At 36.2% G+C, this 58,310-nt stretch overlaps 4 protein-coding genes and 2 pseudogenes across 4 annotated transcripts; 3 read left to right on the top strand and 3 right to left on the bottom strand.

Annotated features, from left to right (window-relative positions):
- Positions 1-5,030: 5,030 nt before the first annotated feature.
- Positions 5,031-5,708, top strand: LOC148694448 (protein FAR1-RELATED SEQUENCE 3-like). The gene has a single exon (XM_088700706.1). The coding sequence runs from the start codon at positions 5,031-5,033 to the stop codon at positions 5,706-5,708; it is 678 nt and encodes a 225-aa protein (XP_088556832.1).
- Positions 5,709-27,323: 21,615 nt separating this feature from the next.
- LOC148694447 (uncharacterized) lies at positions 27,324-27,940 on the top strand. The gene has a single exon (XM_088699664.1). The coding sequence runs from the start codon at positions 27,508-27,510 to the stop codon at positions 27,865-27,867; it is 360 nt and encodes a 119-aa protein (XP_088555790.1). The 5' UTR covers positions 27,324-27,507; the 3' UTR covers positions 27,868-27,940.
- Positions 27,941-28,213: 273 nt separating this feature from the next.
- LOC137738845 (UPF0481 protein At3g47200-like) lies at positions 28,214-31,243 on the bottom strand. The gene is made up of 4 exons (XM_088699663.1): positions 31,061-31,243; positions 30,916-30,956; positions 29,865-29,950; positions 28,214-29,698 (listed from the first exon to the last, which is right to left on the bottom strand). The coding sequence occupies exon 4, from the start codon at positions 29,653-29,655 to the stop codon at positions 28,315-28,317; it is 1,341 nt and encodes a 446-aa protein (XP_088555789.1). The 5' UTR covers positions 29,656-29,698; positions 29,865-29,950; positions 30,916-30,956; positions 31,061-31,243; the 3' UTR covers positions 28,214-28,314.
- Positions 31,244-34,954: 3,711 nt separating this feature from the next.
- On the top strand, positions 34,955-37,127 carry LOC148694446 (uncharacterized; annotated as a pseudogene).
- Positions 37,128-37,595: 468 nt separating this feature from the next.
- On the bottom strand, positions 37,596-40,800 carry LOC137740724 (UPF0481 protein At3g47200-like; annotated as a pseudogene).
- A 6,233-nt stretch (positions 40,801-47,033) lies between these two features.
- On the bottom strand, positions 47,034-49,891 carry LOC137738629 (expansin-B3). Its single transcript, XM_068478108.2, has 4 exons — positions 49,602-49,891; positions 48,990-49,296; positions 48,125-48,254; positions 47,034-47,650 (listed from the first exon to the last, which is right to left on the bottom strand). Exons 1-4 carry the CDS (start codon positions 49,753-49,755, stop codon positions 47,453-47,455), a joined length of 789 nt encoding a protein of 262 aa, XP_068334209.2. The 5' UTR covers positions 49,756-49,891; the 3' UTR covers positions 47,034-47,452.
- Between the last annotated feature and the right edge of the window lie 8,419 nt (positions 49,892-58,310).

Below are 58,310 nucleotides of genomic sequence, written 5' to 3'. Positions count from 1 at the left end.
GCCTAGAGCTAAATAAGAAAAGCTTTGCTAATTAGTTTGTTTTGTGAGCTTTCTTTAAGAGTGTGCTCTATTTTCTTCTTCTTGGGATCATTAGAGTTATCTTGGATACTCTTCTTATTCAACATTTTATTCCCCTCCTCAAGTCTTCTAGTCTAGTCAAGCTTGATATTACATGAGGTGAAATCACAAGAAGTTCAGAGCAACCAGTCAAATCCAATAATTGTAGCCTAGTCAGTCGCCATATTTCTTTGGGCAACTCTTTAATCTTGGACTTTAGGAGGCTAAGAATTTTTAAGTTTGTTAGCTAGCGCAATGGCGTTCTAGGATTCATATAGCCGACCCCACTTAGTGGGAAAAGGCTTTGTTGTTGTTGTTGTTGTTGTTGTGTTAGCCGTCCAACAAGAGTTATGTCTACCAACTCGTACCGATCTAAACACAATGTGTGGAGATGCTTTGGGGATTGAAGAGATGGAGGTGGCGACTAAATACTGAATCTGGTTACATCCAACACTTTGAGTTCTTGCATCCCTTCCAAAAAATTTGCTTGGGATTTCCTGGGAGTCACCCTTATAATTATCGGACAAGATTAACAATTTTAATTCTGGGCATTCCCAAGGTACTTCAGGAAGCCTGGGATTTTGCAATCATTTAAGGACATACTAGTGCATTTTTTAATATTCTCAGTTGGCCATTTTTTCACCTCATCTCCATATGCTCTTGAAAAGGCCTTTTGATCATGAGATGCAATCCGGACAGCAACATCTCGTACAAACTCATGCATTCTAACAGTCCCATCATTAGAACTGTCCAGCAATAGGCAAGAATTCAACCAAACCCAAACCCATAGCATAGTGCAACAAGTAAAAGACATAAATGGTGTTAACCCCCAGTTGCAAGAATTCCGCAAAGCAAGAACAATTGTTGAAGCTCTTGATCATCCAATTGTTTGTAACTCCACTCTAGAGCCAAGAATGCTTTTTCCTTCAATTCTTTCTAGGCAAATCTTTTGAAGCTTCTCAACGCATCTTTCCATTCCAGCAAACTACTATCCTTCAAAGCACTTGCAACTGCAACAACCAAAACCGGCAAACCTCGACATTTCTTTGCTAGTTGGGTTGCTTCTTTCAGTATACGGTCGTCTTTAACGACATTACCTGCCATATTCTCAAACAAACCCCAAATTTCTTTTTCTGTTAAAAACCCAAGTCGAAATTCTTTTTGCAAATGCATATTAGAGAAATTTTTTTTTTTCTCTAGATGTCAACAATAACTTAAAATTCGGCATACTGACAAGTCCTACAGCCTCAAAGTCAATTATTTCCCTCTTTTATCCTGGCCCATAGAAGATTCGCCCTTTTTCCCATATCCTCAGATTCATCAAAGTCCATCCCCAACTTTTTGGTAATTTCATTTTGAATTTTTTTCGTTGTCTTTTTTTTTTTTCTTTGACATTTAGTATTATAACCACATCATCAAATAACTTCTCTTTGACAGCTTCCCTGTAAACCTCTTTGGCAAGTGTTGTCTTCCCAACGCCCCCTAATCCTGTTGATATCAGGTTTTTCCAGTTCCGTAATGATATCCTTTACCATTGAGAATCTTGATTCAAAGGCCATGTATTCGTCCAAGCTATGGCAGACGCGTCTTCTACAAGAACTTTGTAAGAAACATTGGGAAAATTTGAACTACATTATTATTAGCTCATAGTGAGGCTAAGCACACGCCTGTCCCCTTTAGTGTAGATCATATCGTTTGTTAAAAAAACGGTGAGGAAAACCATGGGTGAATATTGTTGTAATAATGAACCATTTATTTTCATAATTAGGGCGTGTAATTAGATTTGTTTGACATAATTAGGTTTTGTTACATAAGCAGTAAATTTTTTGTAATAATAGGTCATTTATTTGTCTACACGACATCTTATTTGATTTGGCTTCTATTTGGATTATTTAAAATAAGTGGGCTTATTCTAAAGAAATAAGAGCAGTGAGGGCCCATCTCAAAATAACCTAAATAAATAAAAGAAACAACAGAAATTTCAATCTAAAATTTGTACGCAGTTGGTAGGAGAAATAGATCAAGCGACAAATATTTTGACCAACATTTTTACACTTCCTTGTAGCCTTTAGATTTTGTAATATTCAACAGTCTAGATTAAAAGTGATGTGGAGAGTTTTAAACATTAAATGCCTTGGATGATGATGTGGATTATAACTAATAAAGAAAACACTAATCTAAATTAAAAATTAATATCTAATAGGATAAAATTAAAAAAACCAATAATTAAACTTTGAACCTAGCGTAAAAAATAAAAAAAATAAGAAAAACAAAAACATGAAAATATTGTAACCTCCATCTCCCCCCTGCAATGCCTTGGATGAAATCTCCTCTCTCATTTTATTAAAAAAAAAAAAATAAACCCTAATAAATAACAAAAAAAGGAATGATTTAAAAATAAAAAATAAAAATAAAAAAAAAAGAAGAAGAAGAAGAAGAAGAAGTGATATTAGAGATAAGATTAATACTCAGCGAAAATGAAACTGCCATAATAAAAAAAAATTGAAAGCATAGACAAATGAAATCAAGTTGTTTGTTTGATTTGAAAAGCTAAAAAAAGTAGAAAAATCATCAATGACCTAAATTGACAAAACTAAAATGATTTTGCAAAACCTAATTTAATCACCCTACATATATGAACAATAATATACGATTTAGGGTTTTGTATGTGATGGAGGTTACAATACTTCAAATCAATGGAGTTCTACCTCCTTTCTTGTTTGCACGCTTAAAACTAGGGTTTCTTCCTTTTTAATTTTATTTTTAATTACCTTCCATATTTTATGCTTTTTGAATTTTATTTTTATGTTTAATATTAGTTAAAATCCACTTAAGCATCCATGTCATTTAATGAATGAATATGAACCTTTGGATGTTTTGTAATCTAAAGGTTTAAAAAAAGTTTAAAAATATTTGTCAAAATGTTTGTCCTTTGATTCTATCCTTACACACACACACACACACACACACACATAGTCCCTTTAAGGGAAGGGATCCACATTTTTTGAAAAAAAATGGGGAACACTCTCTAAACCATTGGATTGACTTTAATAAAATTGGGTGGTTGAAATTAAATGGCTCAAAAAATCTTTTTTTTGTCCCATTTTTTCCTTCTCTTTTTTACTTTTCCCTTTGCCCTTTTCCCTTTTTTTTCTTTGGGTCCTTTCATCTTCCTTGCGACACAGAGAAGAACAGAGCTTGGCTTTTCTGGTTCTCTCCTCTTCCTTGCGACACAGACGCACAGAAAAGCAGAGCTTCGCGCTCAGCCAAATCACAGGCCATCCTTTGAGATTTCAGGTATGGGTCTCCTCCTCATTCACTTGCTACTTGAATGTGTTACTGTAGAGTAGTTGAATAATTTGACTCTTGTTCTTCTTTTCAAGTTTTGTTGATGTTTTTTTTATTATTCTTTGTGGTGTGGATGTTTGATTGTGCTAATGTTCATGTTCAAGTTATGGAAGCTAATGAGATGGCTATTGAAGTTACGGGAACTGATGAAATGCCTATTCAAGTTATGGAAGCTAATGAAATGTAAGTTCCAATGGAAAATCAGTCAAAAATTGTTTCTGGTATTTGTTTTTTCTATCCTCAAGTAACAGATGAGTTCAAGTCTACCATAGGTCAACGTTTCGAAACATTAGAGGAAGTGCTTGAATTTTACAATAATTATGCAAGGGAGGCTGGTTTTAGTGTCCGAATGCATTCAAGTACGAAAAATAAGGATGGTGAGATCACAAGAGAGGAGTTTGTATGCAACAAAAAGGGAAGTAATACAAAAGAATGGGTTGGTGACGAACAAAAGCATTGTGGATTAACCAAAGAGGGTTGTAAAGCAAGATTGATAGTTGTGAGATCTAAACTTGGTGGGTATGCAGTCACCATATTTGACGAGGGTCCTAATCATCCAATGGCATCTCCACGAAGACGCCACTTGCTAAAGTCTCATTGAAAGGTTACTAAGTGTCATAAAATATTAGTTGATCAGCTAGACATGGTAAACATACCTCCACACAAACAATTTGACATTCCTGGATTGCAGGTAAGTGGAATTGAAAATATTGGTTGTACACAAGAAGATTTATATTACTATCAAACAAAAGTGCGAAACAATAGGAAGGGGCATGATGGAAAAATGTTGCATGATCATTTTTTGCTAGAGCAAGAAAGAAATTCTGAATTCACATTCAAGATTCAAGCAGATGAAGAACAGAAGATTACTCATTGTTTTTGGGCTGATGCAAGTTCTAGGCAATCATACAAGTTTTATGGTGATGTGGTCATTTTTGACACTACATACAACACCAACCGGTATAGTATGATATTTGCCCCGTTCATGGGTGTAAACAATCATGGTCAAACAATCATTTTTTCTAGTGCCTTTCTAAGTGACGAGACGACAGATTCATTCATTTGGTTATTTAGAGAATTTTTGAATGCCATGCCAGGTGATGCTCCAAAAATGATTATTACTGATCAAAATCTGACAATGACAAAATCCATTCCCTACTGTTTTCCAAACATGTTTCACAGATTCTGTACATGGCATATTTTGGATAAGTTCTCAAGCAAGCTTCTTGTGATCAAATACAAAGATTATTATTTAGATTTCAAAGCATGTATTTGGGAGTTAGAGACTAGAAAGGAGTTTGATGTGAAATGGATGACCGTTGTTTCAAAAAGTGGATTATCTAGTAATGGCTAGTTGTAATCGATATATGGGATTCGATTTACTTGGGTTCCAACCTATGTGAATCATGTTTTTTTTTTTTCCTGCAAATTGCTCAACTAGTCAGAGAGCTGAGAATGGACATTCATCTCTAAAGAAATATGTTTCCAAGAACAACTCCTTCCTCAAGTTTATGGTTAAATATAATAGGGCATTGGTATGCCAAAGCCATTCAGAGTTGAAGGCAAATTATATTGATTTGAATGAAAGGCCAAAACTCAAATGCCCTATTAAGATGGATGCGCAAATGGCCAATATTTACACACGTAGCACTTACCTTGATATTCAACAACAATTATGGGAAAGTTACAGCTATAATATTGAACTTACAAACGAAAATGATACTTGCAGCATGTTTAAAGTTTTGCCCATTGATGACGAAAAGGCTAGAGTCCATGAAATTTTGTATGAAAAATCCAGGGATTTTGCATCATGTAGCTGCAAACAATTTGATAGTTCAGGAATCCCATGCAACCATCTTTTGGCATATTTGCATAAAATACATCAATTTCATATATTGCCAGATGAATACATTTTGAAGAGATGGATTAAATCTGCAAAATGTTCAGTTACAGTAGACAACTCCAATGTGGAGATATCTGTTGACAAATCCGTACTTGAAAGGCGTGGTACATTATTCCAACAATATTCACATTTGATTGATAAAGTCATTCTAAATGATGAGGCAAGTAAACTCTTTTGTGAGGCGATGGATGTTGTGAATGAGAAGATTAAGCCATTTGTTGGTGGTACCAATGAAAATGTGGAACCTCTTGCAACCAAAGGAGATGTGGAATGTCGAGCAAAAAGAAAATCGATAGTAGATGATGTTGGTTTTCTTGAACCTGATCCTATTAAGACCAAAGGATCTGGAAAAAGACTTAAAAGGGGAAAAGAGAAAGGAAAAATGCAAGAAGAGGGTTAATGGTAACCTTTGTCATGGGTGTGGGCAATATGGAGTTAATCATGACAAAAGAAATTGTCCAGAGCTCCACAATCGATAAGAATACATACTTCGTGTGTTTTTCTATGTAGTCTGCATGTTTTTCTATGTATATCATGCAATTAATAACTCAATAGTTGAAATTCGTTTGTTGTCTTTGATGTAGAATGGCCAATATGGACCAAAATGTTCCATGAAAGTGTTATTGATAATAGGTATCCCTTCCACCATTATTTGTAGGTATAATAGCATTATTATTGTTAATCAAAATTTTTATGATTTCTATTTTGGTTAATTGCAGGATGTGAAGCACTCAATTGTATATAGGAAGCTTATCTTTTTTTTTTTTTTTTTTTTTTCCTAATTTACATGGGAGGAAGCACTCATTGTCTATAGGAAGCTGATCTCATTTTTTTTATTCCTAATTTACATGGTGTTAATGTGGTTCCACTGTTTTATATAAGTTTATTCTATGAATTTGGAGGAATTGGCCATAAACTTGACGGAATTCATGTATTTTGTATGACTTTATTTAGAAATTTAAATTTCAATGATAAAGATCAATAGCATACCAACTTTGGAAGAAACATCGAAGACGTCAAATGCCATTTTTGATTTCATCAATATCAATCCAATTCTTTTACAATGCTTCTCATACATAGTGAAAAACAATAACAATTTACAAAATGCCGATAAATATTTGGAGTCAACATGGAAGACATTCGCAGCTTCTTTTTCATATTGTTACTTGTTGCTAATTGCTAAAGCTTGAGTTTTGCAGCTTCCTTTTCATACTCTACTTGTTGATTGCTACTAATTTCACCACTGCTTGATCAAGCAACAAGTGATTATTCATGGATAGTCCTTATTCATAGTAAAGACTTGAAGGGCTCATGCAAAAAAGTGTGGCAAGCAAAATCATTTGCTTGTTTGATAGAGAATTTTCTAGTGGGAAGAACACCAAAGGATTAACTACATCTAAGAAATATACCCAAAAGCAAATGGTAGTCTCAATAGAAAGCAAATGTTCAAGAGAGTAATGCAAATGGCATCATTGGCAAGATATGGCATATACACAGTCAATTTAATAAGTAAAAGCAAATGGCAAACAGTTTAATTAGTAATGAATACGGAAGCCTCAATAGCAAGTCCTTACCAATCAGTGGCTTTCCCTGCAAAATCAAAACCCAAAAGGTTATAAGGTCCCAAATTCATACTCTATTAATTTAGTCCATTCAAATGTGTAACCAATTTGAATTAGAACTCAAAAGATTTTTACCATAAAACCCGAACTCTGATCTTTGGATGAGGCCGTTTCATAATTTGGCAGAAATAAATCCAAACGGAGGTGGAGGACATGGCATGCGCTTGCTAAAGAACCTGAGGAGTTTGTGAAGTTGTTACAGGTACTGCACCTAATGCCTTATCTTCTTATTTGTTGTTTTCCCTAAAACCAGAAAGAAAACCACCAAAATTATGGACCCATTGAAATCTGTAACCAATTTGAATTAGAACTCAAAAGGTTTTTACCCTAAAACCCGAAAGAAAATCACCAAATTTATATTTTAAACCAGAACAATCCTGAATCAGAACACAATAGATTTTTGCGTTTAGAATTTGGAAAATATAAACCTCAATTGTTCAACCCAAATTCCAAATTAATCACCTAAAATAATGAATGAGGAGGAAACCCATACCTAAAATCTCAAAAGATGGCTTATGATTTGGCTAAGTGCGAAGCTCTGTTCGTCTGTGCATCTGTGTCTAGTAACACATTCAAGCAACAAGTGAATGAGGAGAAGACCCATACCTGAAATCTCAAAGGATAGCATGTGATTTGGCTGTGCGCGAAGCTCTGTTTTTCTATGCGTCTGTGTCGGAAGGAAGAAGAGAGAACCAGAAAAGCCAAGCTTTGTTCTTCTCTGTGTCACAAGGAAGATGAAAGGACCCAAAAAAAAAAAAGAAAGGAAAATGGCAAAGTAAAAAAGAGAAGAAAAAAATGGGACAAAAAAGAGTTTTTGAGCTATTTAATCTCAACCACCCAATTTTATTAAAGTCAATCCAATGATTTAGAGAGTGTTCCTCATTTGTTTTCAAAAAGTAGGGATCCCTTCCCTTAAAAGGACTGTATATATATTCTTTATGCTTCCCTTGCTCGAGTCTATTTCCTTTGCTTTATTCTATTGCTAATTTGTCCAAGTATATGTGTTGAGAATAAATTCTATATTGATGGATAGAGAGATCTTGCATGTGCTTACAAATTAACATTCGAATATGTTAGAGTCTTCTTCAATTTTCTTTTTTGGATGAATCCAGGGTATCCCCCGCATGTAGACAATGACTAATCCCTCAAGCTGGGTCAGACCCCATTTGGAGGGCAAGCTCTCCCAATGTTGGTAGGAGCGAATCAATGTTCTTGAACTCATTCCCGTTAAGGAATTCATGTGGATCTTTAGAACAATTCTCGATGATTGTTCTATCGACAACCTTCTTGCTTACTCCAACGACGAAGTCAAGTTCCTTAACCATCGACAGTCAACTTCACACCAAATGCTTCGAGCATCGACTTCATTTACATTAAATATTTCCTTGGGAGACTCTTCGGTAACAGACGTTATTCTTATCAATTTCCAAAAAAAGGTTGCGACCATTGAAAATTGAAATTCCTCACAGGAGTTATGAAATTGCGAAGTATCCTTGGTTTTGTACTCTAGTTTTGATAGACTTGTTTTGAACCTCAAATTCTTAAGTGTTCTTTTAGACTTCTCAACATGGTTTCTCGCTCAATCAGTAAGGAATTCACGATCGATTGATTCGGCGAAAGTGTGCGCTCAGTTCATATCGTTTCGAACATGAATGTTTGGAGCATAACCTTCTCGCGAGCTTAACAGACTTACCAGGAAAAGTTTCATATGAGTGTGAGTTTTGAACCGTCTGTTAGTAAGACATTGATGAAGGTTGTAGTGCAGGTGGTCAGCGGATGGTATCACCATTCACTATCTTCACGCATAAATGAATAGTCACATCTTATTATCTTGCTACAAATTATAAACATCATATCGAACTCTAGTAGTTCCTTCCCAAGACCTTGGAAGATTTGTTGTGTTCACTCGTTTTGTAGCTTTAACACATTTAGAATTTGCACTCCTCCTGAAAGGTGTGTACTCTCATGGGGTTTTTAGGTTGATCACTTACGAGTCCTTCTTCTTTCCACCAACATTGACCTTGTTTGACTAGAAATATGCAACTACGCAAAAATGGAGAGGTGGATTGGGCACTACAACAGCTCCTTAGAGATACTGCTTATTGGGGAAGGTGAATTCCCATTTTCAACTTGCTTGGCTCGATCTTTTGGGTTTACTATTAACATGGTAGCCACTTCTCTTGAATCACAAGGTACATCTTCAATGGGTTCTTTGTTGGAAAAATATTGGTTGACAGAGGCGTTTTGGGAACTTGTATTCGAAGGATCGAATTTATGACGTGTGAAATTGTGCACCCTCAGGAAATCACTGCTTACTTATTGAGACAACAATGTGTGATCCATATCGCGGGCGGCCAACCGTAATATCGATAGCTTATTCGTTTACCTCGTTAAGCAAATGGGCAAGTAGACCTGCTTATGGCAGTTGTTATGGATTTGTTACTGTTAGGGCTCAACCCAAAGAAAACTTTTCTCGTAGTATGTAACGTTACATATGTTTAGGTTAGACCCACTTTCGTTTTCGATTTTGACTTTTAGTACGAATTTTCGACCTATATGTTAGTACATCTCTCTTTTGAAGTTATTGTATTATACGTACATATTTTTTACCTTACGTTATTATATGTTTTCGACTTTATATCCTTATAAAGTATGTTTCTACTTTTACATTGATGGAGGAAGAAGGTATGAGCCTGGAGGCATGAAAAGATGGAATCATTGCAACCCGATCGCGACGGTGTGGCATTTTCCCTTTCGTACAACTGCTCTTACTTGATTTCTTCGTTACATATATATTATTCTTCTTCCTATTTTCGAGTATTTTAGTGTACAAAGTTATTTTAAATTTCAGGAGGAAATTTTATTTAAATGGGGTAGATTGTGACAACCTGTCCCGAATTTTACAAATGAAAGGGCTAAATTGGGAATTTTACTTTGGTTTTGAGATTTTTGTTTAAATGTTTATTTTGGGTTTGCTTTTGGGATTGGTTGGTGTGCCCAAGGGGGCCTACCTTTGATTCTTGCCCCCCAGCCCAAATCCCTCACCTCTTTCCTTGTTCTTTCTTTCCCTTTCATTCTCCCTGTGTCTCTCACAATCCTCTCTCCCCTTGTTTCTCTTTTCTCTCTCTCAGAGCTTCCCGCCCTGAAACACACACACATACACATCCATACACACTTACATGGATGCCAACGGTGGAGGTAGTACCAAGGCTAGGGTGGGCCCTAGCATAGGGAGAGTTTTAGTTGTTTGAGGTTAAAAATACTAATAATCTAGACTATTTTATTATTTTTAACTGTTATAGCTCACCCAATAAATAAAAGTCCTGAAAAATATGACTACTTTTAGAAAAAGCAAGAGTTAATAAATATTAAAAAATTATTTACTTTAATCAATATCAAAATTTAATAATATTATATTTCAAATCATACACACACGTCTCTAGTTTATAGGTCTATAGGTCTGTTTATTTGATTAGTTTCTAGGGAGTAGTCTATAGTGATTAGTTTAAGTCTAGGAGTAGTCATCCGGTTTTAAAAAGTAGGTTTAATATTTTATTATTTTAAGATTCCTAGGTGTAGTTTATTATTTTACTTTCAATTTTTGGGGTACAACAGTGGTCGTTTTTCTTTTTTCAAAAAGCTTTTGTCTCGTTTGTAGTGCAAAGAAACCAAGCATACAAGTGAGAAAATTTATTGATTTTTCTCATCAATAGGTAAGTTTTTTGCCACTTTATTCTTAAGTCTTGATGATTTTATTTGTTTATTGCTTTAATTTTAAGAGTTCGTACTTTAAAAATTCAGTTTCAAGTTTAATATATTTTTTTTGATAGTCTGATATATTTCTTAGAAATATAATTTATTCTATAAACTTGTATTATTGTTGTTCAATTTGTTAGGTTAACGTTCAATGAAGAGGTTAAGGACTATTGATTCATTCTTTTAAAAAAAGAGATGATGGTGATAAATTAGAGAGTTATATACCTTCTGAATAGGTACTTTTTCAATTTGTTAGGTTAACATTCAATTCCATTAAGGATCGAAGGGCACAACTTGAATAGGTACTTTTTCTTTTATTTGTTAAGTTGTTATGACAAGATTGATGATGTATGTTTCTTTCTACTATAAGTTGCAACTTCAAATATTTTCTTTGTTAAATCTAGTTGAAACTTGCTTTATTTGTAGTTAAATTTCTCGCTTTAAATTATTGCTTTCAGGCTTGTTATTGTGTAACTTTATGTAAGTAACAAAAAAATTTAACCATTTGATCTTGTAGTAATAATTTTAGTTTAGCCCACCCACCAAATAATTCCTAGCTCCGCAATTGATGGATGCACCAAGTCGCCATCTCAGCAAAGGAAGGAACGGATACCAGCCTTCGAACTCGTAAACTCAGGGAACAACAACTCCCTCATCCAGTGAACCCTCAACCTTGGTAAGCTTCAGGACTTTCTCTAATCTTCCTTAGATTGATCAACTTTAGTTAGGACTCATTTTAGGTACTTTGGTGAAGGTTTGTAGTGAAAAAACAATTCAAGAAGCTTTCCCCATATTTTCTAGTGAAAACCCGAGACTTGCCAGCCGTTTTTCTGCCAACTCCGACAGCGACAGGCCACGAGATATGCATGGTTCGATTTTTGGCTTTAAAGGCTTCATTTTGACAGTTTGTACGATGTTCTTTAGTGGAGATTCGATCTCCATCAGAGCTCAGGAATTTTGGCAGAAATCCGACCTTCTTCCCCGGCGAGAAGCGGGCTTCCAAGCCCAAGGCCAATAGACCAAACCCAGGGCCTCGGCCCGTTATGTTTTAAACCCAACCCAAACCCTTTTTATTTTATTTATTTTCTTTTCTTTTTAAAACCCGAAAATGATCAGGCCAAGCTTCAAGCCCAGCCCATTTGAAAACCCTTAAGAACCCAAACCAGGACCCAGGCCCGATTATTTAACCTAGCCACCCTTAGGACCCCAAACCCAGGCCTCGGGCCAAGGAAACCGGCCCAACTTCTTGGTCCAACCTTTCGGCCCAAAATCACCAGCCCAAATCTAGTTGGAAGATTCCTAGAATATTCTTTGGAATATTCCCGTGTTGATTTTTGTTGACTTTTTCAAAATTTACCCGGGACCATTCTTAGGGTAATTCGATGTCCTGCATTTATTTTTTACTTCTGTTTTCCCAAATTCAATCGTTTTAATAGAATTTTATTAATTGGACCCTTTTATGTGCTTAGGGGCAACTATTTGTGGCGTTCCGTCTTCGCTAGTTTGCGTGGCTTTTCGTTGGCAAAGTATATGTGAGTGGACCCCTTCTAAAATGCATGTTTTAATAGTAGAAATGCATACATGAAAAGCATGATTTAATGAATATGTTTTAGGAAACATTGTATGAGATATTATGCTTATTACAAATATTTTGGAATATCATATTTTATCGAACTCATGTTCTTTGTAGTATAGATGATGGATGACTTTATACTACGAAGATGTTTTTGAGATGTATATATATGGCTGGCAGGAGTATATATATATATATATATATTTATATATTGATGGCTTTGGGCCAAGAGTTACTGATATTGTTATCACTAGCTAGCAAACTATATACGAGATATGTTTTATGAAAGGTTTTATGGCATGTTAGGGTTTTCGGAAAACCTACTACATATTACGTTATTGAGTTTTTATAAAACTTGGTCCACTCATGTTTGTTTTGTGCCCCCTCAGGACTTAGAATTAAGACATATAATCCCAACATCAACGCACTTCCGCATCGTCATCTTCGAGTCCTCTCGATGTAGGACCCATTCCTTTGCTCATTCAATTTTACATTATTTCTTGTTAGTGTTCTAGATTAGTTGTATGCTCTGAACACGTTCCCAATTTGCATATTAATTATATTTAAATTTATAAATCTTATTTACTTTCTTTCTAGTTGTCATGCACTATAATATGGCTTCGTCACCTTCGGGTGTCGGCCAACACGTGCCTACCCGGGTGTTCGGAGAATATCAGGGTCGAGCATGTCATCTAGTCACACCCAGTACTACTCAACTCACCCTTAAAACAACACTTGAAAATATTCATTTTACCCTTTAAACTATTTAGAGAAATTAGAAAACCAAAAAAAAAAAAAAAATTCAAAGTGCCATGGACGAGATAGTCTATTTGGCGTAAAGGTACATAAACCTTGCCATCATTAGTACAAAAAACACTTTGCGCGACGCAGGTCCTTTGTCGTGCAAAGTAAAAAAAACGTCGCGCAAAAATTAGCCCAACAAACCTTCGTTGCACGCCAACCGTTGCGCCATGACAGTGACAGTAGGGTTTGCACAACAAAGAAGTAACCTAGATCACGCAAAACTACTTTGCGAGATGTAGGTTACTTCTTCGTCGCACAAGCCCTTTTTTTTTGGCAAAAATAATTTTATTTAATTTTTAACAAATATTATAATTAAATTCTAAACACTGGCGGATGCATTGAGGGGTAGGGGGTCAACTGACCCCCCAAACTTCGGTGAACGTTCATAGATACCTTGGCTGCTGACCCTCTGAACTTCGGTGAATGTCCATGGATACCTTGGGTGCTGCCCTTTTGAAGATTAGAGTTGGCTTCGTACATACCCTTTAACATCATCATTTTTGGACAAACATATTAATGGTATGCAATGATATCAAACATTATTAGTATGTTCAAAGTAAGTGTGTTTCTTTGTTAAGCATTCATATGGGAGCCGCCTTGGAACATGTTAGTTACCTTCTCAAATGAACCATTAACAAGTGTGCAGTATGCCTTTCCAAATAACTTCGGGCCTACCAAGACTCGATGAAATGGCAATATGCATGCTATTTCTAGTAAAAACAAAATTGCGCACTGCGTGCTATTCTTACTAACCCCCCTAATATTATTTTCTGGATCCGCCACTAATTCTCAACAATAATTAATAAACCAAGAAAAAGTATTTAAATATAATATATATGAAAATGTACATACAAGATGTCCAAACAAAAAAGAAAAAACTACAACAAGTAGTCTTCTAAGTTTGATGCTTAATGTTTTCTTCTATTACAAATTCTCTCCAGGTAAGATTATTGGTTAAATTGAATTATCAATTAAAATGTACTTTTATTGATAATTTTAGGGATGTAACACGTTCATCGGCATGCCATGCATGAGTTAATTCAACTTTAAGTTCATGCAATCGAGAAACATATTCCTGGCTCGTGATGACCTTGCCGCACTTTTCTGCAACTACAAAGAGAAGAGACCGCAAGACATTTAAACCTTGCCCGACAAGGTGAAATGTTGCCCAACTCTCTTTGTATCATCTTTCAATTAATAGATCTGGTGCTATAATGTATTCCTCAGCATATATTCAAGTCATTTCCAGTCTTTTAATGATTCAAAGCTCCATTAGTTCTCAGATTTGGTTCCCTTAGTGGTTTTATTGTCATAAGAGGATTAAAAGTGAACTAAACTAATAACTTAATCAGATCTGGACAACCACCCTCTAAACATACAAGATAAATAAAAGTCCTTGATCTCAAGGCATAGAAAAGAACTTAATGTAGACTTAACCCATCTACGACAATACTTTGATAACAAAAAGTCAGAATAACTTGGGGTGTAAATAATTGACTTAAACACACTTGTTATACATCTGCCACATTAAGATGGCAATGGCACGCCTTAGCACTCAATTAGTTTTGAATGTGAGCTTCAAGGTCTACACTTAAGGCCCCACAAAGGCACCCTTCAGAACTAACTGTGTCCTCGTCTTGCAGCATCCCGACAAACAGAAGCCTGACAACCAACCAAAGTGCCAACTCATCGGGGAGCTGTGTGCTCAAGCCAGGAACGCCCACCAACGAGATTTCCTGCCCGAACATAGTTTTGGCATGCCCGGTGGGATACAAATCTTGTATGCCAAGAAGATGAAGGAAATAACAAACCTTCACGTGTAGAGCAAAACAGAAACCACCCTAGTATACACCAAGATCTAGCATGGTAAATCTCCTCGAAGACTTGCAAGGACCAGTCTTAACTGAAAGTCTGACTCCTTATAAGAAATCAAAAGGGAAGGTCACAAAGAAGACTTGCAGGCTACCATGATAGCTGTCACAAAAAGCATGGAGAAAAACTCTCTAGAGACAACAGAGGAAGTGAGTAGACTCTATTCCTTAACAGGGAATCTACAAACAACGCTAGATCTGGAGTCCCTTACCCCGGAAAATAATTGTACTAAAGGGATGATGAGAGAAGCCAACTTTGTGAAGGAACCGGTTATTCCTCTATTTCCTTTACTTGAGGAAAAGAGGAATAAAGGAAAGAGCAAAGAAATGTTTGGAACTAGTCAGCTAGTATTGGAAGAAATTCTGGAAGCAGAGTTACCCGACCCCTTGTTTTCACTAAACAGTAAGGGGTAGAGTGGACAAGAAATAACGAAATACGGGATACCCCAGTTCATTAGGGAATCCAGCAGGAAAGAAGAACCTACCAAGACGGATAAGCCTTCTCTTACAGGCCACCGTCAATGGCCATTAAAGGATCAAGACCAAGTGGAAGAAGCCCGAGGCAAGCAAGGAGATTAACTCGAGCAACAATCGTAGCCCAAGGTGGGAACCACTTCATCATACCTTGCCTAATAATACAGTTAATCAGCAACTCAGAGATGAGTTGGCTGAGTTAAGAAGGATGGTGGATAGGCTCGCCCGTTGTTTAGGGTCACGTATCAAAAACCCTACCCGGAGTTCATTTATGTGCAGAATCCATTTCTTCTTAACTTTAAGATGCCCGTGTTCCCAACGTTCAGTGGAAAAGATAACAATGTGTCCTCTAGGGATCACATCTTCAAGTTTTCCACCCATCGTGTGGCGTTTGAAGACAACTCCAACTACAAATTAAGATTGTTTGGAAACTCTTTAGTAGGCTTACCATCTTAGTGGTACTCTCTGTTACCCCCTAATTCTATTGCTAATTGGGGGCAAATGGAGATGACCTTCCACGAGTAGTTTTACAGGATGGAGCCAGAGATGACCATCAATGATCTGGTGGAGGTAAAACAATACAAGCATGAGTCTACTGAAGACTTCATTATAAGGTTTAAGAGGATAAAGATGAGATGCCAGTTTCCCATCAACCATGTCCAGCTTATAGCTATTACTTAGAAGGCCTTGAGACTACCCTTAAGGAAAAAGTTTTATGACGTGCAGTTTAATGAGCTTCAAGAGTTGGTGATTGTGGCCACTAAGTATGAGAAGTTGTTGATTGAGGAGCAACAACTAAAGTACTCCTTTAAAACACCACCTTTCTACAAAAATAAAGTTGTCATTCACTAAGTGGAGTTTAAGGGAGAGCCAGAAGAAAACGATGGTCATGGAAGAGAAGGAATAGACATGTGTACAGCAGAGATGCCCATTCCATTTAAACCTTTGATAATAAAAGGATTGGTTCAGCCAATCAAGGATCAGAAGGTAGTAATGAACGATAGTGGATTTGTCCCCATGAAGCCCCTAAAATACTAGAGTTATTCCTTTCACTTGACCAAAGCTACAAAAATCTATGAGGAATTGGTGCGGGCAAGAGTGATCGTGCCCAACAGCACCAAAAAGCTACCCGAGGAATTAAGAGGGAAAAAGTATTGTAAGCTGCACTACACCTTCAACCACTCCATCAAGAACTGTGTCCAGTTTAGAGACTGGATACAAGACCTCGTTATTAAAGGAAAGTTACTATTAGAGAAACCTCAGGCCAACATGATGATTGACACAGATCCTTTCCTAGAAGCTCCAATAAACATGGTTAGCTTAACATGGGCCAAGAAAGAGAGAGGGAAATCCACTTGGGAAGTGGAAGCAAAATGAAAGATCCATAGAGGAAACTCTCAACATGCCCGAGAAATCCAAAGCTGCCATAAAAGAGAGACTTCTACTATTAAAGGTGCAGAAAGTGGAGTTCAAATAGAAGAATATGTCATTTCATAAAAAGATTACAAAAATCTTAATCTAACAACTTTACATCTTCGGCAATAGCAACTATTCTAGACAAGTAAGTTTGTATGATGGTGAAAATAGGGCCTGGTTATTCTAAATACATGTTAACGTTCATCAGTTGGCTCTTGGAATCTTCAAACTCTTGAGAAATCTTTTCCATCTCTTCTACTTTTTGGGAGAGGTGGTTGGTGAGGGTCACTTTCTCATCTTTAAGTAAAGACAACTACTCTTCCAAGCGCTGGATTTCAGAGTCAACCACCCCCAATCCTTTATTCCATTGTTGACTTTTCTTCCACCAAATGCCAAAGTATGGCTATGATATTCATATGTTTTTCCTGAAAACACTTCACTCTATTAGACGCTCGCTCTGCCTTCTGATGTTAATCCCTCAATGCCCGCAAGTTCTCAAAGAAACCAAAAAAAGACTTGTACTGAGCCTAAGACAACAACTGAGTTTGGTAGAGGTCAATAAGGGCCTTCTCTGCATCATGGAGAATCTTAAGGTTGAAAGAAGCTGTGAAGTCCCTTTTCGTCCAATCCTTGAAGATTTGACAAGCATTTTCAAAAGAAGGAGACTCAGAAGATGTTGCAGGTGACTACAACTTAGTTTTGATTTGCCCGAACTTCTTCACCAAGTCGAGCAAGGATGATGCTAATGAAGCAGAATGAGCACTTCTCCCATCTTCAACCGTAACAGTGAGGGCAGCCTTAGCTAGAGGAGTGGGAGGGATTGAAGGAACATGAGCATGAATGGAAGTAGCTGTTGCAGAAGTCTTGGCTTGCTTACTCACAAGCTTAGGGATGAAGACTCCCGTGATACCAGAAACCGAAAGAGGATCTCTCTTGTTCACTATGCGTGGTGGAGATTTGCCCGAACCTTTTCCAGAACCCTGTTGCAACCAGGATAGATGTGTTAAAAGAAAGTTTACAAGTCAAAATAGGACGAAGAAAATATACCTGAGTTAAGCCTGAAGCTTTGGAAGGAGGTAAAGGGGGAGTTACTTCCTCCAATAGCTGGGCTAGATTATCGGTGCTCGCTAGGGGAGATAAAGCAGTGCTCGAACCTTTAACAGAGACCTACAAAGAGCAAAAGTGGGGATATAAGTCAGTAATTAACTCATGAAAAAGAAAACCAGAAGGTCTGAGTAATGATGTACCTGAGGTTGAGAAGTAGGCACTTCAAAGACTTTGGGTTTATTAGTAGGAGCTTCCTAAGAAGCCTGTAGATTAGTTACCTCTGAAATCACGGGAATCTCAGGGACTATAGGCTCCCTAAAAGTGGAAACTGGTGTGTGATGGAATTCATGTGCTCAAGAAGGCTGGAAATGATAAAAGATGATGAGTACAAAGAGGGAGGATTCTTGGTTTAAAAGTGTTAAAAGTAGACATTTACCGAGTCACTGTCATCCTTCACATAATGCGTCATCTTCCCAGTTGAATGATCAAAATGAGAAATGGGAGTCACCTCCAAGGGAATAGATTTTCCTCTAGTGGGAGGAGTTTGCTTTGATTAGGATAAGGGAGAAGAAGCCTCGGGCGGTGAGATCTTTTCTGCTCAAATCTTCTATTACAGACAGTCAGGCAGAGAGTTAATAAAATAAAAAAATAAAAAATAAAAAAAAATAAAAAAAGAAAAAAAAAATTGAAGAAATAACATGCTATACCTCTTAACTCTTTAAGGGTAGCATCTTGATGTTCTTTGGCCCTTCGCTGTATTTTCACGCCCAATGGCTCATCCCTTGAAACAAAAGCAGGTTTTTTGATGCCGGTGGTCCTAAAATGCAAGAAAAATTAAATTGATAACTCTCAGACGTAAAATACAAACGGAAGGTTGAGGCAAGGAACATTTACTAGAGGCTTTCTGTTTTTGCCTGCTCGCTACAGGAACAACAATAGTAGAGGGATTTGAAGCAGAGGCATCTTTTAAGGACTTGGAAGTTTGAGCTCTTGTACTCTTCCTGGTTGAGATTGCCCGCTTGAGTTTAGGCTGTTTTTCAGGCTCAAAATCAGAATTTTCTACCACAACTATCTGTGCCCATTTAGGTGCTCGAATATTTACTTCAGGCTCTCCTTCAGCCTCCAAGTCTCTAAATAGCTTAGAGGTATCCCTACCTTCTCCAACCTCTCGCCTTTTAGCCTCAGCTGCAACTTCCTGAAGGATCAATGCGTCAGCGGATTCTTCCTCTGACCCAACGTCTGCCGTTTCAGTAATCCCTTAGGCTGCGAATGTTAAAGAAAAGAAAAGAATAAAGTGTTAAAGAAGAACATACTCACAAGCTTTTCATAGAATATGGATTGAAAGAATAAAAAGTACCTATCAGAAAAAGATGGTTCTTTTGAGAAATCATTTCCTTCCAATTCTTGAGCTCGCCCGAGCTAGGATAAGATCTAAGAGAAAGTTGGTTGAAAAGCCGGTCATGAGCTTCCCGTAGATCTCCTCCATACTTCTTGATCCACTTAGCCTCCCACCAAGTAGGGAAAGTCGAAGTGCATTCGAAATTAAGGGCCAATGGCTTTCGGGCAACCTTGCCCATAACCTTCAGGCTACGTCGGGCAGCTTGGAAAATGACTTCTTTAGGAGAATGAAGGCGATATGAAGTGCCACAATGAACGGAGTCAAAGAATGGGATTAGGATGGCCTGCCTAAAACCTAATTACCAACTGCATAAGTTAGGATGATAAACCTCCAGCCCACGTTCATAACGATCATTGCAAACTCCCCAGGCTAAGTCCCGTGGTTGAATACAGTTGACAAATTTCTCTTTGCAAAAGGGATTAGCATCTTGTCCAAAGGCATCTTGAAAGGGATCCATTCAACCTTCACTCCCTTGGATTTGTTGGGGAAGGCATGCTTGTTGAGCAAGTACAGGAGGAAGTACATCTGCTCTTGATCTAAGTTAGCATTAGAAGAACCTGCATCAAAGTTGTTCTTCACAAAAAAGGATAAAACCCTTGAAAGATGTCTCATAACTCTTGAAAGTGGCAAAGTTATATTCTAACTGAACAAGGGAAGCCAAAGTGCCCAAACTTGTGTCTGAACTCTCAACAATCGAACGAGAAGGGGGAGCCCATTCATGAGTCACATCCATATTTCTATTGATGGTCTTAGCCCGAAGACTTGCGCCATATCCAGGATAGTCAAAGACATGAAGCCCATCCTGAAGTTAAAAGTGTTGGTGCCTGAGTTCCAGAAAATGAAAGCAGTGCTTAATAATTCGGGCTTAGCGACCACTTTAGAGCATTATCAGTTTATAGATACCATTGTTCATCCATTTTCTTTTAAAGATAGGCTCGAGCTCGTTTATCCACTTAACCCAGGCTTCATCGTTCATTAGAAGAAATCTGTGGCGGTGGTTTGACCACTTGCATGAAGAAATACCTGACTCAACCAGGAATGGGTTTGGAGTGAACCAATTGGCCTTGGGCATGTTGGCCTCTACTGAGATTGGGACGTGAGAAATCCATGCGGGTCCCAATAAGTGTACCCCACCTTCTTCAAAGAAAAGTTCAGAATGCAGGCCGGCCCGAGGACTATGAAGGGCATTGAGCAAATGGCGCAGGGTGGCAATACCTTCACCATATTCATAAAAAGATCGGATTTAAGTAGCTTTTGGGGCCATTGGTTAGACTTGGAAGGAAATGAAAAGATTTAAAGATAGAGATAGGAAGCGGAAACAAGAAAGGTTTTTGAGAACTCTGGGAATTCTGGGAAGTTCTGAGGATTTGGGGGTTTAAAATTGCTTAAGGTATTAAGAAAATTATATAATGAGCGGTTAATTAAGGACAGAGATCGTGGGTTAGTGTAAAAGACTCTGATAAGCACTAATTACATTAAATGGCAAGCATACTGAGTGCAGCTGCGCAGCGGCTGTTCAATCATTATTAGCGCCTCGGTTTGCAAGCTTAACAACGATTGAAGGGGGCACTATTTGGGTTAATATTTAACTTTGGACTTCAAGGGACGAAAGCCCAAAAGAGCTCAATAAAGAAGGTTTTGCCCGAGGCCCAGAGTCAAGCCCAGATCATCCATCTTGAGACATATGACGACCCCCCATAAATGCAAAGGCTAGGTGCTTACAATAGAAGTGACAACCGATGGAATCCACCTACTCTCGGCTTAAAAGCACTTTCTGAATGGCAGAACATGTAAAAAGGTTGATGACTCACTACCCTTCAGTTACTTTCGGGCAAGAGGAGAAACAACATAGTCGGGTTAATTCACCTATAAAAGGAGGAAAAGGGCCCAGAGACAAGGACACTCAACCAATCAAACAAACAAACATACAACTTGCCTCTCATTTAAGCAAATACCCACAAAGTTGTGCTTTGCCCATATTCTGTACCCTTTTAGCCTTAGACTCCCCTTACAAATACATCTTTTGTCTAGTGTAAAAGCTCTGCTACCTTTTCTAAATGTTGTAGTATCGATTCTCTTGTGTAAACTTGTTCACCATTCATCCTGATTTAGTACTCAACCTCCTATAACTACAAAGAGAAGAGACCACAAGATGTTTAAACCTTGCATGACAAGGTGAAATCTTGCTTAACTCTCTTTGTATCGTCTTTCAATTAATAGATCTGGTGCTATAATGTATTCCCCAGCATATATTCAAGTGATGTCCAATCTCTTAATGATTCAAAGCTCCATCAGTTCTCAGATATGGTTCCCTTAATGGTTTTATTGTCATAAGAGGATTAAAAGTGAACTAAATTGATGACTTAATCAGATCTGGACATCCACTCTCTAAGCATACAAGATAAATAAAAGTCCTTGATCTCAAGGTATAGAAAAGAACTTACTATAGACTTAACCCATTTATGACAATCCTTTGATAACAAGAAGTCAGAATAACTTGGGGTGCAAGTAATCGACTTAAACACACTTGTTCTACATCTACCATATTGAGATGGCAATGGCACACCTTCGCATTCAGTTAGTTTTGATTGTAAGCCTCAAGGCCTATACCTAAGGCCCCACAAAGGCACATTTTAGAATTAATTGTGCCCTCATCTTGCAGCATCACGACAAGCAGAAGCCCAACAACCAACCAAAGTGCCAACTCCTCGGGGAGCTGTGTGCTCGAGCTAGGAACGCCCACCAGCGAGATTTCCTGCCCGAACAGCAAGTATACATTTTAACAAATGGCTTATTTTAATTGGGAAAATTTAAAAAAACCGCCTATTTTTAATAATTGCCTCGCCAAAATTTTAACAATGGCACGACGCAAGTGCACATTTTGACGTCGCACAAAATGTTTTTGTGCAATGACCACATTGTGGTGTCGTGCAAGGTATTTGTTTTTTTTTAAAAAAAATTACTATAAAGTTTACTAAAAAATTAACTTTACTCTCTTCAAATTCAATTTTTTTTACATAAAACCCATAATAATATATTTTTTCTAACAAAAACCCGACTCGAACTACAATAATAAATTTAAAAATACTTAATAAATATGCATACCATTCAATTTCTTAAGTGTTACACGTACAAAATAAATAAATTTAAAGCTACTTAATAAATATATATATACCATTGAACTTGATTGGATACGAATTGTACGAAACTAGTTTAAACGATCCAACCGTCAAACTTATTTGCATATATTTCGAGATAGCATACACCGAAAATCACAAAAAAAAAAACATTCAGAGATCAAGTAACGAGACAAAACTTTTCCACGATTATAAACGAAAAATCCTGAGTTAACGGTTATTTTAACTCCGATTTTGATGATTTTTACAACTACCCTTCTTGACCCTATATGCATACAATGAATGAACTTGATCTTCAATTTAAAATATTTACACTAGTGGATACCACAAAATCTTATGTTATACTTAATGAAAGTATAAATAAACTCTTAAGTGTTAGTGAATCTATTGTTTTTATGGGATACGCATTCTACGAAACTAATTTCAGCGATCGAACTGTCAAACTTGTTTGTATATGCTTCAAGATCAGATATGCCAAAAATCGCAAAAAACAAACATTCAAAGATCAAGTAACAGGACAAAACTTTTCGACAGTTATAAACGAAAAATCATGATTTAATAGTTATTTTAACTCCGATTTTAATTATTTTTTACATCAACACTACTTGACTCTATATGAATGCAATGAATGAACTTGATCTTCAATTTAAAATATTTACACTAGTGGATAACACAAAATCTTATGTTAATGAATTTATTGTTTAGATGGGATACACATTCTATGAAACTAATTTCAACAATCCAACCGTCAAACTTGTTTGTATATGCTTCGAGATCGCATACACCAAAAATCGCAACAAACAAACATTCAAAGATCAAGTAACGGGACAAAACTTTTCGACGGTTATAAACAAAAAATCACGATTTAACGGTTATTTTAACACCAATTTTGATAATTTTTTACAGCTACACTCCTTGACCTTATATGAATACAATGAATGAACTCGATCTTCAATTTAAAATATTTACAAATTCTTAAGTGTTAGTGAATCTATTGTTTTGATGGGATACACATTCTATGAAACTCGTTTCAACGATCCAACCATCAAACATGTTTGTATATAATTCGAGATCACATACGCCAAAAATCGCATAAAACAAATATTCAAAAATCAAGTAACATGACAAAACTTTTCGACGATTATAAAGGAAAAATCTCAATTTACCGGTTATTTTAACTCCAATTTTGATGATTTTTTACAACTACACACTCCTTGATCCTATATGAATACAATGAACTAATTAGATCATCAATTTAAAATATTTACACAAGTGGACCACAAAAAACCTTTGCACGACGTAGTTTGTTCGTCGTGCAAACATCCTTTGTGTGACGCATTGGTTGGTGCATCCCACAATAGTCTTTGCGTAACGCATTGGTTGCTACATCACGCAAAGTATGTTTGCGCAACGACCAAATTGTGACATCGCGCAAGTTATATTAAAAAAAAAACAATTATTATAAAATTTACTGAAAATGTGACTTTACTCCTTTCAAATGTACTTGTATTTTGGCTAGATATTGGTTTAAAAAAAATCTTATTGAAAGATGTTTTGGTTGTCTTCAAGTTTACAAAGGATTGAGATTGAAAATGAATCATGAATTACTTACTTGTATTAAAATTGGAAGACGATATTGATTTTCTACAAGCATTTAATAGGAGAAGCGTAGCCATCGTTTATCTACATAAATATGGCATATGCTCACAAAAATCAACCCACTCATTATTGAACTAAAACCTATTGTCTTAGCATTGAGAATTTAATAGCGAGGATAAGATTAGCTTTGAAGATCATGGCTTTTGTAGGTTTTCTATATAATTCTTAATTACTTGCAATGCATTGGATTTATCCTGAGTTCAACTGTATAGCACAAATCAAGGAAATTTTAAGGGGAAACCAACATTTCTTACAATTTCTTTGTAAATATATAAGTTAACCCCACTAAAGTATTCAAATGCTAATTCCAAATGAAGCCCAAACAAGTCTTCAACAATATCTACAATCTCACTCCCTTTCATAGGAAAAATTAATAAAGATTACTTCAAAATTCAATCTCACAAAACTCCATCATTACCAAAAAAAGGGCATATTAAGTAGGCAAAGGTACATCCCATATGCAATATGAAGAAAATACCTTCAAATTCGTTCTTCAATGATATTTGTATACAAAAATCCTGTACAAAACAAATTTAGTAGTTTTAGTTTAAATTCTCAATTCAAAGCTACATATACAAAATCAAACCGCTTACCAGATAGGAATAGATTGAGAAAGGGAGATGATTGGAGAAGTGTTTTAAGAGAGATGGGGGAAGGAGGTAGTTGCTGCAACTGGTTTGCAGTTTCTTTCTCCCAAATTGATGAAGTGATGGAAAAAAAATTCGTTGACTTTGCGCGACGAAGACTGGCGTCGTCCAAAGCTGTTTTGCGCAACGCCAGTGTTCGTCGCATAAAACATCTTTGCGCGACGGAGGTGCACCTACCTTGCACAATGTTGGGAAAACAAGGGTAAACATTCTTGGTTTGGCGCCAAACTCTTGTGCGACGCACAACAGGCATCGCGCAATGTTCCGTTGCGCAAAGGCCGTTTGCACGACTCCTCCTGTTTAGCGTCATGCAAACATACTTTGCGCGACGAAATTTGCTCCGTCGTGCAAGTTGTCATCACGCAAGCATGTTTTTGTACTAGTGCATTTTTGTGAGTGCTTTTTACAAAACGAATATATAGTAAATGAAATGTTTTGTGGAGCATTTTCGATTCAGTTATTAGGTCCAGGTTGAACTTCAATCTTATGCATATATAAACCCTTTTTTAGAGCAATGGAGGATATATATTTCATTCAACAGTCAGCACCAATACAGAACAAAATAGAGTCTGGGCAGGTCGTATGAACTAAAATTTGCTTATGCATGCTTTAATCCAAGAAAATTGACTCGAGGAAAAAATATTGTGAATGAATATCTTAAATTTGTGTGTATACCATCATATTTGTTGAATTTTCTCTCTTATCAATTGTTAAAAAGTTACTCCCGCAAAAAAATGTTTTGGCTCCATCCTTGCTCTTAGTTTAAGTTTTTGTGTTTCTTACAAATATATTTTCTTGAGTTGGCAGCGTTGTATTGGCGAGGAGTAACAAAAATCAAAAGTATAGATATTTAAAAGATAAAGAGAGGAGTCACATTCTTCTAGGCCCCATAGTCCAAGAAAATTATGACCATTTACCGTTCGATGTTAATTCATCAGTAGGTGATTGTGGAGACATAATTTAACCACATCCAATAGGAGAATGACATGTGAACTATATACTCGCTATGATGTTTTTACACTTGACGTCGTGAACAGACCACAAATCACTCCAAAGAACGTGGCACTTGTCTGCCCTCAACAAGGGACCGTGGCACCTTCCTGCCATGTGAGTATTAGGCCTTTGGGCCATCAACGTATCAAAGTTGATTCGAGCTCATGATATCTTGCCACCGGTCCAAACTCGACCCAATAATGACAGGAAGCGGGCACTTGGGAGTCTCCCCTTGGGTGTCCAGCGCGCATGTGTTCTTACTAACAGAGACGTTCAAAACTACTAGCTGCCAGGACTGGGGAGACTAGTCTGCTCCATAGTATGGCTTGCAACCTCCTTGCCTAGTTGGTTATTATGGTTATGTCTATGAATAGCCAAGTCAAACAAAAAAAAAAAAAAAAAAAAAAAAAAAAAAAAAAAGCCGATCATCGCCACTTAATACCCTTAACTCTCTCAAGATTATAGTTTCTCTCAAACTATCTTTCTAACTACTTAAGCATCATAGGTCTCTTGACGAACACCCTCCCTTTTCCTTGGTGTTCATCAATTAGGCTACCAGTGTTTGTTATTTTGCAGGTTTGATTTCATTAGTTTAGCCTTGTACAAAATTTGAATTGTCACAATGTAATTGTTTGTCTTTGAGGAGAAATTTTTCGTTGTTACCCGAACACAGATGATACACCACATGTTTTTATACAAGTGGTGAGAAATTTTATTTTTTAAATTATTAACTTTTTAACACACATATCCTATCATTTATATAGTGACATGTGGTGTACCACTCCGTGTTCCGATCACACTGAAAAAACTCTCGTGATTGACCTTCAGTTTCTCTTCTACTTGCTTGTATTTATAAGGCTTGTAAACGGATGAAGATTCTCTTTGGATTCTCTTTGCTTGTATTACATTTCGACTAGACCTTCTTGTTTTACCTTTTTGATTCTCTTTGGATTCCGTGTTAACTGGATATATTGTTTCTGTCGGGAATATGGGGTACGAAGCACCAGCTTTTCCCAGATTCCATTCCATTGTAGTATGTTATGCAACAGTTTATACTAATTTTTATTATTGTGATCTTGCAGTCGTGTTGATATTTGTCCCTTTTTGGCTAACAAACATTGGAATTCCTTGTATGGATGACTGAGAGACAGAGAACATAGTGAAATCCTTGGTCTCTGCATTATTGGTTTTAGTCATTAGCTGGTTAACCAAACGAAAGAAATGAGTGTATAAATTTATGGCTTATTTTCTTTTCAATTGTTTTCATCTGCACTGATTAATGCATTGAAATATTTTGATTTGACCTTTTTGCGTCAATGGATGCAGTCTAAATGTCATCCATCTAGAGGAAAAACAAAACAGAGAAAGGGAGATGCGGAACCAGATTATCTTTAAGCGGGCCTTCTATGAGAAATGGAAACTCAATTGTGAAACTAACAAAGCTCACAACAGAGCAAAGGAGAAGGTAGTAATTCTAAAACCCATCATCTTCTACCTCTTCCGTAATCCTGATTCTCTCACCCTCCCTCCCTCTCCCTTGCTCACTTGTACATGCATCTACGATCACCATCAGTGCTTCATAACTAAGTCGTGAATTTGAATTTCTGTGCGGCTGTACCTGGCCAACCAAGAGAAGTTCCACAAAGAAGCTGACAAACATTTCTGGAAAGCAATAGCTGAGCTGATTCCTCGCGAGGTTCCTAATATTGAGAAGAAGAGAGGGAAGAAAGATCCTGACAAGAAGCCCTCAATCGTTGTCATCCAGGGCCCAAAACCTGGTAAACCGACTGATCTTTCAAGGATGCGACAGATTTCCCTGAAGCTGAAACCGAACCCTCCACCACGCATGATGCCGCCACCAGCTGCCAAAGATGTCAAGGATGCAAAGGGAGGAAAAGATGGAAAGGATACAAAGGATGTAAAAGATGCAAAGGATGCCAAGGAAGGAGGAAAGGACGCAAAGGAAGCAGAGGAAGGAAAGGATGCGAAGAATGGAAAAACTAATTCACCAACCGCAGCTGGAGCTGCAGGTGCAAGCACACCTGTTTCACCTGCCAAAGACGTTGCTGCCAATGGTACTCCCGACTTATCAAAACCAGAGGCTCCTGCTCAACCAGAGGGTGAGCAACATTCGGAAACCAGGCCAGATCCTACCAAGTAGTGACCCTTCATATTTTTTTATTCTTTACATTATATTTGAGTCTGCTGCTTAGAAACTTCCTATGAAGAATAAACACAATCATTTGTTGATGATCCAGAGTCTGCAGCATGGAATGTAGAGATTTTCTTCCTAACTTGCTCGAGGGTTTTCTAGTCCTAGTTTGTAAGCAAAACCACCTCTATTGAATTCAGTGTTTTCACATTTATATTTTAGCCTTTTGAAATTACACATGCTCTTTTGTTTACACACAATTCAGGGAGTAAGAACCAATTGTGTCCTTACAATAATTATCAAACTATCAATTACGTTCCTGCTTTATTTTACAAGAAAAATAAGCAAATAAATACAAACTCAAAGAATTTCATTCTTTCGTAACTTTGCCTGCAGTCACAGAAGTCTTCGTTTATTTTTAGGTCCTTGGGTGAACATTGACCAATTGGAAGGTTACTAATTCGGTTTATAGTAGGCGAGAATACCATAAACAGTCTGCACAACGGTAAGAATGAGAGCAAGGATGACCGCATTTGAGAAAAGTGACAAGATTGACTTTGGATTGTATAGATAATCCCTTTTGATCCTTGCAAACCAACGCCTTAGCCAGCGACGATGGTAACATTCATTCACTTGCTGGGCGAGGGAAGAGTAAAAGAAATTTATGCGTTCAGTGCTATAGCGAAGCCTATTGAAGAAACAAACAGTGTCCTCCTCGCTCAACTCGGTGTCTATAATTCCTTTCTGAATGAGGGAGTCTAAATCTTTGGTAGACTTGATAAGCTGATTCAATAGCATGGCGTAAGACAAAACGGCACATTTGTCAAAGCTGTCCAGACACTGTTCGTAGGCTATGAGGTTTCTGAACAGGGATTCTGTGTTGGATCGAATCATCACATACGGAATTTCCATCGCTCCATTTTCCAATTTGAAGGTTATGTCCGACAGATCTCTGTCATTGGATGCACTTTGAAATTTGACTCCAATTTCCTCGAGAAGTGTCACTGAGGGAATAGGAGTCCAATCTACATCATAAGACCTTGTGTTCAACAATGATCCAACAAGCGAATTTCTTACTGCGTCAAGTAAATTTCTCATAACACATTTCTCCAAGGGACTATGCTTCATTCCGGAAAGGCCCTTAGTAAGTTGATATACAGAAACCTCATGTGATGTTTTTGTGAGGTTGAATAAACAGTCGAGAACTTGCCACGGAAGCTGGTTTTCAAGCAGCAACAAGTCGTTTTTAAATGTGGAGAACCACCCTGGCACACAGAAACTTCGCTTGCGGAAAAGTTCTAAAATATAGCAACCATCGACCACCATCATTTCTACAAAATTATCGCTACTCAGATCAAACTTTTCGTCATAGCAGTTACGAAGAAACTCTTCTCTGCTTCTAATTTCTTTGACAAACTTCCCCAAACTGGTATCTGGAGTTGGTTTGCGATCGAGGAGGGAACGCAAATACTGTAGCTTAGTTCGTTCCATGCCTTGATACTTTATTCTTTGGTGGTGATACGGCCCGATTGAAACCACTTGTGGGAAAAAAGCATTTTGATTCTCCCTGAAATGTTTGGTAGGGACTCTAAATACGCAAGTATGAACTGGCTCTGTTGATTTCTTGGGAAGCTTTTTTTCTATCAATGACGCTAATTCGTCTTCAATTTCTTCGTTTCTGCTCCAACCTTGGTTACCCATATGACTTATTTCTCTCCCACTTCTCTCTCCCTCCTCTCCTACTTGAATTACGGAGTGATCAGCTTTTGCGTTGCTCTCACCAGCTGAGCCTGTCATCGTTAACTCTTTTCAACTTCAAATGTGACTCGCTTACTCTAGTCTGTATTATATATTAACAAGAACAAAAATTACAAATGATGTCAATCCATTAATTGAATTACCAAATTTATTATTGGAACCTTACAAAATTTTTATTACCCTAATAAAAATTGAAAATATGACTTTACCCCTTGAAATTTATTTTTATTTTTTTATTTAAAACACACCTCACAATTACATCTTTTCCTTCTCTCCCTCTGTGCCGCCTACCACCTGTTCTGTGTGTCTTTTATAATTGTTCAGTAAAATAGGCCTACAATAAGAACATTAATTCGTTAAATTTTACATATAGTTATACAAAAAAAAATGTATTTAAAACTTATCGTACATTTGAAATAAAAGTATTGACTTTTGATACGTTTAGATTTTAAATGTAACAAGAAACAAAATGTACTAGAAATCCAAATGTACCATAAAATCAAATGTACCCATAGTATAAGTAATCAAACTTACCAATACAATCAAATGATCATACAACCAAACGTACATTTACTATGTTTATGTATGTGACAATGAGTTTTGAACATTCTATTTAATTCACTAAAATAAATATTATAATAAATAATAAAAAAAATCTAAAATCGCCACAATGAGAGATGCATATAACTATAATAAAAAATGCATAGGTAAACGAATAAAAGGACAAGAAAAAGGAAAATTAAAATATAACGAGAATTTTTTTTAAGGTGGGTAGCAAACAATTTCATGAAAAATTATATTAAAAAAAAGTGTAAAACTGAACCTCTAATAAAATGAAATTAGTCACTAAATTTGTAGGGAAAATGTTTAATCAAACTCTTAAAATAAACATATGTTTAATCAATGAAATTGAAAAACGAGACGTCTATATCAAAACGCTCATATTTTTTTCTAACAAAAACCTAATGAGCTCAAATTAAGCAAATTCGTTAATTAAGTTTGACTTCATCCAATTTGTATTTTCAGTGCCAGCTAAAATGCACCTAATGACATTTTGACTTTCAGTTTGTAACTTATAAGTTTTGTTACATAAGCTGTAAATTTTTTGTAATAATAGGTCACTTATTTGTCTACATGGTATCTTATTTGATTTGGGTTTTATTTGGATGATTTTAAAAAGTGGGCTTATGCTAAAGAAATAAGAGTGGTAAGAGCCTATCTCTAAATACCTTCAATAAAAAATAGAAACAGCAGAAATTTCAATCTAAAATTTGTACGCAGTTGGTAGGAGAAACTCACCTGCAGGATGATCCAGCTTTGATGCAGCATCCAGAGATTGGCTAAAGAAATAAGAGTGGTAAGAGCCTATCTCTAAATAACTTAAATAAAAAATAGAAACAGCAGAAATTTCAATCTAAAATTTGTATTGGTAGGAGAAACTCACCTGCATGATGATCCAGCTTTGATGCAGCATCCAGAGATTGTGTTATATGTTATTGGAACCTTACACACACACACACACACACACACACACACACACACACACAATTCCGCATCCAGAGATTGTGTTATATGTTATTGGAACCTTACATACACACAGATATATTCCGAATGGAATTAATTAAGAAACTTGAGAGATCGAACAATGAATTAGACATTTATACTTACCTTGCTCAAGTCTGTCTCCTTTGCTTTATTCTATAGCTAATTTGTCCGACCATTCGTTTTGAGAATAAATTCTATATTGATGGATGAAGAGATTTTGTATGTGCTTATAAGTAATTAGGCTATTCCTCATATTGTCGGTTTTATGGTAGAACCTCAACTTTCTTCAATACGTGTTACCAAAGTTTTAAATGGTTCTTTTGATTGTCTGCGAATTAACCAAAGAATATATTAGAGTCATCTTTAATTTTCTTTGTTAAGATGAATTGCAGTGACTTTTAAAGCTGGGAGCTTCTAGTCACTCCCAGTACTGCTCAACTCACCCTTAAAACAACACTTTAAAATATTCGTTTTGCCCTTTAAACTATTTAGAGAAATTAGAAAACCAGAAAATAATTCAAAGTGCCATGGACGAGATAGTCTATCTGGCGTAAAGGTATATAAACCTTGCCATTTTGTGAGTGCTTTTTACACAACGAATATATAGTAAATGAAACGTTCTGTGGAGCATTTTCGATTTAGTTAGTAGGTCGAGGTTGAACTGATTTAGTTAGTAGGTCGAGGTTGAACTAATTTAATCTTATGCATATATATACCCTTTTTTTGAGAGCAATGGAGGATATATATTTCATTCAACAGTCAACACCAACACAGCACAAAAAGAGAGTCTGGGCAGGGCATATGACTAAAATTTGCTTATGCATGCTTTAATACATGAAAATTGACTCAAGGAGAAAATATTGTGAATGAATATCTTAAATTTGTGTGTATACCATTACATGTAGAATTTTCTATCTTATCAATTGTTAAAAAGTTGACCTCGCTTAAAAATGTTTTTGTCTCCATCCCTGCTAAAGCATTTTTGTTTCTTACAAATATCTTCTCGACGTGGCAACGGTCTATTGGCGATGAGTAACAAAAATAAAAAGTACATATTTAAAACATAGAGAGGAGTCACATTCTTCTAGACTCATAGTCCAAGAACATTGTGACCACTAACTGTTCGATGTTAATTCATCAGTAGGTGATTGTGGTGAGAGATTTTTCAGTGTAATCGGTGCACAAAGTGGTACATCACGTGTCACTATACAAATGGTGGGATATGTATGCTAAAAAGTTAATAACTTAAAAAATAAAATTTTCCACCACTTCTATTAAAACACGTGGTGTACCACTTCTATTCCCGTCACAACTAAAAATTTCTCATGATTGTGGAGACATAATTTAACCACTTCCAATAAGAGAAGGACACGTGAACTGTATACTCGCTATGACAGTTTTACACTTGATATCGTGAGCAAACCACAAATCACTCCCAATAACGTGGCACCTGTCTGCCCTCCATGAGGGATCGTGGCACCTGTCTGCCAAGTGAGTATTAGGCCTTTGGCCATCAACGTATCAAAGGTGCTTCAGGCTCATGATATTCCTACCACCAATCCAAACTCAATCCAATGGGGATAGAAAGTGGACTCTTCGGAGTCTCCCCTTTGGTGTCCAGCGCGCATGTGTTCTTACTAACAAGGACCTTCAAAACTACTAGTTGGCAGGACTACATAGACTAGCTTGCTCCATCACGACCAAAAAGTTAATGTCTGCCTAGTATGGCTTGCAACCTCCTTGCCTGGCTACCTACCATGGTTAGATCTATAAGTAGCCAAGTCAAACAGGAAAACGATCATCGCCACTTAATACCCAAAACTCTCTCTAGTTTATAGTTTTTTCCCAAACTATCTTTCTGACTTAAGCATAAGAGGTCCCTTGCCGAACACCCTCCCATATTTCTTGGTGTTCGTCAATCAGGCTAACAGTGTTTGTTATTTTGCAGGTTTGATTTCATCAGTTTAGCCTTGTACAAAATTTGCATCCAGAGTGGTTACTTAACTTTTGTTCTTATACATTTTTCTTTATGGCTAAACTAAGATCGAATTATGAGTGACCATCACTGTTCTAAATCACCGCCTAGAGCCACTTGGACTGTGCTGATTAATCTCCAGGCCTTTGAAAATTAAGAAAGGTGACGAGACTTGCCAAGGCGGGTTGTCATGCCCCGGACCTAAGGTTGATGGAAAAACCAGAATTCGGTGCGCAAGCTAAAAAATAAAAATAAAATAAAGAGAAACTATAGAAACTGAAACGAGGTGAGAAATAAAATTACTCTTATAAAAGAATCAAGAATTATTTGCGAGGCTAAAAATAAATAAATACAAATTCTAACATTACATCTAATTCAATCTCATTTCGTCTATCATTTTGATCACTTAGTTTGTACACCTACATAACAATAGAGAGACGAGCTTCAAAAGATCAGTAGGGACATAATTTTACCACAGTAAATTGACAAATCTTAAATTAAGTGTCATGGCATCGTATAGTCAATTATCATTTCATCATTAATTACAATGCAGAATGCAATGCAGAATCTTCGTCTATACCCGTTAATTCGTATAACTAAACACCAAGACCTCGTACATCCATTCCGTACTTATACCACTTGGTCCCGAGCAACTAATTATACGAACTAACCCCACAACTCAATCATCCCAATTTCGCCTTTTGTTAGTCGTCTTGTCAAATCCTTCGTCGCCAATCCCAAACTAAGAGTAATTGCACAAAAGATGCTTTCCAACTATCCTCATTTTCAAATTTCTAATCTCAACACTCAAGTTCCAACTAGATCTAAACAACATGAGTGATGCACAAATAATGTCATTTCATCTTTCACATGTGTCATAGTATATTCTTAACGAATAGCACTTCATCAATAATTCCATAACTAATAATAAGTAAACACTCAAGAGAAGCATTTATCCAAGTAGCACCACATCACATTAATCAACTAGTAAGATCAACAACAATAATATAACACTTCACTAAGGTTAATAGGGAACTTTAGCGAAAAGCTCCGGTTAATGAAAAATCACATTTTTACACTAAAAAGTCAATCATGGTACTATTCACTTTATCCTTTATTTTGTCTTTATCATTAAAACTCAAAATTTTCAAGTCCTTTTCATTAGTTTTCCTAATTTAATAAAGCCAATCTTCATAAAAATTTATCGTACTTCCCCTACCTGAATTCCAGAGCTAAAGCACAGCTCCAAGCTATTATCACAAGAGTCCAACACCTTAATAAAATCTTATTCACAAGTATAAGCAAGTCACTAAATGCACAACCACAACTTTATATCACGATTACATCAATTATTTGATTAAGTTGGATTTAAAATGTGTTTTAATAATGTTGTGCAATGTGCATGCATGGGATTCAGGGGATTAATAACATCTAGTCTAATTTGATTTTTGTATCTGTGATTCTATGTTCATTACCTATTATTCTTAATTTGGGGTCTGAATTAATGATGTTGAGCTTTGCCCCTGTATTTGGTACTGGGTTATGCCGGTAAATAGCATTAACTGTGTGATTTTTTTGTGTGAGTAAATTTGGAATGGGGAAAATTAGCTTAGATCTTTGACTGAATCATTGCATAAGTTGTTTCATCTTTCCCATTTGAATTTTTTCGTTAGCTGATTCCAATCGTTGCTATGGGAATTCATGGCAAGTCACAGACCACCATATAAAATGGATTGCAATCGCTCCTCCAGTCTTTAAAAGGAACCTAAGATTCACTTCTGCTTCACTGGATATAAACTAGATGTCGTTGAATTGCCAATGGATTCCGTGTTAGCTGGTTATATTGTTTCTCTCGGGAATATGGGGTTCGAAGCACTAGCTTTTCCCATATTTCATTCCATTGTAGAACGCTATGCAACATTTTATACTAATTTTTTCTGTTGCTATCTTTCCATCGTGTAGATATTCGCACCTTTTTGGTTAACAGACATTGAAGTTCCTTGTATGGTTAGCTGAGAGCCTCAGAACATGGTGAATCCTAGGTCTCTGCATTATTGGTTTTAGTCGTTAGCTGGTTAACCAAACGAAATGAATGAGTGTATAAAAATTATGCCTTATTTTCTTTTCATCTGTTTTCATCTGCACTGATTGACGCATTGAAATATTTTGATTTGACCTTTTTGCGTCAAGGCATGCAGTCCAGATTATCGAGGAAGCTGAGGAATTTAAGCGGGCCTTCTATGAGAAACGGAAACTCAGTTGTGAAACCAACAAAGCTCACAACAGAGAAAGGGAGAAGGTAGTAATTCTCCCATCATCTTCTACCTCTTCAGTAATCCTAATTCTATTACCCTCCCTCCCTCTCCCTTGCTCGCTTGTACATGCATGCATTCTGCAATCACCATCAGTGCTTCATATGTGAGACATGAATTTGACCTTCTGTGCCTCTGTACGTGGCCAACCAAGAGAAGTTCCACAAAGAAGCTGACAGACATTACTGGAAAGTAACGGCGGAGCTGATTCCTCGTGAGGTGCCTAATATTGAGAATAAGAGAGGGAAGAAATATCCTGACAAGTAACAACCATTAAAATTGAATATGCCATCTGTCACTCAAATTCATGGATATTCGGATGCTGATTGGGCAGCTGATATTAACCTAAGGCCTTCAATTACTGATATGTAGTTTTCATTGGTGATAATCCCATACCTTGGCAATCAAAGAAACAGCCCTCAGTATCAAGAAGCTCAACTGAGGCTGAGTATAATGAGCTAACTGCACTGCTGATATATGTTGGATTCACAATATTCTCAGAGATTTACATGAATTTTTAGACTGTCCACCTTCACTACATTGTGACAATATCTCTGCATTAGCATTGAGTACAAATCCTGTCTTCCATTCCAGGATTAAACATATGGACACAGTTTATCATTTTGTCCGAGAATGATTGCAGAAGAAGGATGTTACAGTTCATTACATTCCTACAGAAAACAAGATAGCTGATGTGCTCACAAAAGGTTTACAGAGTCGAGTCTTCATTAAACACTACTGCAGTCTCAGACCTGGACATCCTCGCTGAGATTGAGGGAGAGTAACAACCATTAAAACTGAATATGCCATATGTCACTCTCTCATTGGGTTAGTTAGAATTGTTGGTTGTGTAATGAGTTAGTTAGATTTGTGATGAGGTGTACTGCCACATCAGCCTAGGTTGTTACCATTAGCTATACATATATATCCCTTGTAATGATTCATTTCTCAATCGATGAAATAGTTCAGATTTTCTCTCTCTCTTACTTCGCATTCTCTCTCTAAAATCCTCCTTGATCTTTCTCGGTAATTTCTTAGTTGTTCATCAATGGCAGTGTATCAGTAGTGTTACTAAGAAGAAGCCTTCAATCATTGTCATCCAGGGCCCAAAACCTGGTAAACCGACTTCAAGGATGCGGCAGATTTTCCTGAAGCTGAAACAGAATCCTCCGCCACAGATGATGCCGCCCTCACCTGCCAAAGATGGCAAGGATGCAATTGGAGGAAAAGATGAAAAGGATGCAAAGGATTCAAAGGATGGAAAGGATGCAAAAGATGCAAAGGGAGGGAAGGACGCAAAGGATGCCAAGGAGGGAGGAAAGGATGCAAAGGAAGGAAAAGGAAGGAAAGGATGCAAAGGAAGGAAAAGGAAGGAAAGGATGCGAAGAATGGAAAAATTAATTCACCAACTGCGGCTGGAGCTGCAGCTGCAAGCGCACCTGTTTCACCTGCCAAAGATGTTACTACGAATCCTACTCCCGACTCATTAAAACCAAAGGCTTCTGCTGAACCAGAGGGTGAGCAACATTCAGAAACCTCGTCAACTCCAGCGGAGTAATGACCCTTCATATTTTTTTATTCTTTACATTATCTTTGAGTCCAGTGCATAAAAATTTACTAGGAAGAATAAATACAATCATTTGTCCACTATCCAAAGTGTGCAGCATGGAATGGACAGCTTGCAGAGATTTTTTTTCCTAACTTGCTCTATGGTTTTGTAGTCTTAGCTTTGTAAGCAAAACCACCTATGTCGAATTCTATGTTTTCACACATTTTTTAGCCTTTTGAAATTACACATGCTCTTATTGACGCCCAATTTATGGAGTAAGAACCAATTATGCCCTTACAATATTACTAATTGTCAAACTATTTAAATTCCCAAAACATGAAGTGTTGAATGATGATAAAAAAATACCAAATAATTTTACAAATTATCCAAAAGTTGAAAACGAGAAATGGTAAAATAATTTCAAGCTGTATATGACTGTCACACATAAGAATCAATTACATCATTGCTTTATTAAATATGGAAAATAACCAAATATACAAACTCAAAAGAGTTTGATTATTTCATAACTTTGCCTGCAGTCGCGCAAGTCTTGTTCAGTTTTAAGTCCTTGGGCAAACATTGACCGATTAGAAGGTTACTATTTCTGCTTGTAGTAGGCGAGAACACTATATATGGTCTGTATAGCGGTAAGAATGAGAACAATGATGACCGCATTTGAAGTTGACCAGATTGATGATGATAGTTAATCCCTTTCGATCCTTGCAAGCCAATGCCTTAGCCAACGACGGTGATTATATTGATTCACATCCCAGGTGACAACAGAGTAAAAGAAGGAGATGCATTCAGTGTCATTGCAAAGCCTATTGAACAAACTAACAGTGTCCTCCTAGCTCAACTCGGTTCCTATAATTTCTTTCTGAAAGAGAGAGTCTAAATCTTTGGTAGACTTGATAAGGTTAGCGAACATAACTTGGCATAAGACAAAACGGGACATCCCTGGTGCCCCAGTGAAGACTGTTCGTAGGTTATGAGGTTTCTGAAGACAGATTCTGTGTTGAATCGAATTCTCATATGTGGAATTTCCATCACACCATTTTCCCTGTTGAAGGTTATGTTCAACAGATTCCAACCGTATACAGGTTGAAATTTGACTCCAATTTCCTCAAGATGTGTTACTGAGGGGATAGGAACCCAATAGTCAAACTGCATCTTAATCCACGGTGATGATCCAACAAGCAAGTCTCTCACATTGTAAAGTAAATGTCTGATTTGCCGTGTCTCCATGGACTTATCAATAGGCATCCTGAGGCAAAATAAGTCCTAAGTAACATTGGAACAGAAGTCGCTAATATGTTGATGCAGATCTCTTTCTTCTGATGTTCTTGTGAGGTTGAATAAACAGTGAGAACTTGCCACGCAAGCTGGTTTTCAAGCAGCAACCACTCCTTTTCAACTGGCGACAACATATCTCTATATTGTGGTGATAGACGCAGAAGATGTTCACAATCTCCAGTCTGTATGTCTTTGTGGATAAGTTGTATATAAAGCAACCATCGACCACCATCATTTCTACAAACTGATCGCTACTCAGATTACCAAACTTTTGGTCATAGCAGTTACGAAGAAACTCTTCTCTGTGATAGGGATTTTTAGGTACCTACACAAAAAGGTTAAAAATCACATAAAATACTTGTAAGAGTACAATGTTGTCGTAGTATAGCAGCTCAAGCAAGGTCGTTATCCACAAGTATTGAATAAATAATTTATGTAAATAACAAATCTTAATTAATTATTTGAAAACAAAGTTTGGAAGAGGGTGATTTTATGACCTAAAATATTAAAAACGAATTTAATTAAAAACAATTAAATAAATTGGGAAAGTAAAGAAAACAAAAGAAAATAGTTTTGAAAATAAATTTGAGCACTAGGGTTCCGCCGTCACCTTAACAATCCTACGTAATTCTTCCAATTACTTATGAATTACACATGCATATTTTGAAGGTTAGGTTTTCCTAAAGTATGCCATACTTGGTACCTCCAACATAGAACATACATCTAACATGCAACCCATCTGTGACCACCAGATCGAATGTAAATATGCAAGACTCATTAACTTTTGTGAAATCCTTTTGAAAAACCATACAACCCTTAAGACGTGTCGTCCATCCTAAGAAGTTACACATATTAACCACAAGAAACCTTAGTCAATTCCCAGGACAGCCCTTCGTCAAAATTGCATCAAATTACTTTTCTAAATATCCTAATGGTGGCCAATCATTAAGACAATTAGATAGTTTCAACATGGTGATTAATAATTCAAAACTTGCATACATAATATCATAAGCAAATTGAAAAGAAACTACACATTCTTGCTAAGGCTCGTGGCCTCGTCCTAGCAAACAAAACTAGTTACGAACAATCATAAAATAAAATATTATTAAAAATATGGATAGAAAACACCTTGAAAATAAACTTGAATCGTCAAAAGTAGTGTGTGCGTTCTCTCCCCTCTCTCTAATGGCTAAAAAGCCTTATCTATACTTCTACAAAATAAAATCCTACCTAGAAAATGTCTTCTAAAATCTAGGAAACATAATAGAATAAGATAACTAGGAAATAAAAGGTTTTCTATATAGAGAGATTATATTCACACACCCCAAATTACTTCTCTCACACCTTTTAATTTTTTAATATTTTCTACACCACTAACACTTGATAGAAAAATATTAAAAATATTAAAAAAATTAAAAGGGTGTGGGAGAAGTAATTTGGAGTGTGTGAATACAAAAACTAAAATTCCAACTTCTCATAAAATTAGTTTTTTGACTGACCAAATCAACTCTGATTTATTCCCAAAAGATCTCTTTTGAAAGCTTGAGACGTCTCCTACAAATCCTTCAAAGGAATCTTCCTCAAAATATGTCATCTTGACTTCTAAAATACCCAAAACGTCCAGAAACGTCAATCTGAGAAAGCTGCCCGCTGGACCTTAATTTTATTGCCACGGTCAAATGATTTGGTAGAAAAATCTGAAACTTTGACATGATCATCTTGAAAGGCACATGAACATCCTCCAATTAGAATTACTTCAAAATTCATCTGTTTGATCACTTTTTGCTCTAGAGGAAGAGGAATGTCCTACATTGAAAATATGTAACAAAATATCAAAATTCTACCAAAATAATTAATAAATTAATACTAAGATTATGGTAATATATATGGTATAATATGGACTCATCACTCTCCTTCTAATCTCTTTGACAAACTTCACCAAATTGGTGTCCGGAGTTGGCTTGCAATCGAGGTGGCATTCCAAATTCCATAGCTTCATTTGTTCCATGCCTTGTAACTTTTTTCCTCCGTGGTGATACGGCCCAATTGAAACCACATGGGGCACAAAAGCATTTTCATTGTCCCTGACAAGTTTATTAGGGACTCTGAATTTGCAAGTATGATCTGCTTCTGGAGATAAATGGGGAAGCTTTGTTCCGATCAAGGACGCCAATAATTCGTCTTTTTTTTCATCGTTTCTGCTCAAAGTTTGCTCACCCACAAGACTTACTTATCACTATCTCTCTCCCTCCTCTCGTATTTCAACCATGGAGTGATCACCTTTTGCATTGCTCTCATCAACTAAGTTTGTTGTCGTCAATTCTTTCCAAACTCCAAATGTGACTCACAACCTCTAGTATTATATAAAAAAAATTACAAATAATATCAATACATTAATTGAACTACCAACTTTATTAGGCTTATTAGTTGATTTGCTCCTTAAACTGTTTTTGTCTCATTTTACTCCCCCTGAAACTAGTTTTATCTCACTTTGCTCTTGCAATTGTCATTTCCGTCTCATTTAGTCTTAGTTCACCTCATTTTCGTCAAAAGATGTTAAATTGAAGGGTAGTATAGACATTTTATTCTTGAAACAACTCTTTGCGTCCAACCTACTCACCAAAACAATTGTTTGAATTCTATTTTTAACAACTCTAACTAAAATTTTGAGCTTAACTTACAATAAAACGGTTTCTTTTCTCCAATTTTAGTCATAGACTAAACTCAAGGACTGGATTCACAATGCTAAATTCATTTCTCCTCTTTCACTTATTTCTAATTTGTTTCCCCATTTTTTCTTACCACAATATACATGAGGCATGGTAAATATGTGGTGATCAACAAACATTCCCACGTAAGTGCTAGGTCGCCAAGTATGAGGCTTATCTATGCCCGTTTCAAAAATGAAATGTCCATACTACTCTTTAATTTAATGTCTATTTGATGGAATTGACGAAAGAGGTGAACTGAGACTAAATGAGATGAAAATTGCAGTTTAAAGGGGCAAAGTGAGACAAAATTAGTTTTAAGGGGTAAAATAAGACTAACTGACAATTTCAGGGAGCAAATCAATTATTAAAAATAGATAGAGCAGAAATTTCAATCTAAAATTTGTAAGCAGCTGGTAGGAGAAGCTCACATGCAGATGAGCAAACTTTGATGCAGCAGCTAGAGATTGTGTTATATGTTATATGTTATATGTTATTGGAACCTTACATACATACATACATATATATACACATACATACATATATATATATATATATTTATATTCTGAATGGAATTAAGAAACTTAAGAGGTCGAACAAGGAATTATACGTTTATACTTACCTTTCTCAAGTCTCTTTCCTTTGTTTTTATTCTATTGCTAATTTGTCCGAGTGTAGTCAAAGTTTGAAATGCTTCCTTTAATTGCTTGCGATTTAACCTAAGAATATATTTCTGTCTTCTTTTTCTTTGTTAAGATGAATTGCAAAGACTTCTAAAGCTGGAAGCTTCTAGTCACACCCAGTGCTGTTCAACTCACCTAACAACACTTGAAAATATTCGTTTTCACCCTTAAAACTATTTAGAAAAATTAGAGAACCAAAAAATAAATTCAAGGTGCCATTGAAGAGATAGTCTATCTGGAAAGGTATGTAAAATTTCGTTCAGTTATTAGGTCGAGGCTGAACTTTAATCTTATGCATATATAACCCCTTTTTTGAGAGCAATGAAGGATTCATATTTCTACACCGATACAGTACAAACAGAGAGTATGGAGAGAGTATGGTAGGGCTTATGAACTAAAGTTCGCTTATGCATGGTTTAATGCATGAAAAATGACTCAAGGAGAAAATATTGTGAATGAATATCTTAAATTTGGGTGTATACTATTATATTTTGTTGTATTTTTTTTTTTTCCAAATGGAGAAAGATTAGGCGAGATTAGCTATTCAGCAATGGTGAGTGCGAAGTACCTACCCTCCTCTAGAGGGGTGAGGACCATTACACCCAGAAACCCCCCACATGTCCCTTCTCCATCAATTTTATTAATAATAAATGAAAGTAAACGAAAATGATACATGCAGGGAGACTATGCCAAGACCCGCAAAGACAAAAAGATCAACGAAAATTGTAATAAGGACAAAACAAAAGGTCATGAGCATGAGTAAAGGCTACAAAATCTAGAATCATGGAGCACTAGTAATAAGCATAACTATCTGCCCTAAAAGAAGCTAATACATCTGCAACATGATTTCCTTCTCTGTAAATATGTGTACACATAAATTGCATTTGACAAAGTCGTTAGAGACAATTCTTCCAATCCACCATAAGAAATCACATGACCGCATCAGGAGCCTTAAGACGATAGTGAATAACCAACATGGAGTCGATTTCAATCCACAAGCTATATGTACGGTCTTGTTGAAAACAAGAATTTCTACAGCAACTGAATTTACAAATTTGATGGAAATTGACTTGGTATTTGAGAAAACCGCACCGGTGGGTGTACGGGGTGGATCGCGACAATTCCGCCATTTGGGAAAGTAACACGGTTGACTACCACCATAGTTTGACTCCTGGTGAGGTAGGGAACAAAGCCCAACCAACCTTGGGGGCGGCGGAGCACCAGAGGTGACAGATCGAACCACCCATTTCAAGGGTTCCGACGGATTGAGGTGTTTTCTGGCCACTTCCCAGCCGAACTAGGCTTCGGCCTAGGTATAAAAGTTCTTCCCCTTTGTGTTCTATAACCCTATCTTGGTAATTTTTAGAGTTCGTCGGAATTTGGGGTTTCCATTCGCCGGAAATCACCACCCACGGTGGTGCGTGGACAGTAAACCGATGTTGGTTTTTTTTTTTTTTAATGCAAATTTTGATATTCCAATTACATGTTTGGTATTCATTTGATGTGTTTTGATTATTAACACGAATGTTGGATATTTTAGTTAATAAAATATTTTCGAAAATGAATTTAAAAAAAATGGTGAACTACGAATGGTTTGATCCCTTTGAAGGGTACGTTGTCACATCCCAGTCTCGACACCGTCATAGCACGATACTGTCCGCTTTAGGCCACGCCCTGACAATTTTGTTTCTGGGAACTCACGATTATGTTTCTTGCCTAAACTCGTTTAACTTCGGAGTTCTGATAGAACCTGAAACCAGTGAGTTCCCAAAAGGCCTCGTGCTATAGGGAGGGGAGCATGTACATATAAGGCACATCACCCCTTCTCTGTTGGTCGATGTGAGACGTTACATGCGTAGGCAGTCTAATGAAAAGTTAGATGAAACCATAAAATAAACGAGGTTAAATAATAGAGTTTTGACCTCTTGTTGGGAATTAGAGTGAAAAGAAGAAATTGGTTTAAATTAAAAATATAAACGTATGTTTTTAGATAAGTAATTTTCGTGGTAGACTTTTGTGAGTAATTAAGGAACTTTAATTAAAGAATAATGTGTAATGGTAGTAAATTAAACAAGAGTATTGAATTGGGCCTATCATTGGAATAATTTCCCAAAAATAAATATTTCGGGGGTGGGGTGTTACAAAAAGTTTCAAAACAAACCTGAACACTGATTGTACCACTAGAAGGGGATGTAGAAAAAGCTCCAACAATCAAGACCAAAGACCCACAGTAGAAGAAAAATCTGAAAAAATCCAAAAAAATCAATTGTTAAAAAGTTGCCCCCATTTAAAAATATATATTTAGCTTTGTCCCTGCTCTTAGCTAAAGCTTTTTTGCTTCTTGCAAAATTCTTTATGGAGTTGGCAACATTCTATTGGTGAGGAGTTACAAAGTATATATTTAAAAGATAAAGATAGGAGTCTCGTTCTCCTAGACTCCATAGTCCAAGAAAATTACGATCACTCACTGTTTGATGTTAATCCATCGGTATATGGTTAGAGCAACTCCACCCCATGTGGAATTCCCTAGGGGATAGTCCGATTAATCCCCTCCCCTTCCCCCAAAAACCTAGTCCACCCCTCTTAATCCACTAGGCTCTAGGGCGAGCCCAGTTCCTCAGCCAGGCAATTATCCACTAACCCATTACCCAGCTCATGTGGCGCCAGGTTGACGTTAGCAACAATTTTTAATTCAATTTAATTTCCTCCATCTGTCCCCCCCTTCTAACGGATTTCTCCTCCTGCGACGACCATCAGGAAACCTGGAGAAAGTTTTGTGAACTCAACCTTTGAGAGGGAAGACGTCGAGCCCTTGTTGTCGAACCATCATCGTTATCGTCGAGCCGTCGTCGTCACCCTCGAGAACCTAGCATCCACATCTCTAGCCTTCGACGGGCAAATTGGGGAAATTCCAGGAACAAAGAAGAAGAAAGGGATTAAATGACTGCTCTTTGGGAAGGAGCAAGAGGAGTTGAGAGCCTGGGGAGAGTTTTACAAGAAAAAAGAAGAAGAAAGAAAAAAGAAAAAAGAAAAAAGAGAACATAGAAAATAAAATTAATAATAGAATATTATTAGAAAAGTGTTATTGGCATTCCAAAAATCTCATTCTACATTCCTTACAAGTGTAATTTTCTTTCCTATTATAGAAAGTTTGGAGTGTAGAATGAGATTTTTGAAATGCTAATAATAATTCCCTATTATTTTTTTTATTAATTTTTAATTATCAATTGTCTGGACATTTATTTTATGGGGTGGAGATGCTCTTGGGCAATTACTGTTCACTTAGGGCAATTACTATTCACTTAGGGGGATTAAATTACCTATTGCCCAAGGGAGTTTTTAAGGGTGGAAGTGCTCTTATGAAGACATAAATTAATCACATCTAATAGGAGGATATGTAACTATATGCTCGCTATGACGGTTTTACCTTTGACGTTGTGAGCAGAAAAACCACTTCAAGGAATGTGGCTTCTGTCTACCTTCCATGAGGGACCGTGGCACTTGCCTGCCCTGTAAGTATTAGACTTTTTGGCCATCAACGTATCAAAGATGCTTCGGGCCCATAATATTTCCTGCCACCGAGCCATACTCGCCCAATGGTGACATAAGCTAGCTCTTAGGAGTTCCCCCTTTGGTGTTTGGCATGCTTATACTTTTACTAACAGTGACCTTCAAAACTATGAGCTGGAATGACTGCGAAGATTAGTCAGCTCCATTACTAGCATAACGATAAGGTCTGCCTAGTATGGCCTGCAACCTCCCCTCCTGGCTACCTACTATGGTTTAGGTCTATAAACAGCCAAGTCAAACAAGAAAAATGGACATTGCCACTTGTTACTCAAAACTCTCTCAAGTTCATAGTTTCTCTCAAACCATTTTTCTGACTTAAGCATCAGGGGTCATTTCCCTCCCATTTTTCTTAGACGTTTGTCAATTAAGCTAACGATGTTTGTTATTTTGCAAGTTTTATTTTTTTCAATTTAGCCGTGTACAAAATTTACATCCATAGTGGTTATTTTAACTTTTGTTCTTATACTTTTTTCCTCACCACTGAATTAAGATCAGATGTTGAGTAACCATCACTGTTCTAAAAATTACAGCCTAGCACTGCCTAGACACCAGGCGGCTGACCACCGCCCTGATTAATCTTTAGATGCTTGAAAATTAAGAAAGGCAACCTAGACTTGCCTAGGCACCTGCCTGGCCCACCTAAACCCGCCTACACACTCTCACTTAGACAGAAAATAGTTGCACTTTATTTTTTGAATAAATTGTAAGAGACTTATTGAATACTTCGATGAACACTCATTACATGTTTGTTCCCTATTTTTCAATATGTTATAATATTTTATAATTTATATGTCACCTTGTTTTGCAATTTATATATCACAACACAATTATTATTTTTCTTAAGTATAAGTACACATTTATTTATATATTTAGTAATAAATTTAATCAAAATTAAAAGAACTGCCAAGGCCCTGCCTAGACACCTAGGCTCTAAGCTCTGCCTGCCGTCCAACTAGCACCTAGCGCCTTTTAGAATCATGGGTAACCGTTGAAAAATATTAGTTTTTAGGTTTTTTTTTTTTGTTGCAAGATGTAATCCTCAATTTGTAGCTGTCCCGACAATCTTTATTTATTTATTTGTTTTCTTGTTGATAAAAATAATGTCCATAATTTTATAACTCTTTCGTTTTTGCTTACTCTGATTTTGAGATTTTCCATGGTCTAAGATAAAGGGACCCAAAAAAAAAAAAAAAAAAAAAAAAAAGAGCTTGGCTGTTAAAGAGATTCCGGTATCTCGGGGCATCAAGGACGTAGCAAGCAGAACTTCACATGTGACGAGAGAAAGTCATGTGCCAATCGATGAACCACCACCATTTTACAAAGGGACCCCGTCCCACGTGTAGTGGTGACCACAGCCCTTTGAATCCTTTGACCCTTTTCGTCACTCACAATTTTATTGTTCTGCACCACAAAAATTACAAGCCTTGTGAGTTGTGAGAGGTTTCGAAGTTGAAAATTGGAACACATTGCATGTGGGTGACCATGCATGCCATGTGATCCACATCTCTCTTTTCCTTCTGCATTATATGCAATGTAATTACGAATTTTGACATCCATGTTTAGATAATTAAGCTAGCTACAATCGCGCATGTGAGTGTCTGTTAATCATTGATGCAACTAAATTTGCATGAATGATTGTCCATAACATCAATTTTGTTGCGCATATCACTCACATGTGTCACAAAGTTAGAAATGAGACATGATGAAGACACTAATTTGGAGACAGCAGACCTCTGGCCCTTGAGGTCCTATATGCTCGGAGATCTCCAATTGTAAGCGAAATTATAGTGCAATCAAATTGTCCAAATTCATTAAAAACACATTGGGTCACACAACCTTACATATAGCATTAACAAAGCAAGAACACACGCTCTCTCTCCTTTTGGAGAGGGCTGGCTACATATCTTAAGTGCACATCTACAAACAAAACCAGTTGGAACAGCAGCAAAATAGGAAAAACAATATCTCAAAAGAAAATAAAGAAAGAGCATTGGATGCCATTGTAATTAACTAGTGCAATCCAACAGCTACTTTTCTTTCTTTTTTTAAAGAAAAAAGAAAAAGACCACCCTGACAACGGCTACTTTTGGGTCATGGGGGCAAGACCTTTTTTCTGGCCTAGAAAATGCTTAGTTAAAAAAGTGCTTTGTAAAAAGGTGCTTATATTATATATATCTTGACTTGTTTGTCAAGTAAGCTAGCTAGGAGTGGAAATTTAGGCGAGAAGTGTAAGTGGCTTTTGGAGACCAATTACTGGGAATGACGTCTCTGGCAGAGAGAGTTTTTGCTGTTGAGAGAGTTGTAATCTTCACTGAGAATGGTCCATTTAGGGGACCCCCATTTATGCACCAATTAGCTCCCCAGACATGGCTCATCTCGATCCACTCACTAGAACTTGCCTGCACCATTCCACCAACACAAAAATATAAATAAAATTAGTGAACTTAAAAATTCTCTAATCAGTTAGTTAACACTAAAGTATTGCTTTGTAAAATTGATCCGGGTTGAGGTATGAAATAGGATTTGTGTTATCGAGTTTAGGAGAGTAACTTACATGACAAATGCATACTTTTATTATCGTAGTATTTTTGTATCATGTCAGTTATTATTCTAATAACTAAAATATTAATTGTATGTATGAGTATCTTTCTTTTGTTGCTTTCATAAACCCTTTTGGGCACGTTTACAGTGCTTTTTATGTGAAAACATGGAATTGCACGATATTTCAAGGAAAAACTATCTTTACTTTTGTTGATTTGGCATTTTTTTTATTATCTTGTTAGCAAATGTAAATGTTAATGTAAAGTAACTAAAGTTGCAAGAGGCATGCATGCAGCATTGTAAAAGAAAAAAAAAAAAGAAGGAGAACGTACTGGTCTTATATGCATCGATCCGACGTCTCCATCTCCATCCTCAAACTCTACCAGAAGTGATAGCCAATAATTTGTTGAACCTTCATTTACATGGAAGGCTATTTGCTTCCCAGGATATTTACATGGTGTCCTGCAGTTAAAATAAATAAAATATATTATTATTATTTCAATTCGTCAAGGATATGAATTCAAAATAAAAGAATACAAAAAGGTAAAAATAACTGAGTGGTGTGTAACTGTTTGGGTTCCGTTTTTCTTAGGGTAATTAAAAGCATTCTTCATTAAACAATCATCAAAGCATATTAACGTACGATATACAGACAAAGGAGTGACTGCATTAAAACTTTACTCGAGAAAAAATTATGTGAGAAAAACCTCGAGGAAGAAAAGAATGAAAACGACATTAGGTAGTTGCTTAAAGTCAATTGTTCCCCCAAAATCACAACCGTTGTTTGGCAAATAACTGAAAAACAGATGTAGTAGTTAATTAAAAAGTGAAAGAATGTTTCAAGATTAACTCATTTAGCTTGTTTTCTAAAAACAAAGAAAATAAAACAAAAAGGAAATAAACAAAATTAGTAATTAACCAGCAAATAAACGAGAGATTTTTCAATGTGACCGGTATACGAAATGATACACTACGTGTCACTGTATAAATGGTGAGATATGTGTGCTAAAAGATTAATAACTTAAAAAATAAAATTTGCCACTATTTCTATTAAAACACATGATGTACCACTTGTACCGTCATAATTAAAAATTTTGCTAAATAAACAAAAGGTTCCAAAAAATAAATTGGAAAGGACAAAATAGGACCTAAAGCAAACAAGCTAACACACAGTAAACATGACATATGAGAACGTACCGTCGGTAAAGGACAGAGAGCTCGCCTCGGTTTCTGAGCAGACCGCCATTACCGGCGACAGCCATGCGTCCAAAGGCGGCGCCACTGAGGTCGAAGTGGGTGCGCCCATTCGAGCAGTAACCACCCGGGCACTCATCCGTCACAATTATCGTGACGGCTCGTCTCGAACAGATGCTCTGGTCGAGACACTTGACTTTGTAACACGCCCCGCACCCCTCGCCGCTCTTGAACAGCACTGGGCTCACCGCCCCAACCCTCGCCCTGTACGGCTTCACGTCCACCATTGACCCGTACCCACATGCTCCGCCTACCAAAATTACGCGCATGCCGACATAATTAATACATGGGAAATTAAGAATATCTGTAACATAATCTTAACAAACTATAAATCGTATCATTGTTTTCTCATTAATGTGAAATACAATATTTTTATTATTTATTTAAAAATGATATGATAATTAACTTGACTAAATCTAAATTTGCGAAAGAATATATAATACATTTGAGATGTACAAAATCTGTTGAGACTGTAGGTACAAATTATATTATAGACAGTCTATACATGCGGCATTGTAAGCTAAAGCCAAATTGGGTTTGAGGGTAGGGGTCTACCGTCGCTGCCGTCGCCTTCGGGGCTGCCGTACCAGGTGGCGGTGGCTGGGAGCCAGCGGGTGTTGGCCCCGGGTTGCTGAACTTGACAAGACACAAGCAGAAGCAACGAAGTCAGCACCAAAACAAGGCCGCAGCCACGGTGGAGGAGCTGCATTGTGAGCTAGGCTGCTTAATTAAGTGGCGTGTTGAGTGGCGGCGGTGGCGGGCAACAGTTCTGAGCACTGGTTTGGCTAAAAAGTGAGCACAAAGCTTTGCCGACAGTTATGTAGTTGTGTTATGCTTTTGGTATAGGTGTTGTATTGTATATGTAGGATATATAGCACAAGCTGCACAGCTGCCACAGAAAAGGCTTCAATAATTTCACCATGACCATCTGCCCCATGTGCTGTCGTTGTATTTACGCCAGGAGCCACTGAAACCTGGGCCCACCGACGGTTAAGGCGTTATTTCCGGCTGTCTTTACCTTCTGTGTGTTTGTTCAGTTGTGTGCATTGATGACGGAGTGAATGAATGGTAGGGGTGTTTTCGTAATTTCAAACAATTGGACCGTTAAGCTTTTCGTCCTTCTGGTAAGTTAAGGACCGCTAGTAGACAGTGTGCCCTCAAAGCTCAATGTGATCTAATACGGAGTAGCGTACTATATATTTTTATACAAGTAGTGAGATTCTTATATTAAAAAATTAATAATATAAAAATAAAAATTTATATACTTATATAATAACACGTAAATATATAAAAAGTTTTTAGTGCAAGTGGTTGTAAATCCCTAGGTTCAAGAAGTGTACTACTTATTATGTTACAGGCACAAGAGTGAGGCAAGGGGCAAGTTGTGCAAGAAATAGTAGGAGGGCAAGTGTGGCCACGGAGGAGGCCGTTAGAGTAAACGCAGTGTGAACAAATGGCTGACATTTATGCGGTTTTCCCCCGGGATGCTGGCGGGTTTTGTTGACTGGTTTAACTGATTTTATCTAGAAGAGTAATGTCACATTTATTAGAGTTCCTTTCTTACGTCCATTCTATACACAGCTCGCTGATCCAAACATTTTGAGTGAACCAAGGACAAAAAGCTTATAACTTATGTTAGACATGGAAGACGCTTTCAAATAAAACCAAAATAGTATTGATCATAAAATTTAACATTACAACTTACAAGTTATAATTGTTCATGATGAGTTTATATTATGAAACATGTAGAATTATGATTTCGTTGTTAATACAAGAAAAAAAGTGCTAGAAAAATCATGTTTTAGACCATTTGGGATAGACCGTATAATGTGTCGGTTGATAGTTATATTCCTTTTGTAATAATACGAAGAAAAAATCAAATCTCATCACCCACCACAACATGTGGTTTACAAAATATGGTTTAAGTAGATGATATCTCTTGCATCATCTTAAGAAAAAAACATATTTCTCAACGTATGTAAACAATCAAGCTATCACTTAATCGCTAATCTCCCATTTTGTTACTCACCATACCTTGCTCAGTTCTAGATGGGTAAAACCCCATAAATGGTTGGGAAATTTTTGCGATATTGGTAGGCAATTGGCCACCTTGCCATGAAAGAGGGGGGAATATAATGAAACTAAGCAAAGAAAGAAAACAAACGAGTATAGAGAGAACTTATGAACTACTACACTAATTGGGACAGGGGTGCGTGGTTGAAATTTAGATAATGCGATTGAAGTTCATTTATCGATGGGGAGTTGAAACATCTTGACCTAGCATCTACTTTGATTTGCTCCCTCCAAGGGGTCGTATGGGAACAACACTCTAAATAAAGATTCGAACTTGAGACGTTTTTCAATTGTGAGAAGGAAAATGTTAGACAAAACCTAGGCCCCCAAGAAAAAAAAAGTGTCCAACAATGCATGCTAACACCCTATGTCTCGTACCTGTGCTTCTTAAACGTGAAAATAAACAAAAACAAGGCAGCCTAGCGAAAATAACTGAAAATATGTGGGATAGGGTTTAGAGGCTTCAGACTGACCATAACCTCCTAGAACTAGAGTTTTAATACCATATTAGATAAACATTAGCCTCTAAAAGCTTGAACTGCCATGCTGAAACCAATAATGCACATCAAGCTAATGAAGTACTTGTACCAAAAATTATTTGGTTAATAACAAGCAAAAACCAATCTAAACAAACAAAATTGAACTCATGAGTAATAATTAAAATTATGATATTTCTTTGGCGATTACTCCTTTACTTAATCCTTTATTCCTATGGAAACATGTTATAACTTGAGAAATCACGGCCTGAAGTCACGATTTATTGGCTATAATTTGTGTGGCCCAACATTTTTCCGGTGCACGAACAAAATTTGTGGCTTACCTATCTTAACAAGTGAAAGATTTTTTGGTGTGCAGGAAACACAGTTTTGTACGCTCAGTATATAATATAAGCGGTTGGAGTTTTTTTTTACTCAAGTATCTAATTACTTGTATTATAACATTTGATGTACCGGGACGTACTCCCGACACACTAACAAATCTCGGCTAACAAGTTGGAGATAAGCTAGTGGATAGGCCAATAACGCATCGAACTTATATATATACTAACAAAAAAATGGGACCAAACACACATGCTAAAAGAAATCTCATTGTCTATGGACCAAACACATACTAAAAGAAATCTCATTGTCTTGTTTGGTAATGTAAATCACTAATTAAAGAGCTAGAATTACTATTTACGTTGATGCTGTTTTTTTACTCAATATATATGTATATATGCATGCGTGTAACCTCGTGGATGAAGTAGCAATTACGCATCTAATCATGTATATATAGTTATACGGTTTTTGTTTGCATGTTTATTTTCTAAGCTAGCACTTGATTCGATGCGTTTATATTTATTGATCCAAGAAACATCATCTTGAAAACAAAGAAAAATGCTGCTTAGTTGACAAATTAGAAGGAAAATCCACACCGGTTTCATACATGATCACTTGTTTAAATCATTCTGTTAAACATGTGAAGGACTCCGTCCATGTAGTTAGCTACTACTATTACTTTTATGTCGTATTAACATGCGATTAAGAATTGAGTTTTGTGTGGATTACAAATTGGACGTTTAAGAGAATTTCAACTCAGGATCCCAAATTTACATAAAAATGTTCTTAATCAACTGAACTACAAACCCTTATAAGATAAGTACAATATCAAACAACATATATATCTACGCTTTGGAGTTGTGTTGAGAGCATTTAGATCATGATATATATTTATTGTTTCTTTCTTCAAAGTTCAAACAATACGTAGCTAGATTATAACTATATGGTGTTATGTCAGTTTCTAGTTTTAATTAACTGAAGCCAACAGCCTACGATAACTATATGGTGTCATGAGTATGAAAACTTCTTCTTGATCGCATTCAGTGAACTCATTCTCTATTGAGCACCTACGTATTTATCTTAGTGTCAGTCACACCGATGACTTGAGACCAGTCACTCTTTTTGAGAGAAGACATAGCACATACTGATCCTAACGGACTGTCAATGCCCAATTGGCAATCCTATGATCAGGAATGTTTAGAATATGTGTACGAAAGAGAATGGTCTCATGAATCTAACTTCTTTATATCACATTCTTCCAATTGCATATTCCTTGGACTTATTGTTCAAGCATATAACATTTATATGAGATGGCTTTAAACAATAATATTTGCCTTATATAAAACTATATTAGTTTAACATGTGAAATGTCGTAAACTATCATCATATGATTGGGTTTAGGGCACATTTCCAACAATTTTTGGCCTAATTCTTCTTTTGATGATTGATTCATCATTCAACCTCTAGTTAGAAAAATATACCTTGATTATATTTCATCTCTTTAACAAGTTTAGATAAGAAGCTTGTTCCGATGGAGAGAAGAACTAGCCCTCTACGTTTGAGAACTTCCACTCAAATTGATAGTTTATATGGTTTTAGTCAAATTTGCTAGTGTAGAAACAAGTAATACCCCTTTTACTAATGAGTCCTCATTAGGGTTTCCATATTATTAGCTATCTTAAAGCACGTGTACTTGAGAAATCACGATTAATAGGCCAATAATCGATTGAACTTATATATATATACTTCCCAAAAACAAGTTGGACCAACCACACATGCTAATAGGAAGGGCCTCATTTTCTTGTTTTGTAATTTTAAATCCCTAATTAAAGAGCTAGAATTACTATTGCCGTTGATGATGTTTATTTGTCTCAATATGTGCATGCGTGTAATCTCGTGGATGAAGTAGCAATTTTGCATCTAATGATGGATATATAATTATACGGTTTTTGTTTGCATGTTTATTTTCTAAGCTAGCACTTGAATCGATGCGATTATATTTATTGATCCAAGAAACATCATCTCGAAAACAAAGAAAAATGCTGCTTAGTTGACAAAATAGAAGAAAAATCTACACCAGTTTCATACACGATCACTTGTTTAAATCATTCTGTTAAACATGTGAAGGACTCCGGCCATGTAGTTAATCAGCTAATACTATTACTTTTATGTCATATTAACATGCGAGTAAGAATTGAATTTTGTGTTGATCGTAAATCGGATGGTAAAGAGAATTTGAACTCGGGATCTCCAATTTACATAAAAATATTCATAACTAACTGAATTACAAACTCTTATAATATAAATACATTATCAACCGACATATCTATGCTTTGGATTTACGTTGAGAGCATTGAGATCATGATATATATTTGTTGTTTCTTTGTTCAAAGTTCAAATAATACGTAGCTAAATTATAACTATATGGTGTTATGCCAACGTCTAGTTTTAATTAACTGAAGCCAACGGCCTCCAAAAATCATAGATGAGATGAGTTGCAAAAATAAATATTCAGGACCCTACATGCACATGCATGAACACAATGAATCAAATAAGAATCCTACTGTGCGTGCGTCACGAGGATTATCATACTGCCAATGACAGTATGTCAACTTGTCAGATCCTTTTGGCCAAAGAAATGAAAAAAAAAAAAAAGAAAAGAAAGGGATAATGTATTTTTTTATATATAAGATTGAGAAATAAATTTGTTGCTATTAATATTTTCGAAAAATTTATAGCATTATAGAAATATATATGATGTCAATTAAGAGTCATTGTGTTGATACTATATCTTGTACGGATGAAATGACTTAAGCTTCTTCATTCATTGTCGATTCTTAAGGTATGTTTACTTATGAGGAATGAAATTTGAAAAAATAGGTATCATTCTTATTCATATGATTTGGGTATGAGATATCTCAAAAATCGAGGTATCACACTAATAGGGAGTTGTTTATCTCATACACATTCCTTCTCATACTCATTCATTATTGTACTCATTCACTCGTACTCATACCATGTAAGTATGTGTGCCCTTAACTTCTAGTACCACTACTCATACCATGTAAGTACGGTGCTAAGTTCTTTCGCTGGCCGTATGCTTCCTTCGCCTTTAGACTCCAGGATACTCACATTCTACAAACTGAACAAACTTGGTACTAGTTGCTTTAATATGAAGCTAGCTTAAGCTTGAGGTAACAATTCGAAGCACTTCCTTGTGCTTCTTCAAAAAGTCACGTTGCACCATGATCCGATCAGGAATCTTATTACTTTTGTTTAACTTTGTTCTTTTCATAAAAAACATTAGAGTATATGTGTGGTGGTGATACCCCCAACCCAATAGATAATATTCTTTAGTTAATGAAACATCCTTGATTATCGCTAATTGAATAGTTAATTAAGACTAACCCCATGACAGAATCTCCAATAAGATATGAAGCATGAGTACAATCCGTCGAACAAATGAAGAGTCAGATGTGCTCTTAAAACAAGATTTTGCTAATTTTTTTATTAAGCATTCTTTGACCAACTTTAAGTGCAGAGACTTTCTCTAAAGTTTAAAATAATAAATCATAAAATGCTTTAAAAGATGGCATTTTCCCGCTCTAGCTGATTTTGCTGGTATGCTTGTTCATGATGGAACATGGACCAAGAGAGACAAAAAACTTTTAACACAAATTAGTACAAAAATATAGTTCACCAAAAAAAATATTAGTACAAAAATATATAATTCAATAAGGCATCGACGCATTTCCTAGCTAAAGATGCCCTTAATTAGAACTAATTATTACTATTCTAAAAATCTCCACATAGCATCGCTTAGGACCCGTCTAGGCGCTAAGCGGCTGGCCATAGTCTCGATTAATCCTTAGACGTTTGAAAGTTAAGAAATTGTGCCTAGACCCGCTTAGGCGTCTGCCTAGCCCGTCTAGGCGCCCGCCTAACCCTCCTAAATCCATCTAGGTCGCGACTCTTACTTAGACAGAAAAACAATAACTTTTATTTTGCATTTTAATTTTTCAATAAAATGTAAGAGACTTGTTGAATACTTGGATGAACACTCATTCTATGCATGTTTTCAATATGTTCTAATACTTTATAATTTATATGTCATTCTATTTTGCAATTTATGTATCCCAATATAATTATGTGCGTGTTTTTAAGTGTAAAAAATAAAAACATTTATTTATACAATATATAGGGTTGGTTTGAGATTGTGTTGCTTTAAAAAAAATTAAAAAAAATTAAAAAAAAACTTATTAAAAAATCTGGAACATTAAATGTATTTGGTAAAACAAAAAAAGTGTTTTTTTTTTATTTAAACTGTTGTCAATGACTGTAGAAAAGCAGAAGCAGGATCTACCATGCTTCCTAAATGAGTGCTTTTTTCTTTTCAAAGCATAGTAATCAATGCTCATTTAATAAAATTTTCAAATGACAAATATACCCCCATATGTTTTATAAAATTACAATCTTTGTCCTACATTATTTTCTTTGACAATTATTATATCACATTAAATACCATGTCTATTTTAGTCATTTAACATATTCAAAGCAATTTATATAAAAGTTTATCAAACACTCTACACTTTCTTTTTCTTTTTTTTATTAAAAGCACTTTTACAAAAAAAAAAAAAAAAAAAAAAATAATTTACCAAACACTCAACAATATTATTTTACAGCTGTTTATTCTCACAGCACAGTAGAAACAGTTTTTTTTTTTTTTTTTAAAGCACAACAATGCGAAACTCGCCCATAATAAATTTACTTAAATCCGTCTAGTCCGCCTAAGCGCTAAACCCCAGCCTGCCGCCCAACTAGCGTCTATCATCTTTTAGAATCTTGCTAATTATATAATTAAGAGTGTGTTGATAGTATATAAAGCATGACTTTCTGGTAGTTAAAAGTAGCAACTGTATAGAAGAAGATCCTTTGTGAATCCATTCAGCAAATGCCACAAAAAAAAAAAAAAAAAACTGTCTAATTATTATCTTTAATGCTCATCTCTCTGACATTGAAGAACCAATCTACTTATTATATTCAAGATCATGGCATGAGTGTCCTTAGAATGACTAGCCGAATCATGCTTTCCTGAATTGAAAAATAAATCCGCCCCCTCACCCTTTCTTGATACGAGAGATTCTAGAGTAGAGGGTTAAAAATGATCTCGTATGCAGGAATGAATACTATTAATGAATTGATATACAAGCTTCTTACAAAGTTGAACATTGAACCTCAAATGCACGTTTATGTAAATTATAACCAACAAAACTCCAAGCTCATTGCAATAAAAGAAGGAATTAAATGCTTTACCTTTTGTTTTCTTTTTATTCCTTCCCTTTTTTCGTGCTTTAGTTTGTGACTTTAAGTTAATGCAGGGTTTTCCAGTCTTTTGCTAGGGTTTAATTAAGTTGAATTTCTTTGTTCAACAGTTGTTGGCACATGCCTCTTTACAAAAGCAAACAGAAAGATTATAACAGCAACACACTGACTTTCTTTTATCTTTTGGAAATGAAGTAGTACCCAATGAAGCATTGGATATAAAAAGTACATTAGGAGGGTAAGGCCGTCTCCAACAGAAATGATTAGATATAATCCCGTCCAAAATTATATCTCTATGAAAAATTATTTTTAAATAAACAGTGGCATACTCATGTATCTTCTCTAACCGAAGGGCCTAAACATAGCCCTCTCAATAATTTATTAGTTTTAAGTTTATACCTTAAATTTGTTGGTTAATTTAATTAAATTACATTTGGATGTTTTCAAATCTAACCGTTGAATTTGAATCAATTATTGCAACTGAGAAGTTGCGTACCAAGGAAGGGCTAAGAGGTGGGGCTACATTTGGCCAACCTTAGGTCATCTCCGACCGACCCAGGCAAAGGGCTTCTGGGCCCCACCAGGCCATAATTCATACACCTGGCCAATGGGCTGGCCAAAAGAAGCCAGACCGATTGTAGCAGCCTAGCCCAGCCCACATGCAACTGTAACTTGACGTCAAGTTACCATTGGAACTTGATTTATTTTATTTTTTTTTAAGAAATTAAAAAAAAAATTTTAATTTTTTTTTCTATAAATACCTAAGCCATTTTTCACATCCTTTTCACCATTCCATACTATCTTACCTCATTTCATTTCAATTCTTCACATTCTATTCTCTTACCTCTTCCAATAATCTTTCCTTTAATTTTTGAGATTATACAAAGATAATAAACCATATCCGAAAAATTATTGAAATTATATAAAGATAAGATAAGAAATCCTGAGGGTTATTCATTTAACGACAAGTGGCACTCAAAATATCTTTGGATAACCTTATTTTGATATGGCAGTTTAATTTAATTAACCATATTAATTCAATTAAAATAAT

The sequence above is a fragment of the Pyrus communis genome, chromosome 9 (genome assembly GCF_041283825.1).
Source record: "Pyrus communis isolate YQ-2024b chromosome 9, ASM4128382v1, whole genome shotgun sequence".
Classification (NCBI taxonomy): domain Eukaryota; kingdom Viridiplantae; phylum Streptophyta; class Magnoliopsida; order Rosales; family Rosaceae; genus Pyrus; species Pyrus communis.
This window is presented reverse-complemented; position numbering and strand designations above follow the sequence as displayed.

Coding starts and splice junctions, on each gene's coding strand:
- LOC148694448 (XM_088700706.1), top strand. CDS start 5,031: ATGGCCAATATTTACACACGTAGCACTTACCTTGATATTCAACAACAA.
- LOC148694447 (XM_088699664.1), top strand. CDS start 27,508: ATGCGACAGATTTCCCTGAAGCTGAAACCGAACCCTCCACCACGCATG.
- LOC137738845 (XM_088699663.1), bottom strand. CDS start 29,655: ATGACAGGCTCAGCTGGTGAGAGCAACGCAAAAGCTGATCACTCCGTA.
- LOC137738629 (XM_068478108.2), bottom strand. CDS start 49,755: ATGCAGCTCCTCCACCGTGGCTGCGGCCTTGTTTTGGTGCTGACTTCG. Junction 48,255..48,989: donor CTCTCTGTCCTTTACCGACG/GTACGTTCTCAT, acceptor TTTTAACTGCAG/GACACCATGTAAATATCCTG. Junction 47,651..48,124: donor GATCGATGCATATAAGACCA/GTACGTTCTCCT, acceptor GGAATGGTGCAG/GCAAGTTCTAGTGAGTGGAT.